We start from the raw sequence: 71,171 nt of genomic DNA, 5'->3' as shown, positions 1-71,171 counted from the left end.
ACAAAGTCTAAGTGGTCCATCCTTCTTTCTGACAAATAATACTGGAGCACCCCAAGGGGAGGTACTCGGGCGAATGAACCCTTTTGCTACCAAATCCTGTAACTGTTCTTTCAACTCTCGCAACTCTGTTGGCGCCATCCTGTAGGGAGGAATAGAGATCGGTCTGGCACCGGGCATCAACTCTATCTCGAACTCTATTTCCCTATCAGGTGGTAGTCCTGGAAGCTCTTCAGGAAACACATCTGGGAATTCTCTAACAACTGGTACTGAGGATGGTTCCCTAACCCGACTGTCTAGCTTTCTCACATAAGCTAGGAACCCCTGACACCCCTTCCTCAACATCCTACGAGCCTGAAGGGCTGATATCAAACCCCTAGGTGTCCCTCTCTTGTCTCCTCTGAAGACACACTCTGACCCATTCTGGTCTCTGAGACTCACTACCTTGTCCCTGCAGTGCAAGGTAGCACTATAGGTAGATAACCAATCCATCCCTAGAATGACATCAAAATCTGTCAACTCTAGAACCACAAGGTCAGCTGGAAGGCATCTATCCTCTATAAACACTGGACTGAATTGACAGACTGACTCTGCCAATGATGGGTCACATCTAGGTCCACTGACCCAGAGAGGACACTCTAACTCGGATACAATCAACCCCAATCTCTCTACGGCTCTAGAAGAAATGAAAGAGTGAGAAGCACCGGGGTCCATCAAAGCATACACCTCTGAACACCCAATGATGCGAGTACCTGACACCACTGTGTTCGACGTGTCTGCCTCCTGTTGCGTCATGGTGAAAATCCATGCTGGAGCTGACGGACCTGCACCTCGGGAACCCATCCCTGATGAAGAGGATGCCCCTCTTCCTCTACCTCTGCCACTGCTTGGTGGACGGGCTGAAGCTGCTGACTGGACGACACTACCTGCGGTCATCTGCTGGGATGGTGTAACCAAAGTCGCCTGAGGACATTCTCGTGCATAATGTCCCTCCTGCCCACATCTATAGCAGGCTGTAGATCCCAACAAACAAGCTCCTCTGTGCGGTCTCCCACACCGATTGCAAACTGGAAGATCTGTGCCAGAGCTGGAGCCACTACTCATTCCCAGACCCGTCTTAAGCCTGTTCCAGAACTTGCCTCTCTTTCCTCTGAATTTATCCTATCTCTTCTTGCTCGCACTTGCCATACTCTGTGAGGAGGAACCTGGTTTAGCACCAGAAGACTGTGCCTTTGACTGCTTGACTACTCCCTGACTTATGGCACTGGCCTTCATCTTTCTAGCAGCATCCACAATGGAGTGGAAACTCTCCTTCTCCGCGTGGAGAATCAAGGAGAAATACCTGGGATGAAGCCTCATGGCATATCTCTTTTCCTTCTTCTGATCCGTATCATACGCCTGACCCACGTATGGTAACAATTCCAAGAACTTATCTGTATACTCATCAACGCTCATCTCCTCCATCTGTCTCAACTGCTCAAACTCCACAACCTTTAGCTCCCTAGAACTGTCAGGGAAAGCCCACCCAGCAAATTCGTTGGCGAACTCTTCCCATGTCATACTGTCTATTCTAGGGTCCACATAGTTCTTGAACCATTCTCTGGCTTTCTTGCATTTTAATGTGAACTCTGCCATCTCAATGGCCCTGCTCTCATCTGCTCCCAACTCACTTGTTATCATTCTGACTGCACTGAGATACTCAAAGGGATCATCTCCCGTGTTAAATTTAGGAGCATCCAACTTTAAGTACTCCGTCATCTTCACCTTGGTTCCCCCTGAAGAATTGGGTTGTGCTTCAACAACAGGGGCTGCTGGTTCAGGTGGTGGTGGTGGAGGTACTATTTCTCTGGATTCAGGCGATGCTGAACTTTGATGAAAAGGTGGGGGTGGATACATGTGATATGGTGGATAGAAGGAAGGATAGGGCATATATGGCATGTAGGGTGGATATGGGGCATAGCTGGAGTAATCCGACGTGCCTTCCATCGGATCCCCTGGGCCCTGTGGACAGGGTGGATAGCCAAACCCCGAGGCCTGTGCTCCTCCCTGAGACTCCCCCATACCTTCTTCTGACCTTCCTATACCCATACTTACATCTCTACTCTGAGCCTCCTCCATAGCAACTCTCTCTTCTTCTGATCTTCCCCCTCTGCCTATTCCTCTTCTGCTCTCGTCAGAAGACCTTCTCGGGTCTCTTGACGTTCCCTCCCTGCTTGACCTGTGAGTCCTTGCCTTTGGCAATGCAGGAGGACGAGCAGCTGTACCCTCACTTTCAGGTGGGACTCCAATCAATCTCGCGGATCGACGAGTTCCTCGCATCTTAACTCTCTCTGGAAACAACACATAATAGAGCACATAAGCAACACATAGAGAAAAACAACACATGCATCATAGCATTGCACATCATCAGCAGATAGACAGGACTAACATCCTATCCTAGTGGACATGTTTGCCTACTGTGCTTGACCCACTAAACCTCTATGAGCCTAACTCTATCTATCTAGGTCCGACCATGTGAACCTAGGGCTCTGATACCAATCTGTAACAGCCCGAAAACCGAACTGCTACCGGCACTAGAATCCAGATCGACTTAAGGTCGCCGGGACCCGTAGTAAGCCTGCTATACTGTCTGTGTACCTATGAAATCCCATACATGATCATACATTTTCTTAAAAAACATAAAACTTTTCTTCACTCCAAGGCTTAACCTGTGCATGCACTATATCTCTTCTATAATAATCCCTACTAGAGCTCCTCATTGCTCTAGGCGGATAAAACTCATAATGTTAAGCCTGGTTTTCTCATACTCATAAACATACAATGCAAATATGTAAACATAACCTGATCATGTGTATACACAAAGGGATTACAACTCTTATAAGTCAAGCACAAAGCTACACACTATACATTATCTCTTGACATGTACATGTCCACACTAGCTATTACATAACTCTGCTTCTTGCAAACCCTGCTGGACTCCCTCTGGACTCTGAACCTGCAAACCTGGGGATAGGGGAGAGGGATGAGCTATACAAGCCCAATAAGCAGAACTATATAAACCATAATGTAATACCCGGCTTGAGTCCGGCATCGGAATTCCTGTAGTTCGGTGGAATTTCGGGTATCGGAACCCTCGAGAAGGGTAAGACATATGTTTTCATGTGTGGTTTAAGAGTTTTGAATGTTTTCAAGTGTGAAAGGAAAATGAGTTTTGAAAGAAAAGCAACAAGGAAGAAATGCAAAGGTTCGGCCGCCGAAGGTCACTTTCGGCCGCCGAACATTGCATGGTTTCGGATTCACGTTCGGTTGCCGAAGGTGGTCTGGCCAGCCTCCTATTTAAGGGCCAAAGGTCGGTGGAAGGAGGATATTTCTCCTCCACTTGCAGCCAGAGGTGAGTTCCAGCCTCTCCCAAGTTGACTTTCATGTTTTTCATGTTTTTCACCAAATCTTTCAAGGGTTTTAAGAGTTTTGGTGTGTTTTGAAGGTTTTGAGCAAAAATAGCAAGTTTGAAAGTTTGGAGCTTTGGAAGAGGTTTTCTTCATATCTCCACGTTAGGATCACTCATCCTCAAGTTCTTAAGGAGGTAAGGGTGGATCCTGAACTTCTTTGATGATTTTTGAAGGTTTTATGGAAGTTTGATGGGTAGTATGCATGAATAGAGTTTTGGTTGAGGTTTTGCATGATTTTGTGTTTAAGGATGTTTAAGTGTTGTTTGTATGTTTCTTGGGGTGATAAGTGAGGTTTAGGCCCTTTGATGCATGTTTTATGGTATGTGCTAGTTGGGAGTAGTTGATCTGCATGTTGGGAAAGTTTGGGGAAAGGTTTGCATGAAACAGAGCAGGGTTTTGCGCAGCGGGCAAAACCAGGTTCGGCCGTCGAACCCCTTGTGGAGGCAGTTTCGGCTGCCAAAGCTTGCCCCCGAAACTTGGGACTTTCGTCTCTGGAGGCAAGGTTCGACCGCCGAAAGTGCCGCCGAAGGTTGAGTTTCGTCTCTGGACGAGACTTTCGGCCGCCGAAGGTGCCGCCGAACATGCATGAGTTTCGTCTCTGGAGAGGGGTTTCGGCCGCCGAACCTGCCGCCGAAAGTGCCCTGTCCAGCTTTCTTTTGCATGTTTTATGTGATTGTTTGGGGATCTTTTAGAGGGTTTGAGGGAGTTTCTTAGAGATGTTCTTGAGTTAGTTTGGTCCCTCATTTGAGTCCACCTGTGTAGGAACGGACCAGAGGAATCAGGGAAGTCAGTAGTAAGCACAGGTTCAGAACCTGCAGAGGTAGTCCAGAGTCAGCCAGAGGTGAGTGGAACTTCTCTTTTCAGAACTAAACTGCTTTGAGCATATGTCATGCATCATAAGAGTATCGTAGGGTGTTTGCATTAGTTGCACGAAGTTGACGCATTGCATATACGATGTGTATGAGGCAGTGGATAGACCAAGGCGACTCCAATAGCCCAAACTCTGTTATAAGACCTGGCCGGGCCAGGCAGCCATCTGTAAGTAAGACCTGACTAGAGCAGGCAGCAGAGATAGTAAGACCTGGCTGGGCCAGGCAGGCAGAGTGGTAAGACCTGGCCAGGCCAGGCAGATTGAGGTTGTAAGACCTGGCTAGGCCAGGCATCCTTTGAGTGGGATTGTTGGTGGTCATGTCTGATCCCTGAGATGATGTGCTGTAGTGCATTCCATGAGATCATGGTGTAATCTTGATGAAAAAGAAGCTGGAGCCCACAGAAAGTTGCAAATTCAAGAGCTAGAGGAGATCCGACGTGATGCATATGAAGCCTCATGGGATTACAAAGCAAAGACCAAAGCCTTCCATGACAAAAACATCTCTAGAAAACACTTCCAGGTTGGTGATAAGGTTTTGCTTTTTGATTCAAGGTTCAAATTATTCCCTCGGAAGCTTCGGTCTAGGTGGATTGGGCCATTTTTGGTGGAGCACATCTACCCACATGGAGCTGTGGACATTCGCAGTCCACAAACCAGCAAAGTTTTCAAGGTTAATGGGCACCATTTGAAGAAATTTTATGAAGGATTTACTGTTCACCTTGTGGAGGAGGTTTCCTTGGACTCCCCTTCCCCAGCATGCTGATCAAGTCAAGGCAGTCCAGCCCAAGACAGAAAATAGGGCGCTACTGGGAGGCAGCCCAAATGAAAGGATTTGCCCAAATCACTGGGGCAAATCGTCTGACTGTACTATAAACACAAGTGATTGAGGCAGGTGATTTGCCCAAATCGACAGGCCAAATCGACGGGGTCCATCTCAGAAAACCAGGCAATTGCACCGAAGAAGTGATTTGCCCAAATCACCAGGCCAAATCGACAGCTTAGCCCATTAACAGCAAAAGGCGTGAACAGTACCAACCGAGCAACTGCAATGAAGAAAGTGATTTGGCCAAGTGATTTGCCCAAATCACTGACCAGATCACCCTGTCAAGAAACCAGAGACTCAGCATTTAATGATCAGGGTAGTTCAACTACCCCAAATCACTTTAAATAAATTTTTTATTATTTCCTTTTTCCTCACGCTATCTCTCTCTGTTTCATCATCTTCTTCTCCAAGAAACTCAATCACCGGCGACATCAGGACTCTATGGCCAGAACCAAGATCATGGTTACCGGCGGCCCCGGGATGTGGAGGAGGCGCGGGATGCCCAGACCGATACACATTCCCACCGACAGTGATGAAGAAGCAATGGAAAACCCTCCACCCGTTCCCAACGACGCCGACACCAGAACAGCCGAAGGTACAGAGACCAGGCACTCCGACTCATCGGATGTCCAGACCTATTGTAATACCCGGCTAGATTCAGACATCAGAATTCCTACCGTCCGGGGGAGTTCGAGGATGTCAGAGGTCTCTGGAAGGGTAAGAGAAAGTTTTCTAAAAGATTTTCAAGTGTTTTAAAGGTTTCGTGTAGCAAAGGATTGAGTTTTGAAGAGATATGGCCAATGAGGCATTTTGCCATGTTCGGCCCCCTAAGGTTAAGTTCGGCCGCCTAAAGTTCCCTAGTTTCGGCCCCCGAAGGTTAAGTTCGGCCCCCGAAGGTTGCATGGTTTTGCATGCGATTCGGCAGCCGAACCTGAGGCGGTTGCTCATCTATAAGGGCACCGAGTGGCAGAAAAAGGAGGAGGTTTCTTCTCTCCTTCTGACCTAGGTGAGGTCTTGATCTCCTTAAAGTATTTTCATGGTTTTTCTTCAAATCTTTCACGGTTTTAATGAGTTTTACCCTTGTTTTGAAGAGTTGTGAGCTTGAAACAAGGTTTTGGAGTTTGAAGCTTTTGAAGCTTGGTTTCTCCATATCTTTGAGTTTGGATCATCTCAGCCTTTGTTCTTCAAGAGGTAAGTGTTGATCCATGGTTCTTCTGATGTTTTTATGAGTTTTGTAAAGGGAAAAGGGAGATAGGCATGAGTTTGCATGAGATGTGCATCATAGGGTTTATGAATCCTCTATGTTTGATGTGTGTCTTGTGAGCTTGTTTGTTGGAGTTTAAAGTTATTTGAAGCTCCCTTAGGCTTGTTGAAGTGTTTATGCATGTTTTAGAAGGGTTAAATGCATGTGTTGAGGTCTGAACAGGTGATGGAGGGACTGGCAGGCGTCCTTGTGCACGAAACTGAGTTCTGGCTAAACTCAGGTTCGGCCCCCGAAAGTCCAAGTTAGGCCGCCGAACATGCCTGACTTTCGTCTCTGGAGGAGACATTCGGCCGCCGAAGGTGCTGCCGAAGGTGCCCTGTCCAGCCTTCCTTTGCTTGTTTTGCATGCATGTTTTGTGATGTTTTAGAGGGTTTTTGGAGAGATGTTCATAGTTATGTTAGAGTATGTTTGGTACCTCATTTACGTCCATCTGTGTAGGATTGGACCGAGGAACCGAGGAGGCTCCAGAGTTAGAGTTGGCCCAGAGTTAGCCAGCATTGGCTAGAGGTGAGTGGAACTAAACTACATATGTTCTCTTGAGAAATGACACGATTCTAGCATGATCCACGCATCATAAACTGCCATGTTATGTACTTGTGCTTTTCCTAGTCTCCTTGCTATAGTGTGATGTATGATTAATCCCTTGTACATGAATCCTGTTTTACGTTTCTTGATGAGAAATGTGTGAGTTAGGCTTAATGTATGGCTTTGATGTGATACCAGTGGATTGTGTTACAGAGTAAAAGGGTTTCAATCCCTTGATCCACAGCAGATAGTAGTCCCTGGTATAGGCCCTGAGGGCCATTTCAGATTGCTATATTTGAGTAGCAGTAGTTAAGCCTACAAAGTTTTACAGGATTGTTGAGTATCTTTGTATCATGTATGGGATTTATCAGGTACACAGAGAGTATAGTCGGCTTGCTACGGGTCCCGGCGGCCTTAAGCCGATCTGGATCCTAGTGCCAGTGATGGTTCAGACCGTTACTGAGTGGTACCGGTTTCCGGGTCGTTACACCTATCGCCGGTGAAACAAGGCAACGATGATTGAAGCACCACCCTCCTCTCCAACAGATGCGATGGGAACCCCTGAAGGTGAAACGCCTCCAGTAGCCACCACTTCCATCGACCATGGGCAGAAACGGCCGAGAACACCTTCACCACCACCACCGCCGAGCCCAGAACAACAACCAGAGATACTGTAACGACCCGAAAATCGGACCGCTACCGGCGCTAGGATCCAGATCGGCTTAAGGCCGCCGGGACCCATAGCAAGCCAAACATTCATCCTGTAACTTGCTTAATCCCATACATGATCAACACATACATAAAAATTTTAAACTTTTCTTTCATTCATTCACCAAACTCAACCTGTGCATGCACTATACATAATCATAATCATCAACCCACACTGGAGTCCTCAACAATGCTCCAATGGGGTAACATACATACATTAAGTTTGGTTTTCAATAATCATCATTAAACATTTGAGATCATGTACTAAAAAGGGATTAACAATATACTATGGTCAAGCACAGCTCTAAACTTCCATAAACATTATTACATTACATTCAATACTATACTTTTACATTACATCATATTCATGTCCACATCTAGCTATTACATAACACATGACTCTACTCCTGCTGACCTCCTGGTCTACCCTGTACCTGCAAACCTGGGGGTTAAGGGAGAGGGGTGAGCTATAAAGCCCAGTGAGCAGAATAATTAAACATTCAATTTAAATTTCATGCTTTCATGAAATGCAACATATCACAAACAATTCACATCAAGGATGAACTTCTCACCAATAGCCCACTACTCATTCCAATAGTGCCAGGGGCGTAGACTGGGCCTCACTGGTCTTTCTCTTACATTACATTCATAACATAACATTCCAATATGCCAGGGGCGTAGAATGGACCTCACTGGTCTTTCTCTTACATAGTGCCAGGGGTGTAGAATGGGCCTCACTGGTCTTCCATACCGTATCACATCATATCATAACGTAGTGCGGCTAAAGGATCATCCAACATTCACCCACATCAACAACATATTATACAATGCAACATATTCGTGAATTCTAATGCAAGCACCCTAGTATATCTCATGGCATTCATGATGCGTGTATCATGCTCAGTGTAATACCCGGCTAGAGTCCGGCATCGAAATTCCTGTCGTCCGGTGGAATCTAGGATGTCGGCATTCTCTAGAGGGTAAGCTTTATGTTTTTCTAAAGTAATATAGTATGTTTTCATGTGTTAAAGGTGAAAAGAAAAGAGAAAAGAACCAAGGCAGAAAAGCCAGGTTTGGCCGCCGAAGGTGACATTCGGCCGCCGAACATGCATGGCATTCGGTTTCACGTGTGGCCGCCGAAGGTGGTCTGGCCAGCCACCTATAAAAGGCCCTCAGTCGGTTGAAAGGATAAGTATTGCCGTTTTCTTTCACTTTCTGAGGTGAGACCCTGTCCTTCTTAAGGTTTCTTCATGTTTTCATCAAATCATGCAAAGGTTTGATTGATTTTTATGTTATTTTGAAGGTTTTTAGCTAAAAACACAAAGTTGTGCATTTTGGAGAGTTTGAAGGAGAGTTGCTCCAATACTCCACGTTAGGATCGTTCCTCTTCTTGGTTTCAAGAGGTAAGTGAAGATCCTGAACTTGTTTTATGATTTTTGAAGGTTTTATGAGGTTTTGGGAGAGAGTTGCATGAATAGGGTAAAAAGAGAGTTTTTGATATTTTTGTGAGAAAAGCTTGTATATGTGTTATATGTTTTGTGTTGTTGGGGTTTTTAGGTAGTTTTTGACCCCTTTGAGCATATACTTGGGAGTATGCATGTTGAGGATTTGAGGTGTTTGAGTTTGAGGAAGATTGGTACATTTTGGCGTGAGGCAGAGCAAGGTTCTGCCTTGCTGATGAACCCAGTTTTGGCCGCCGAAGAATGGTTCGGCCGCCGAAGGTGCTGAGGAGGTGGTTTCGGTTGCCTAAGCTTGCCCCCGAGCCTTTGGACTTTCGGCTCTGGAGGGGAGTTTCGGCCGCCGAAGATGCCCCCGAAGGTTAGAGACTTTCGTCTCTGGAGTACCTTGCAGCCTCCGAAACTTGCCCTCGAAAGGGTTCGGCTGCCGAAAGTAGAGATTCGGCCGCCGAAGGTGCTTGAGTTTCGGCTCTGGAGAGGACTTTCGGCCGCCGAATCTGCCGCCGAAAGTGTCCTGTCCAGCCTTCCTTTGCATGCTTTGCATGAATGTTTGAGTGAGTGTAAGGGGATTCTTGGGGAGTTTAATAGAGTTGTTCTTGAGTTAGTTTGGTCCCTCATTTGAGTTTATCTGTGCCTACACAGACCAGAGGAACCAGAGAGAGCAGCAGTGAGTACTGCTCCAGAGTTTACAGAGCCTGCAGAGTCAGTCCAGATAGCCAGAGGTGAGTGGAACTAAACTTAATACTCGTTTTAATTGAGACATTACATGCTTTAAGCATATTTCATGCACCATGATTATGCATTAGGTTGATTGCATTAGACTCCACAAAGATGTTGCATTGCATACTTATTTGTTGATGTGGGTGAATGCTGAATGATCCAATAGTTCCAGACAGGAAGTCCAGGACCCCATTCTACGGCCTGGCAGGTATAGGAAAGTCCAGGTGCCTAGTCTACGCCCTGGCAGGTATAGTAAAGACCAGGTGCCCAGTCTACGCCCTGGCAAATGGTAAGTACAGGTGTTAGGTACACGTATACATATACAGTACAGGAAGACCAGGACCCCATTCTACGGCCTGGCACGGCACAGTTACTGGGACTATGTGGTGACGGATTTACCCTTGATGTGGATTGTTTGTGATATGATGCATTCCATAAGATCATGTTTTCATGACTTGTTTTACTGTTCTACTCACTGGGCTATAGAGCTCATCCCACTCCCTTAACCCCAGTCTTGCAGGTTCAGTGTACAGTGTACAGGGGAAGTCCAGCAAAGTACAGGAAGAGAGAAGAGTTTTGTAATTGAATATTGTGGACATGTAACATTAAAGAGATGTAACAGTTGTGTATAAAGTTAGAATTGTGCTTGACTTAGTTATGTTTGTGTTGTACATCTTTTGTATACATGGTCTGTTATATAACTGTTTTACAGAGTATGTGAAAAACCAGGCTTAACAGGTATGAATTAACCCATCTAGAGCAAGCTCTAGTCAGGGGTACAGAGTACAGAGATAGTGCATGCACAGGTTAAGTCTTGGTCCAGGACATGTAACATTAAAGAGATGTAACAGTTGTGTATAAAGTTAGAATTGTGCTTGACTTAGTTATGTTTGTGTTGTACATCTTTTGTATACATGGTCTGTTATATAACTGTTTTACAGAGTATGTGAAAAACCAGGCTTAACAGGTATGAATTAACCCATCTAGAGCAAGCTCTAGTCAGGGGTACAGAGTACAGAGATAGTGCATGCACAGGTTAAGTCTTGGTCCAGAGAAAAGTTTTATTTTCACAGAAAATGTATGACCATGTCTGAGATTGTACAGGTACTCAGAGAGTATAGCAGGCTTGCTACGGGTTCTGGCGGCCTTAAGCCGATCTGAATCCTAGCGCCGGTGACGGTCCATTTTGGGGTCGTTACACTCAGAATTTATTTATTTTCTTTGAAAAAAAATAAGATATTCCACTCACCTCTGGCTGAAGCTCTAACAGACTCAGAAGCAGCTGAACTCACTGCTGGGGTCCTCAGTTCCTCGGGTCCGAACCTACACAGGTGGACTCAAATGAGGGACCTAACATACATAAACATGACTCTAAAATACTCCCCAAAACCCCCTAAAACACCTTGAAACAATCACATAAATCATGCAAAGGAGGGCTGAACAGGGCACTTTCGGCGGCAGGTTCGGCGGCCGAAAGGCCCTCCAGAGCCGAAAGTCATGCACCTTCAGCGGAAGGCTCCCTTCAGAGACGAAACTCATGCATGTTCGGCAGCACCTTCGGCGGCTGAAACTCCCTTCTAGAGCCGAAAGTCCACTTTCGGGGGCAGGGTTCAGCAGCCGATACATGCTACCAAAGGCAGGTTCGGCGGCCGAAAGAGCCTTCGGCCGCCGAACCTGAGTTCTTCCCAAAAGGGCAGAAACTCAGCTCAACATGTATAAACGCCTCCCAACTCATGCAATCATGCATTTTCCTATTCTACAACATGCATACTCATGCATACAAGCTCCTAAGGGCTTCAAACTATCCTAAACCCCATCTACAACACATCAAACATGCATAACCAACATACATTGTTCATAAACGCACAGTAAACCCATAAACTTCACATAAACCTACACATGCATTTCTACCCCAAGAAACTTCATAAAACTTACTTAAAACGTGAAAGGAACTATGGATCTACTCTTACCTCTTGTAGAACGAGAGGAGAGACGATCCAACTCGGAGATGGGGAGAAATCCGCTCCTTGGTCTCCAAGTTTCCAAAACTTGCTCTTTTTGTTCAAATATCTTCAAATCAACATAAAGCTTGTTAAAACATGAAAGATCGGAAGGAAAAATATTGAAAACAACCATAGGAGAGCATGAACTCACCGTGGCCGAAAATGGGGAAAAAACTCGCCCGTTTCGGCCATGGAGCTCTTATATAGGGGCTGGCAGACCACCTTTCGGCAGCCTAAAGTGCCTCCAAAACTCATGCAAGTTCGGCGGCCGAACCTTTGAAACTTTTGGAAGCCTAACTTGCCCCCCTAAACCATCCCACGTTCGGCGGCCGAACCTGGAAATGTCTCCTTGGTCTTTTTCATTTAAAACTCAATTTCCTTTTTGCTTAAAACCGTAAAAATACATTAAAACATTTATGAAAACATGCTTTTACCCTTCTAGAGGTTTTCGACATCCGAGATTCTACCGGGCAGTAGGAATTCTGATACCGGAGTCTAGCCGGGTATTACAGACACCCACGGACACACCTCCCGCAGGCCACGAAGAAGGCGAATTGCCCAAACCAACCCACCCTGATCACATCACTCAGACCCTGACGTTCAACAAGGCGTCTGAACGAGCCAGACTAGACAGAGTCTCTTCCCTGCCTTACCACCCAGGTAAGTACCTACATCATGGTACTCTTGAAGCATTGAGACTCCAAGACCAGGTACGTTCCCTAATCTCTTCTATTGGTTGGGACAAATTCTTCTTCCTCCACTTTCCATCCTTCACTGAGCTCACACATGAGTTCTTCACCACTTTCTACATTGATAGACTAGCCATGCACAACCTGCACACACCAGACATCATCGGGTTTAGACTATTGGGATAGCGATTTCGCTTGTCCCTGCAGGAGTTTGGCACTGCCATGGGCTGTGAATGCCCTGACTCCTCCTTGGATTTTTCTGCAGAATTCAATCCCAGCAATGCCTATTTGGAATTATGTGATCATCCCCCTGATTCTTACTCGCCCACCAGGTCCAAGGACCTGTACCTCAAAAATTCCAGCCTAAAATACATTCATAGGTTTCTAGCCTACACATTTTCTGGGAGGAAGGATGCACCCAACATCCTGACCAGAACAGAGCTGTACATACTGTGGTGCATGCACCAACACCAGAAAATACACTTTGGTTACTGGGTTGCAACCCAATTATCCAGCACCATCCAGTACCACCGCCCCCTGATTCTGAGCCATTTTATCACTGCCATTGCAGTGAACCTGAAATTATTTCACCGAGACCACACTGACCTCACCCCCACCAATAAACCAACCCCCTTGGACCTGTAATCTTTAGATGATATGGGGTTGCTTTGCAAAGTGGGGAACATTTTTTCTCTTTCACCTGTAGGGCCTCTAACACCACGCCATGAGCGTGTATTCAGAAAGAAGAAGGCACAGCCTGCCCCAGCAGATGGGATAGTAGGGGACACAGAACAAGCACTCCCAGCAGATGAACCACCTCCTGTGGCACCACAGCAAGAAGCCAATCAGGCCCCTAAAGACGTAGCCCCAAACCAGACAGTAGAGGCTCGTCTCAGCAGAATTGAGGACAGAATGCATCATGTTGAGCACCTGTTGCAACTACTGGTGGACCATTTTCTGCCTACAGACCAGAACAAGCAGTGATTTGGCCGGGTGATTTGCCCAAATCACCCACAGGCCAGGAAGTCCCTTTCCCTTTCCTTCTTAATTTTTATATATATATGTTTACACATTGAGGACAATGTTTGCAATAGGTGTGGGGGTACTGCTAGGTTATTTTTGCATTGATTACATTATCTTTTGCTTTCTTTTTGTTTCTTTTTGCATCTTTTTGCCCTATAACACACACTAAAATTTTTTCCCTTTCACACAATTTTTCTTTTGCACAAATTTTTCACTTTCTGCACACACAAAATTTTGTATCAGCTTTTGCTCTACTCAGCATAGATAACAAGGTTAAAAAAGCTTCTTATCTCATGACCCAATTGATTTTCCACCTCTTTAAGCCTAAATTGAATCAATAACAGTGTGCTACCTTCACTTTGGAAAGTTCTTTTCTTGAATTGAATCCTTAAATTTGCTGCGGTCAAAGAAAATAAAAATATAAATACATGCAAATAAAAAGTTAGTGTAACTCCCTATGAGCTAATTTGCCCAAACTGTTATGAAAAGAAAAGAAAAAGAAAAAAACCAGCACAAAGCACAAATCATAAACCTGTTCCAATGGTCAAATAAACTATGAACAGAGCTACTAGCCACTTGAACAAGTGACTAACTGAGTAACCGGGGGTGGGTATCACCAATATGCACCTTTGCGTAAAAAGGTTAGTGACTTTTTCAGGCAAGGATAAGAATAAGTGCTGCTGAATAGAAAAGTGTGCTTAAAAAGAAGGGCAAGTTACTCTTAGAGGGTTACATCAAGCTTAAAGCAAAAGAATAAAGCATGATTGAAACAAAAACCTTTCTCTTGGCCATGATAGGTGAAAAGAAACAAGGAAAAGAGAGAACAACCTTAGTGCATGTACTCCATACTGTGATACTTCAATTTAGGAGTATAGGGGGGGCTGATTAAGTGGTGCTTAGGCTCAAAAGAAAAAGGAGCTTGATTGACCAAGTTATTTGTTGCTTGAGGACAAGCAAAAGGCTAGGTGTGGGGGTATTTGATCAAGCAAAATTTAGCCACATTTTTATTATATTTATTACTGCTTAATTTCACATTTTTCTAGCTTAATTTATGTTTTTGTTATGTTTTTGTAGAAAAGGAAGAAAATGGAAAGTTGAAGAAAAAGTGCAGAAAAAGCTGGAAAAGTGATTGGGTCAAAGTGATTTGCCCAAATCACCCGCAGAAATCAGAAGCAGAAAGCTAAGGCAGAAATCTGGGAGCGACACACAGAAACGATTTGGGCAAGTGATCTGCCCAAATCACCCGCCCAAATCACTTTCACGCAGAGAGACAGCAGAAGCGGGAAAATGTGCAGAAAACCAAAATTCAAAAGTGGAGAAGTCCAAGTCCATTTCAAACACTACAAGATCTGTCCCAAGAGCCACAAGAAAGTCTTTAACCCAAGAAATTTCATTCACAACAAAATTCCAAGACAAAAGGGGAATCAAATACTACAAAGACCAAGTCAAATTAGGATTTCAAAACCCTAATTGAATTGGAACTCTCCAGCTATAAAAAGGACAGCTCCCAAACCAGTATGAGCATCATCTCTTCACCATCGACTACACTGCAGAAATTCGGCAGCCACTCTCCATCTTCCTTTCTTCTTTCTTTTGTGTATTTTTGTCCACCATGAGTGGCTAAATTCATTCTTTTCTAGTTGAAGGTGAGAAAATTTAGATTTGTGATGAATTGGGAGATTTAAAACTCCATTGTTAAACTCTTATTTGCTTTCAATATTTATGCAACTTGATCTTTTCTATAATTATTACTTTGCTTTTAGAATCAATAAGGGCCCATTGCTTTTAAATTGCTTGAGTAATAAATTGTTTGAATGATTTAGGTCCGTAATTGCTTAGATTATTTGAACACAAATATAATCAGTTGCATAATCTAGACTTGACCATGTGGTTGGCAAGGATAGAATTGGGTTCCTCTAAGTTTTAATGCAGTCAACAGTTGTTCGATGCTAAATGCCCCAAGGACGTTCCTTGGCAACTTGTTGACTAGTGTTTGATTAGCGAACGTTTCCTAATCAAACTAGAACTAAGGAGAAATTTGGTTGTGAGAAGCGTCTTCCACAACCAAAACTAATTTATTGAACTAAAATAGGAGTCTTAGGTAATCAATGACCAATTCTGAACAGGCTGAAATAGACTCATACTTCAACTAGAATCTCTTTCCCATTGAAATTCTCATTTATTTAAGTTATTGCTCTCTCTTGTTTTTTTTAGTTTTAATTCATCAAAACAAACCCCCCTCTTTTACTTATCTGTTATTTATTTGCCTTAGTCATTATTAGGAAGATCCTTGGTGTCAAATCCCTGTGGTTCGACCCTATTGCCACTATCTGCAAGTTAATTGTTGATTGTCTAATAGGTTTATTTTTGACGGCTTCGACAACCGCTATCACCTATCAAGCGTGGCATGGAAGACTCCCAAGTGTTCATCATATGCGTGTTTTTGGTTGCATTGCATATGCCAAGAACACAGCTCCTCACTTGAGAAAATTGGATGACAGGAGCATGAAGCTGATTTTATTGGGATATAAACCAGGATCCAAAGCATACCGATTATTGAATCCAAATTCTAATCAAATTGTGGTAAGTCGGGATGTTGTGTTACAGGAAGAAGAGAAGTGGAAATGGCAAGACCAGACAACATCATACTCCACAACAGAAGGACTACTTGTCATCACATCCAAGGAAGCATAAATACAAGAAGACAAAAACTTTCGAAGTCAGGAACTGACGCCAGTTTCCTTATCACCTATAGCCGGGTCAAGTCCAGAACATTCAGAGATAGGAGAAAACAGCTTGGAGGGACCAAGGAGGTTCAGGACTCTTCAAGAAATTTATGACAACACAGTGGAGGTGAACCAAGACTACGGTCTTTACCTCATGTCAATTGAAGAACCAGCATCTTATCATGAAGCTGCCTGCAGTGAACATTGGCGACAAGCAATGATAGAAGAAATGGAGGCTATCTAGAGAAATAGAACATGGGAACTAGCAGAACTCCCAAAGGACCAGAGAGCTATTGGTCTGAAATGGATTTTCAAAGTAAAGCAGAATCCGGAAGGGGAGATCATTAAGTATAAAGCGAGACTAGTTGCAAAGGGGTATGTGCAGAAACAAGGCATAGACTTTGAAGAAGTCTTTGCTCTCGTAGCCAGGCTGGAGACTGTGAGAGTATTACTTGTTGTAGCCGCTCAAGAAGGCTGGATAGTGCATCATATGGATGTCAAATCCGCATTCTTGAATGGTGAGATAGAAGAAGAGGTTTATGTGACACAACCAGACGGATTCGTTGAACAAGGGAAAGAGGAAAAGGTTTTGAAGCTACAGAAGGCCCTGTATGGTCTTAAACAGGCGCCTCGTGCATGGAATATAAAGCTAGACAAATGTCTCCGTGAACTAGGGCTTCAAAGATGTGTGATCGAACATGCAGTCTACAAGAAACACAAAGGAGATGAAGTGCAGATTGTGGGAGTGTACGTAGATAATCTGATAATCATGGGTTCAAAGCTGAGAGCAGTGGAGGATTTCAAAGCCAAGATGAGAAAGAACTTTGAGATGAGTGATCTTGGAAAGCTAAGCTATTATCTGGGAATAGAAGTCAAGCAGAGGCCGTATAGTATCACCCTTAACTAGGCAGGGTATGCAGAGAAGATACTCGAGAAGCTTGGCATGGCTGAGTGTAAGCCGTGTCGGGTTCCAATGGATACACGGGTAAAACTAAGCAAATCAGACGGAAGTCCTCCAGTAGATGCAACACTTTACAGAAGTGCAATCGAAAGTCTAAGGTACTTGGTGAACACTCGTCCCGATCTTGCATATTCAGTTGGGATGGTAAGTCGCTTCATGGAAGCCCAACAATGAAACATCTAGCAGCCGTAAAACATATATTACGCTATGTAAAAGGCACATTGCATCATGGCTGCAATTACAACAAAGTTGAAGAGGAGGAGTTCAAGCTGGTAGGCTATAGTGATAGTGACTTAGCCGGAGACATAGATAATCGGAAAAGTACGACAGGGGTAATCTATTTTCTCGGCCAAAGCCCAGTCACCTGGATTTCACAGAAATAGAAAGTCGTAGCCTTATCTTCATGTGAAGCCGAGTATATTGCTGCAACAACAGGGACTTGTCAAGGCACTTGGATTAGTAGACTGTTACATGAGCTGATCGGTTGGAAGGCGAACAAGTTTGTGTTAAGAGTGGACAACAAATCTGCAATCGCGCTCACAAAGAATCCCGTTTATCATAACATAAGTAAGCATATAGACATTAAGTTTCATTTTATTCGAGAATGTGTTCAAAGAGGAGAAGTTGAAGTCGAGTATGTCAAGACTGAAGCACAACTGGTTGACATTCTGACAAAGCCATTGTCTCGGGACAAGATCGACGAGCTGAGCATGATGATCGGGATCAGAGATGTGAAGAATAAGCTTACGGGGGAGAAATGATGAAAGTAAGCCTGTTCGCACCATTTTCTGTTAAGCACGTACTCACGTGCACTGTTTTCTATTTTATTAATAAAACACGTACCCACGTGTTCTGCATGTTTTAATTTGTTAAGAGTCTGTTGCCCACGTATTCTGTAACCCGAGTCTTGGCAATGTGGCTTCAAGGTTGGAGTAGATTTTGTTTTCCGTTTGTAATGGTTGATTTGATTCAGTATAAATAAGAATGAAAAGCCGAAACAAATTGATCGGCTAATTTTTCAAAAAGAGAGTTTACATTCTGCATATAGTAATATTCACATTCATGAAAGTTTGGTTTGAGAGAGAAGGAGGAGGTCGGCAGTCCGGTTACTGTGCTCGTAAGAAAGAGGAGTGCACAAGGAGTGCACACACTCGTTAAAGCTGATCGTGTAACGACCCGAAAATCGGACCGCTACCGGTGCTAGGATCCAGATCGGCTTAAGGCCGCTGGGACCCGTAGCAAGCCTGACATACAACCTGTAAACCTGTATAATCCCATACATGATCAACAACATGCATAAAAATTAAAACTTTTCTTTCCATGAACATCAACCAAACTCAACCTGTGCATAAACATTAACATAACATTGATCCCTCTGTGGGATCTCATCTGTGCCCCCAAATGGGTGACATAACATATATTGAGTTGGTTTACATAAACATTATCAAAATCTCTAAGATCATGTATTAAAGAGATAGCACAATCTATGGTCAAGCACACTTCTAATATCCATATACATCATCTCATTACATGACTATACTGATTAAGACTTTACATTACAATTTGATCATGTCCATTGCTAGCTATTACATAAACAGAACTTCTTTACTCTATCCGGACTCCTGCTCTATACTGTACCTGCAAGCCTGGGGGTAAAGGGAGAGGGGTGAGCTAAAAGCCCAGTGAGTAGAACCATAAAACATATTATCAAACATGCTCTTATGAAATGCATCATAACACAGACAATTCACATAAGGGTTGGGTGAACTTGTCACCAATTAGTCCAAGCTAACATCGTGCCAGGCCGTAGCATGGGGTCCTGGTCTTCCTGTCATACATACATTACTTACCATTATCCCAGGGCCTCCTCTGGGCTCCTGGTCTTCGAGTCCCACATTCGTGCCAGGCCGTAGAATGGGGTCCTGGTCTTTCATTTTCGTGCCAGGCCGTAGAATGGGGTCCTGGTCTTCCTGTCATGGACTAATTGGGTCATCCAACATTCACCCACATCAACAACAATCGATGCAATGCGGCATATTCGTGAATACTAATGCAATCATCCTATTGCATATTCATGATGCATGAAACATGATAAAACATTTAATTTAAAAGATTAAGTTTAGTTCCACTCACCTCTGGCGGACTCTGACAACACCGAAGCAGCTGAACTCACTGCTGGGGTCCTCGGTTCCTCGGGTCCGAACCTACACAGGTGGACTCAAATGAGGGACCAAACATGCTAGAACATAACTCTAAACTACTCCCCAAAAACCCCTTAGAACATCATGAAGTAATCATAGAAATACATGCATGAAATGGCTGAACAGGGCACTTTCGGCGGCAGGTTCGGCGGCCGAAAGTCCCTCCAGAGCCGAAAGTCAGGCAGGTTCGGCGGCACCTTCGGCGGCCGAATCTCCCAGACAGATCCGAAAGTCTTTTTTCGGGGGCAAGCTTCGGCAGCCGAATGCTGCCTCCACAAGGGGGTTCGGCGGCCGAAAGTTCCTTCGGCTGCCGAACCTGGTTTCTCCCAAAAGGGCAGAAACTTGGCTCACTTGAGCCTCTTGCCTCCCAAAACCTCAAATCATGCATAAAGCTCAACTAGGACATGCATACAAGTTCCTAGGGGTCTCAAACAATCATATACCCCAACTACAACACTTCAAACACACACAATCAACACACATTGTTCAAAATATCCATATTACCCATAACTCAACATATACCCTAACATGCATTTCTACTCAAAGAACTCATAAAATCTTACTCAAAACACATAAGGAGCTTAAGATCGGCTCTTACCTCTTGAAGATCGAGAGGGAGACGACCTAAACTTGGAGATCCACGAAAATGAGCTCCTGAGTTCCCAAAGCTCCAAAACTTGTTTCAAAAGTTCAAAACCTTCAATGCAAGCTTAAAACTCAAGAAAAATGGTGGGGATTTGAAGGAAGAACACTAGATTTGGAAGAGGGAGGTCGGAAGCTAGCTGTGGCCGAAAATGGGAGAAAGCTCGCCCATTTCGGTCAAGTGACCCTTTTATAGGTGGCTGGCCAGGCCACGTTCGGGGACCGAAAGTGCTTCCGCGTGCATGCCATGTTCGGCGGCCGAACGTGAGTTTCGGCGGCCGAACCTGGACTTCCCTCACTCATGCTTTCGGGGGCCTAACATGCCTCCCAAAACGCATGCATGTTCGGCGGCCGAACTTGACTTTCGGCGGCCGAACCTGGTTTTTCCTCCAAGGACTTTTCATGCAAAAACTCATTTAATTTCATACTTAAAACATTAAAATTCATGAAAACATTTTATAAAACATGTTTTTACCCTTCTAGAGGTTCCCGACATCCGAAATTCCACCGGACGGTAGGAATTCCGATACCGGAGTCTAGCCGGGTATTACAGATCGTTTGCAGAATTACAGGAGGTCGGAGGTCGGAGCTCGGCAAGGTCTGCTGCAGAATTTCAGCAGGTCAGAGCTCGGTTACAGGAGATCAACCTCTCAGCCTACATTGGCTTCCTTCTCGGCTTCTTTCTCATCTTTAGCTTCTTTCTTGGCATCCTTCTCGGCTTCTTTCTCATCTTTAGCTCCTTTCTTGGCATCCTTCTCGGCTTCTTTCTTATCTTTAGCATCTTTCTTGGCATCCTTCTTGGCTTCTTCCTCGTCCTTATCTTGTTTCTTGGCTTCTTTCTCGTCCTTATCTTGTTTCTTGGCGTCTTTCTTGGTTTCTTTCTCTTTCTTCTCTTTTTTCTTGGCTTCTTTCTCGCCTTCTTTCTCATCTTCTTTCTCTTTCTTGGCTTCTTTCTCGCCTTCTTTCTCATCTTCTTTCTCTTTCTTGGCTTCTTTCTCAGCATCTTTCTCATCTTCGTTCTCTTTTTTAGCTTCTTTTTTGACTTCTTTCTCTTCTTGTTTCTCGCTAGAAGCACTTGCAGGACCGAAAGCACTTGTAGGGCCATAAGCACTCGCCGGACCAGAAGCACTTGCTGGGCCATAAGCACTTGCTGGACCAGAAGCACTTTGCTTCTCTTGAGCATTTAAAACATAAAATAAGGAGAACATAATCAATAGTGAAATATAATAGATGGAAAACTCAAAATTCTTCATCTTATGAATTCAACTTTGGATTTTGCTTTTTCTTTTTGTTTTATCCTCTTTTGGATTTTGAAGATATTTGTTTGTTGTTTGTTTTTGAGTTGATGAATAAACATACCAAGCTCTAAACTTTTTATACTTTTCTTCATACTAAGATTAGGAAGCTAAGATCCATGATTTAAGGAGATTTGATGAGCTAAACTAGGATCAAATCTCTACTTTTTGATTCTTTACATGACTTTGACGGGTGTTGATTTTTAAAATTTTAACTAAAATTATCAACAATTTGTAATTCTACAACACTTGGAAATATTTCATTCAATGTGATAACAAGATTTGAATGTTCAACACTAATTTTATTAATTTTTTTTAATCTTTTCTAAACCTACATGTGTTTTTTATACTATATAATTCTTAATAATATAAAACTCTTATTGTTTATTAAGCAAACATGAATATTTTATTTATTTGAAAATCCACTTATTAGCTTTTTTCTTAGTTTATTTTTTGCTAAATGTAGTACATATAAAAATCTTGCTTTACTTCTTTGGAAATCTAGTTCTTAGCTTATTTCTTGCTGGGTGTAAGGGCAGGGGCACTGATCTTAGCTTCTTTCTCGTCCTTAGCTTCATTTTTGCCTTCTTACTCGTCCTTAACTTCACTCTTGTCTTCCTTTTCGGCCTTAACATCTTTCTAGCTTCCTTTTTGGCCTTAACTTCTTTCTTGGCTTCCTTTTCGGCTTCCTTCTCATTTTTAACTTCTTTCTTGACCTCTTGAAAATATTTCATTCAATGTGATAACAAGATTTGAATGTTCAACACTAATTCTACTTTTTTTTTTATCTTGTCTGAACTTACGTGTGCTGTTTATACTATATAATCTTAATAATATAAAACTCTTATTGTTTATTAAGCAAACATGAATATTTTATTTATTTGAAAATCCACTTATTAGCTTTTTTCTTAGTTTATTTTTTGCTAAATGCAGTACATATAAGAATCTTGCTTTACTTATTTGGAAACCTAGTTCTTAGCTTATTTCACGCTGGGTGCAGGGGCAGGGGCACTGATCTTGGTTTCTTTCTCATCCTTACCGTCATTCTTGGCTTCTTTCTCGTCCTTACCGTCATTCTTGGCTTTCTTTTCGGCCTTAACTTCTTTCTTGGCTTCCTTCTCGGCTTCTTTCTCATCTTTAGCTTCTTTCTTGGCATCCTTCTCGGCTTCTTTCTCATCTTTAGCTTCTTTCTTGGCATCTTTCTCGGCTTCTTCCTCGTCCTTATCTTCTTTCTTGGCATCCTTCTCGGCTTCCTCCTCGTCCTTATCTTCTTTCTTGGCGTCTTTCTTGGCTTCTTTCTCGTCCTTATCTTTTTTCTTGGCGTCTTTCTTGGCTTCTTTCTCTTTCTTCTCTTTTTTCTTGGCTTCTTTCTCGCCTTCTTTCTCATCTTCTTTCTCTTTCTCATCTTTATCTTCTTTCTTGGCATCCTTCTCGGCTTCTTCCTCGTCCTTATCTTCTTTCTTGGCATCCTTCTCGGCTTCTTCCTCGTCCTTATCTTCTTTCTTGGCATCCTTCTCGGCTTCTTCCTCGTCCTTATCTTCTTTCTTGGCGTCTTTCTTGGCTTCTTTCTCTTTCTTCTCTTTTTTCTTGGCTTCTTTCTTGGCTTCTTTCTCTTTCTTCTCTTTTTTCTTGGCTTCTTTCTCGCCTTCTTTCTCATCTTCTTTCTCTTTCTTGGCTTCTTTCTCGCCTTCTTTCTCATCTTCTTTCTCTTTCTTGGCTTCTTTCTCGGCATCTTTCTCATCTTCTTTCTCTTTTTTAGCTTCTTTTTTTACTTCTTTCTCTTCTTCTTTCTCGCTAGAAGCACTTGCAGGACCGAAAGCACTTGTAGGGCCATAAGCACTTGCCGGACCAGAAGCACTTGCTGGGCCATAAGCACTTGCTGGACCAGAAGCACTTTGCTTCTCTTGAGCATTTAAAACATAAAATAAGGAGAACATAATCAATAGTGAAATATAATAGATGGAAAACTTAAAATTCTTCATCTTATGAATTCAACTTTGGAATTTGCTTTTTCTTTTTGTTTTATCCTCTTTTGGATTTTGAAGATATTTGTTTGTTGTTTGTTTTTGAGTTGATGAATAAAGATACCAAGCTCTGAACTTTTTATACTTTTCTTGATACTAAGATTAGGAAGCTAAGATCCATGATTTAAGGAGATTTGATGAGCTAAACTAGGATCAAATCTCTACTTTTTGATTCTTCACTTGACTTTGACGGGTGTTGATTTTTAAATATTTAACTAAAATTATCAATAATTTGTAATTCTACAACACTTGAAAATATTTCATTCAATGTGATAACAAGATTTGAATGTTCGACACTAATTTTACTAATTTTTTTTAATCTTTTCTAAACCTACATGTGTTTTTTATACTATATAATTCTTAATAATATAAAACTCTTATTGTTTATTAAGCAAACATGAATATTTTATTTATTTGAAAATCCACTTATTAGCTTTTTTCTTAGTTTATTTTTTGCTAAATGCAGTACATATAAAAATCTTGCTTTACTTCTTTGGAAATCTAGTTCTTAGCTTATTTCTTGGTGGGTGCAGGTGCAGGGGCAGGGGGCATGGGCACTGATCTTAGCTTCTTTCTCGTCCTTAGCTTCATTTTTGCCTTCTTACTCGTCCTTAGCTTCATTTTTGCCTTCTTACTCGTCCTTAACTTCACTCTTGTCTTCCTTTTTGGCTTAACATCTTTCATAGCTTCCTTTTTGGCCTTTAACTTCTTTCTTGGCTTCCTTCTCGGCTTCCTTCTCATTTTTAACTTCTTTGTTGGCCTCTTGAAAATATTTCATTCAATGTGATAACAAGATTTGAATGTTCAACACTAATTCTACTATTTTTTTTTATCTTGTCTGAACTTACGTGTGTTGTTTATACTATATAATCTTAATAATATAAAACTCTTATTGTTTATTAAGCAAACATGAATATTTTATTTATTTGAAAATCCACTAATTAGCTTTTTTCTTAGTTTATTTTTTGCTAAATGCTGTACATATAAGAATCTTGCTTTACTTATTTGGAAATCTAGTTCTTAGTTTATTTCTTGTCCTTAGCTTCATTCTTGGCTTCTTTCTCATCCTTAGCTTCATTTTTTTCTTCCTTTTCTGCCTTAGCTTCTTTCTTGGCTTCCTTTTTCGCCTTAACTTCTTTCTCGGCTTCCTTTTTGGCTTCTTTCTCATCTTTAACGTCTTTCTTGGCATCTTTCTCCTCTTCTTTCTCGTCCTTTCTTGGCTTCTTCTTGCTTTACTTATTTGGAAATCTAGTTCTTAGCTTATTTCTTGTCCTTAGCTTCATTCTTGGCTTCTTTCTCATCCTTAGCTTCATTCTTGGCTTCCTTTTTGGCCTTAACTTCTTTCTCGACTTCCTTTTTGGCTTCTTTCTCATCTTTAACTTCTTTCTTGGCGTCTTTCTCCTCTTCTTTCTCGTCGTTTCTCGGCTTCTTCCTCGTCCTTAGCTTCTTTCTCATATCTTTCTCTTTTTTAGCTTCTTTTCTCGACTTCTTTCTTGCTGGGCCATAAGCACTTTGCTTCTGTTGAGCATTTAAAACATAAAATAAGGAGAACATAATCAATAGTGAAATACAATAGATGGAAAACTCAAAATTCTTCATCTTTATGAACTCAACTTTGGATGTGAAATATAATAGATGGAAAACTCAAAATTCTTCATCTTATGAACTCAACTTTGGATTTTGCTTTTTCCTTTTGTTTTATCTCTTTTGATTTGAAGATATTTGTTTGTTGTTTGTTTTTGAGATGATGAATAAACATACCAAGCTCTGAAAGTTTTATACTTTTCTTGATACTAAGATTAAGAAGCTAAGATCCATGATTTAAGGAGATTTGATGAGCTAAATTAGGATCAAATATCTACTTTTTGATTCTTCGCATGACTTTAACTCGAATAGGTATTGGCCTTTAAAATCTTAATTAAAATTATCAACAATGTGTAATTCTACAACACTTGGAAATATTTCATTCAATGTGATAAGATTTGAATATTCAACACTAATTCTACTATTTTGTTTTTATCTTTTCTGAACCTACATGTGTTGTTTATACTATATAATTCTTAATAATATAAAACTCTTGTTGTTTATTAAGCAAACATGAAAATTTTATTTATTTGAAAATCCACTTATTAGCTTTTTTCTTTTAACTTATGTTTTTGCTAAATGCAGTACATATAAGAATCTTGCTTTACTTATTTGGAAACCTAGTTCTTAGCTTATTTCTGACTGGGTGCAGGGGCAGGGGCACTGATCTTAGCTTCTTTCTCGTCCTTATCTTCATTCTTGGCTTCTTTCTTGTCCTTATCTTTATTCTTGGCATCCTTTTTGGCCTTAACTTCTTTCTTGGCATCCTTGTCGGCCTTAGCTTCTTTCTTGGCATCCTTCGCAGCTTCTTTCTCATCTTTAGCTTCCTTCTTGGCATCTTTCTCGGCTTCTTTCTCATCTTTAGCTTCTTTCTTGGCATCCTTCTCGACTTCTTTCTCATCCTTAATTTCTTTCTTGGAATCTTTCTCCTCTTCTTTCTCGTCCTTATCTTGTTTCTTGGCGTCTTTCTTGGCTTCTTCCTCGTCCTTAGCTTCTTTCTTGGCGTCCTTCTTAGCTTCTTTCTCTTTCTTCTCTTTTTTCTTGGCTTCTTTCTCGCCTTCTTTCTCATCTTCTTTCTCTTTCTTGGCTTCTTTCTCGGCTTCTTTCTCATCTTCTTTCTCTTTCTTGGCTTCTTTCTTGACTTCTTTCTCTTTTTCTTTCTCGCTAGAAGCACTTGCAGGACCGAAAGCACTTGTAGGGCCATAAGCACTCGCCGGACCAGAAGCACTTGCTGGGCCAGAAGCACTTGCAGGACCAGAAGCAATTTGCTCCTCCTGAGCATTTAAAACATAAAATAAGGAGAGCATAATCAATAGTGAAATATAATAGATGGAAAACTCAAAATTCTTCATCTTATGAATTCAACTTTGGATTTTGCTTTTTCCTTTTTTGTTATCCTCTTTTGGGTTTTGAAGCTATTTGTTTGTTGTTTATTTTTGAATTGATGAATAAACATACCAAGCTCTGACCTTTTTATACTTTTATTAATACTAAGATTAGGAAGCTAAGATCCATGATTTAAGGAGATTTGATGAGCTAAACTAGTATCAAATCTCTACTTTTTGATTCTTTACATGACTTTGACTGGTATTGGCCTTTAAAATCTTAACTAAAATTATCAACAATGTGTAATTCTACAACACTTGGAAATATTTGATTCAATGTGATAATAAGATTTGAATGTTAAAACTAATTCTACTATTTTTTTAAAAATTTTTTTGAATCTACGTGTGTTGTTTATACTGTATCATTCTTAATAATATAAATAATGTTTCTATTTTTTTTTTAAAATACTATTGGTTCCTAATAATTTTTGTGCATCTCCAATTGGTATTTATATGAAAATACAAGTAGCTCTATGTATTAATATTCTGTTTGTAATTGAAAACTAAACAATAATATTATCAATAATATTTTAGTGTCATTTTTTCAACACAATAATATTTTTTACACTAAAAATTATATGTGTATTTTGATGTGTCATAATATTTTCATCAATATTCAAGAGTTGATTAAAGAGTTTTAAATATTTTTAATCATGTGTCATAGTTTTTTTAAACCATATAAAAGATATGAAACAAAGTTGCTCATTCTTTAAATTCTAGAGCCATTAAGAATTTCAACTTCTCTTATAACCTAATGGCTTAAAGTATATTTGTTTTTGAAGTCATGCCTCCTTAATCTTAATAAATTTTCAAGGTTGGAGAAAATAAAATTCTATTTCATTACATTTTTTATGGACTAATTACTTATTCATGCATTGTAATAATGCATATATCTATTGAGAAAAAACTCTTACTTTTCTTCGTTATTGAACTACTAATGGTTTGTTTTTATTAAGGAGCATTCAAAAAATAATTTAAAAATAAATTACTAAATTCTATTTATAAGAATACTAAAATAATAAATAACCAATATATTTAAAATCGTTTTTGATAATTTTATCCCTCAAGCCACAATAGAAAACCAACAAAAACATTACTATATAAAACTAATCAATAGCTTCTATTTGGTTGTTATTTATAAATGCATATAATATTCTGAGTTCATATAAAAAAATTTCAATTTTAAGGGTGTTTTATTATTTAAATAAAGTTTTAAAATTTTATATTATAATAATAACAATTTAATTCTTTTAACTATTTATATTAATTATTCTTTTTAGTGCTCTAATACTGAATTTGAACTAAATATATTTTTTTAATTAAACAAACAAATTAGGAAAGAGAAGGAGAGAAGGAGAAGGGTTCTCGAGAACAATAGTACAACAATTGGTGGGCACTGCTACCCCTCGACAATGGCTGCCCATTTTCGATTTTCTTTCTTGTTGTTTCATGTATATTTTCTTTATTTCTTCTGTTAGTGTGTTTTGATTGAAAAATAAGTCATTTGAGTTCGAGTATAGTTTATTGTTTGGTCTTGCGAACCTTTCATAGTCTAGGTTTTTCCTCGATTTGGGTGGGAGGGGAAGTGTTTTGTGCTGCTTTAGTATTTTTCCAGTCTCTATTGTCTATTGCAAAGGTTTTTTTTTTTTTTGTTCTATTTGAGTTTTCTAGATTATTTGTTAAGGGTTGCTACATTTTGATATTCGAGAAAGTCTAATTCGATATTAGTGTTGGCATTTTGGAATTGCACTAATACGTTCAATTTTGTGGTTAACGCGAGCAAGTGAAATTGTGTGCTCTGCCATACCGCTTTTTCAATGATTTTATTTTGGTTTGCAAAGAACTTGATTCATATTGTTTGTGCCGAGAGCCTTTTTTGTAACGACCCCAAACTGGACCGTCACCGGCGCTAGGATTCAGGTCGGCTTAAGGCCGCCAGAACCCGTAGCAAGCCTGCTATACTCTTTGTGTACCTGTAAATCTCAGACATGATCATACATTTTCTGTGAAAATAAAAACTCTTTGCTGAACCAAGGCTTAACCTGTGCATGCACTATCTCTGTACTCTGTACTCTGTACTCTGTACTTTCTCTAGATGGGTTCACTCATACCTGTTAAGCCTGGTGTTTCACATACAATAAAACATATATACATATACAGATCATGTCCATACAAAACATCACTATGTCAAGCACATCTGTATCTGAAAACATAACTATTACATCTCTTTAACATTACATGTCCACTCTACACTATTACAATTCTCTTTTCTTTTTCTGCACTTTGCTGAACCTTCCCTGTACACTGTACATTGAACCTGCAAGACTGGGGTTAAGGGAGTGGGATGAGCTCTATAGCCCAGTGAGTAGAACAGTAAACCAGCTCAGTAAAATATGATCTCATGGAATGCGTCATAACACAGATAAACCACATCAAGAGTAAACCTGTTACCACATAGTCCCAGTAACTCTGTGCCAGGGCGTAGCATCGAGCACCTGGTCTTCCTGTCATATATGTATATGTGTATATAACACCTTTCTACTTACCATTGCCAGGGCGTAGTCAAAGGCTCCTGGTCTTTACTATAATTGCCAGGGCGTAGTCAAAGGCTCCTGGTCTTTACTATACCTGCCAGGGCGTAGTCAAAGGCTCCTGGACTTCCTGTCTGAGACTATTGGATCATTCAGCATTCACTCACATCAACAATAACTATGCAATGCAACATATTCGTGGATACTAATGCAATCAACCTAGTGCTTAATCATGATGCATGAGATATGCTAAAACATTCCATTGTGCAATTAAAACAAAGTACGTTTAGTTCCACTCACCTTTGGCTATCTGGACTGACTCTGCAGGCTCTGAAAACTCTGGAGCAGTACTCACTGCTGCTCTCTCTGGTTCCTCTGGTCTGTACCTATACAGATAGACGCAAATGAGGGACCAAACTAGCTTATGAACAACTCTATTAAACTCCCCAAGAATCCCCTTAAACTCACTCTAATATCCATGCAAAGCATGCAAAGGAAAGCTGGACAGAACACTTTCGGCGGTAGGTTCGGCGGCCAAAAGTCCTCTCCAGAGACGAAACTCAAGCACCTTCGGCGGCCGAACTTCCACTTTCGGCTGCCGAACCCTTTCGGGGGCAAGTTTCGGAGGCCAAAAGGCACTCCAGAGACGAAAGTCTCTAACCTTCGGCTGCACCTTCGGCGGCCGAACTTCCCTCCAGAGCCGAAAGTCCAAAAGCTCAGGGGCAAGCTTGGGCAGCCGAAGCCACCTCCTCTCTTCTCCTCAGGGGTTCGGCGGCCGAATGTACCTTCGGCTGCCGAACCTGAGTTCATCAGCAGGGCAGAAACTTGCCCTGCCTCTCGCCAAAAGCACCAAACTCCTCTCCAACTACACACCACACTTCCTCAACTTGCATACACTCATGTATATGCTCAAAGGGGTCAACACTTACCTAAAAACCCCAACAACACAAAACATAAAACACACAAACAAGCTTTAGACACAAAATCATCAAAACCTCACAAATAACCCTGTTCATGCAACTCTCTCCACAAACCCCATAAAACCTTCAGAAAACATAAAAACAAGCTCAGGATCTTCACTTACCTTGTGAAACCAAGTAGATGAAGGATCCTAACGTGGAGTTTTGGAGCAACTTGCCTTCAAACTCTCCAAACTTCACAACTTTGAGTTTTTAGCTTAAAACCTTCAAATAATCATGAAAACTACTCAAATCTTTGCATGATTTAATGAAAACATGAAGAAATACTCACAAAGGACAGGGTCTCACCTCAGAAGACAAAAGAAACGGTGTTCTTACCGCTTCAACCGACTGAGGGCCATTTATAGGTGGCTGGCCAGACCACCTTCGGCGGCCACACGTGAAACCGAAAGTCATGCATGTTCGGCGGTCGAACCTGGCTTTTCTGCCTTGGTTCATTTCACTCAAAAACTTATTTCCTTATGCTTTAAAACGATGAAACATACCAAAACATTATAGAAAACATCACTCTATCCCTTCGAGAGGCTTCCGACATCCGAAACTCCATCGGAACGTAGAATTTCGACACCGGACTCTAGCCGGGTATTACATTCTCCCCCCCTTAAGACCATTCGTCCTTGAATGATCCGAAAACAAACAAGTAACACATAAAAAGGAGGAAACTAACCTCAAAACAAATATGGATACTGCTGGAGCATTGACTCTCACGTCTCCCAGGTGCATTCTTCTAGATTATGGTGGTTCCACAGAACTTTCACCATCGGAATCTCCTTGTTCCTTAGCTGTCTGATTTGTGTGTCCAGAATCCGCACTGGCTGCTCTATATAGGTGAGATCTGTATGAACCTCCACCTCAGGCTCACTCAGAACCTGATTCGGATCTGACACAAACTGCCGTAGCATAGAAACATGAAATACCGGGTGAATTCTCTCCATAGAAGCAGGTAAATCCAGCTTATACGACACATTTCCGATCCAGGGTCCAATGTATCGTGGGGCTAATTTACCCTTCTTTCCAAACCGAACCACTCCTTTCATTGGAGATACTTTCAGCAATACCATACTACCCTCCTGGAACTCTAACTGTTTTCTGCGAACGTCTGCATAACTTTTCTGTCTGCTTTGCGCTGTTCTGATTCTTTCTCTGATCATAGGCACCACTCGACTAGTAATCTCTACTAACTCTGGCCCTGCAAGAGCCTTCTCTCCTATCTCTTCCCAGCAAACAGGGGATCTGCACTTCCTCCCATATAAAGCTTCATACGGAGCCATCCCTATGCTAGCATGATGGTTGTTATTGTAGGCAAACTCCACCAAAGGTAGATGCTGCCTCCAAGAACCGCCAAAGTCTAACACACACAGTCGAAGCATATCCTCTATGGTCTGGATGGTCCTCTCTGACTGTCCATCAGTCTGTGGGTGGAAAGCAGTGCTAAAATCTAATCTCGTGCCCATTGCACTCTGCAGACTTCGCCAAAATCTAGAGGTAAACTGAGGTCCTCTATCTGAGACGATCGACACTGGAACACCATGTAATCTCACTATCTCATCCAGATAGACCTGAGCCAACTTATCCACAGCATAGTTACTCTGAACTGGAAGAAAATGAGCAGATTTCGTGAGTCTGACCACAATCACCCATATAGAGTCTATCCTGTTGGACGCTGCTGGTAAACCCACTACAAAATCCATGGCTATGTTCTCCCATTTCCACTCTGGAATTGGCAATGGGTTAAGCATTCCAGCTGGTTTCTGATGCTCTAGTTTCACCCTTTGGCAGACCTCACAGGCTGTCACAAACTGCGCCATTTCTTTCTTCATGGCTGGCCACCAATAGACCCGTTTCAGATCCTGGTACATCTTGGTGGCTCCTGGGTGAACACTATATCTCGCATTATGAGCTTCCCTCATAATATCTTCCTTCATACTGCCACAATCTGGTACACAAAGTCGACTCCCATAACGAAGGATCCCTTTGCTGTCAAATCTGAACTCTGCACTGTTGCCTGACTGAACAGTCCTGGCAATTTTCATCAACTCTGGGTCCTCATGCTGTCTCTAAGCTATCTGCTCCAGAAACACAAGTGTCACTCTCATCTGTGCTATCAACGCACCTGTACCAGACAACTCTAGCTGTAATCCCTCTTCTAAGAGCTTGTAAAGCTCCATCACAACTGGTCTCCGCTCTGCTGCTATATGGGATAAACTGCCTAGTGACTTCCGACTTAGGGCGTCTGCCACAACATTCGCCTTACCCGGATGGTACTGGATCTTACAATCATAATCACTGAGCAATTCTACCCATCTTCTCTGCCGCAAGTTCAGCTCTCTTTGACTCAAGATGTACTGTAAACTCTTGTGATCAGTGAAGATCTCGCATTTAACCCCGTAGAGGTAATGCCGCCACATCTTAAAGGCAAAGATAACTGCTGCCATCTCTAGGTCATGGGTAGGGTAATTCAACTCGTGCTTCTTCAACTGTCTAGAAGCATAAGCTATCACCCTCTCACTCTGCATCAAAACACAGCCCAATCCCACTCGAGATGCATCACAGAACACTGTGAAAGCCTCATTACTGACAGGCAGAGCTAGCACTGGTGTTGTGGTCAATCTCCTCTTGAGCTCCTCAAAGCTCTCTTCACACTGGTCTGACCAGACAAACTTCTGGTTTTTCTGAGTCAGTTTGGTCATAGGAGCTGCTATCTTTGAGAAGTTCTGAACGAACCTCCTGTAGTAACCTGCCAGTCCCAGAAAGCTTTTAATCTCAGTCACTGTAGTGGGTCTGGGCCAGTTAGCTACAGCCTCTATCTTCTTGGGGTCTACCTCAATACCCTCTGCTGATACCACATGTCCCAAGAAGGCAATGCTCCTCAACCAAAACTCACACTTCGAGAACTTGGCATATAAACCATGCTCTCTCAGTGTCTGCAGAACTATCCTCAGATGCTGGGCATGCTCCTCTGCATCTCTGGAATACACTAATATATCATCGATGAAAACAATGACAAAGTGATCCAGAAACTCACTGAAAACTCTGTTAATGAGATCCATGAATGCTGTAGGGGCGTTAGTCAACCCGAACGGCATCACTAAGAACTCATAATGCCCATATCTGGTCCTGAAAGCTATCTTAGGCACATCTGCCTCTCTGACTCTCAACTGATGATACTCGGATCTCAGATCTATTTTCGAGAAATAACCCGCTCCAGCTAGCTGGTCGAATAGATCATCAATCCTAGGTAGCGGATACCTATTCTTGGTAGTGACCTTGTTCAACTGTCTGTAGTCGATACAAAGTCTGAGGGATCCATCCTTCTTTCTGACAAAAAGCACTGGAGCACCCCAAGGTGAGGTACTGGGGCGGATGAAACCCTTATCTACCAAGTCCTGCAACTGTTCTTTCAATTCTTTTAACTCTGCTGGCGCCATCCTGTAGGGAGGAATAGAGATAGGTCTGGTATCAGGCAGCAATTCTATTTCAAACTCTATCTCCCCACCGGGTGGTAGTCCTGGAAGTTCATCTGGGAAAACATCGAGAAACTCTCGGACTACTGGTACTGTGGCTGGTTCCCTCACCTGACTGTCTAGCTCTCTCACATGAGCTAGAAACCCCTGACAACCCCTCCTAAGCAAACGACGAGCCTGAAGGGCTGAAATCATACCGCTGGGTGTACCTCTCCTGTCTCCTCTGAAGACACACTCTGACCCATCCTGGTCTCTGAGACTCACTAGCTTCTCTCTACAGTCCAACGTAGCACTATATGTAGATAGCCAATCCATCCCTAGAATGACATCAAAATCTGTCAAGTCTAGAACCACAAGGTCAGCTGGAAGGCATCTACCCTCTATGAACAATGGACTGAAACGATAGACTGACACTGCCACTGATGGGTCACATTTAGGTCCACTAACCCAGAGAGGATACTCTAACTCAGAACTGATCAAACCCAATCTCTCTATGGCTCTCGAAGCAATAAAGGAATGAGAAGCACCGGGGTCCATCAAAGCATACACATCTGAACACCCAATGATGAGATTACCTGACACCACTGTGTTCGATGTGTTAGCCTCCTTCTATGTCACAGTGAAAATCCGTGCTGGGGCTACCGGATTTCCACCTCGGGAACCTGCTGCTGAAGTAGAGGCTGCCCCTCTCCCTCTACCTCTGCCACTACTCTGAGGCATGGCTGGCGCTGCTGGCTGTACCACACTGCCTGAACTCATCTGCTGGGATGGTGCAAAAGTCACCTGAGGACAATCCCGAGCAATATGCCCTTCCTGTCCACATCTAAAACAAGCTGTAGATCCCAACCGACAAACTCCTCCATGTGGTTTTCCGCATCTTCTGCAGACTGGAGCTATGCCAGAGCTTGAGCCACTACCTATTCCCAGACCTGACTTTACTTTATTCCAGAACTTACTCTTTGTTCCTTTCGCTCTATCCCATCTCTTGCTGCCTGAAGTGCCTGAACTGGGGGCCTTAGAACCCGAAGCCTGTGCCTTTGATTGTTTCTGAATATTGGCACTAGCTTCCATTTTCCTGGCTGTGTGCACTATCGTGTGGAAACTCTCCTTTTCTGCTGGAAGAATCAAGGAAGAATACCTGGGATGCAGTCTCATAGTATATCTCCTTGCCTTCTTCTGATCAGTATCATAGGCTTGACCCACGTACTGAAGCAAATCCAGGAACTTATCTGTGAATTCATCAACACTCATCTCATCTGTCTGTCTCAACTGTTCGAACTCTATGACTTTCATCTCCCTGGAACTATCAGGAAAAGCCCACCCTGCAAACTCATTGGCGAACTCTCCCCAAGACATACTGTCCATTCTGGGTTCCACATAATTTTTAAACCATTCTCTGGCTTTCTTACATTTTAATGTGAAACCTGCCATCTCAATGGCCCGACTAGCATCAGCTCCCAATTCACTGGTGATTATCCTAACTGATCTGAGGTATTCAAATGGATCATCTCCCGTGTTGTATTTAGGAGCATCCAATTTCAAGTACTCCGTCATTTGCACTTTACCTCCAGATGAGCTAGGTTGATGTCTGTCAACAACAGGGGCTACTGGTTCTGGTGGTGGTGGTACTGGGTCATTTGGCTCTGGGTGTGCTGCACTTGGATGGGTAGGGGAAGATGGATACATAGGATATGGTGGATAATAAGGAGGATAAGGCATATATGGCATGTAAGGAGGATATGGGACAAAACTAGAGTACTCCGACATACCTCCCATCGGATACTCTGGATAGCCAAAACCTGAGGTCTGAGCGCCTCCCTGCGACTCTCCCATACCTTCCTCAAATCTGCCTATACCCATGCTATCATCTCTAGACTGGTCAATCTCCATAGCTTCCTTTCTTTCCTCTGATCTTTCTCCCCTAGCTGTACCTCTTCTGCTCTCGTCTACAGACCTTCTAGGGTCTATTGACGTACCTTCCCTGCTAGATCTCTGAGACCTTGCCCTCGGCAATGCAGGAGGACGAGCAGTTGGTCTCTCACTATCTGGTGGGACTCCAGTCAATCGAGCTGATCGATGAGTTCCTCTCATCTTTACTCTCTCTAAAAAACAACACATAACATAGCACTTAACACATAAACATCACATATCAATAAGGCACATGCATAACTCATGGCATGAAACAGATAGGACGCAACACCCTATCCTAGTGGACATGATTTCCTATTGTGCTTGACCACTTCTAACCTGTATGCGCCCAACACTCTCTCTATAGGTCTGATCATGTGAACCTAGGGCTCTAGTACCAATCTGTAACGACCCCAAATTGGACCGTCACCGGCGCTAGGATTCAGGTCGGCTTAAGGCCGCCAGAACCCGTAGCAAGCCTGCTATACTCTCTGTGTACCTGTAAATCTCAGACATGATCATACATTTTCTGTGAAAATAAAAACTCTTTGCTGAACCAAGGCTTAACCTGTGCATGCACTATCTCTGTACTCTGTACTCTGTACTCTGTACTCTGTTCTCTGTACTCTGTACTTTCTCTAGATGGGTTCACTCATACCTGTTAAGCCTGGTGTTTCACATACAATAAAACATATATACATATACAGATCATGTCCATACAAAACATCACTATGTCAAGCACATCTGTATCTGAAAACATAACTATTACATCTCTTTAACATTACATGTCCACTCTACACTATTACAATTCTCTTTTCTTTTTCTGCACTTTACTGAACCTTCCCTGTACACTGTACATTGAACCTGCAAGACTGGGGTTAAGGGAGTGGGATGAGCTCTATAGCCCAGTGAGTAGAACAGTAAACCAGCTCAGTAAAATATGATCTCATGGAATGCGTCATAACACAGATAAACCACATCAAGAGTAAACCTGTCACCACATAGTCCCAGTAACTCTGTGCCAGGGCGTAGCATCGAGCACCTGGTCTTCCTGTCATATATGTATATGTGTATATAACACCTCTGTACTTACCATTTCCAGGGCATAGTCAAAGGCTCTTGGTCATTACTATAATTGCCAGGGCATAGTCAAAGGCTCCTGGTCTTTACTATACCTGCCAGGGCGTAGTCAAAGGCTCCTGGACTTCCTGTCTGAGACTATTGGATCATTCAGCATTCACTCACATCAACAATAACTATGCAATGCAACATATTCGTGGATACTAATGCAATCAACCTAGTGCTTAATCATGATGCATGAGATATGCTAAAACATTCCATTGTGCAATTAAAACAAAGTACGTTTAGTTCCACTCACCTCTGGCTATCTGGACTGACTCTGCAGGCTCTGAAAACTCTGGAGCAGTACTCACTGCTGCTCTCTCTGGTTCCTCTGGTCTGTACCTATACAGATAGACGCAAATGAGGGACCAAACTAGCTTATGAACAACTCTATTAAACTCCCCAAGAATCCCCTTAAACTCACTCTAATATCCATGCAAAGCATGCAAAGGAAAGCTGGACAGAACACTTTCGGCGGCAGGTTCGGCGGCCGAAAGTCCTCTCCAGAGACGAAACTCAAGCACCTTCGGCGGCCGAACTTCCACTTTCGGCTGCCGAACCCTTTCGGGGGCAAGTTTCGGAGGCCAAAAGGCACTCCAGAGACGAAAGTCTCTAACCTTCGGCGGCACATTCGGCGGCCGAACTTCCCTCCAGAGCCGAAAGTCCAAAAGCTCGGGGGCAAGCTTGGGCAGCCGAAGCCACCTCCTCTCTTCTCCTCAGGGGTTCGGCGGCCGAATGTACCTTCGGCTGCCGAACCTGAGTTCATCAGCAGGGCAGAAACTTGCCCTGCCTCTCGCCAAAAGCACCAAACTCCTCTCCAACTGCACACCACACTTCCTCAACTTGCATACACTCATGTATATGCTCAAAGGGGTCAACACTTACCTAAAAACCCCAACAACGCAAAACATAAAACACACAAACAAGCTTTAGACACAAAATCATCAAAACCTCACAAATAACCCTATTCATGCAACTCTCTCCACAAACCCCATAAAACCTTCAGAAAATATAAAAACAAGCTCAGGATCTTCACTTACCTCGTGAAACCAAGTAGATGAAGGATCCTAACGTGGAGTTTTGGAGCAACTTGCCTTCAAACTCTCCAAACTTCACAACTTTGAGTTTTTAGCTTAAAACCTTCAAATAATCATGAAAACTACTCAAATCTTTGCATGATTTAATGAAAACATGAAGAAATACTCACAAAGGACAGGGTCTCACCTCAGAAGACAAAAGAAACGGTGTTCTTACCGCTTCAACCGACTGAGGGCCATTTATAGGTGGCTGGCTAGACCACCTTCGGCGGCCACACGTGAAACCGAAAGCCATGCATGTTCGGCGGCCGAACCTGGCTTTTCTGCCTTGGTTCATTTCACTCAAAAACTTATTTTCTTATGCTTTAAAATGATGAAACATACCAAAACATTATAGAAAACATCACTCTATCGCTTCGAGAGGCTTCCGACATCCGAAACTCCATCGGAACGTAGAATTCCGACGCCGGACTCTAGCCGGGTATTACATTTTTCATTTGTGCTTATTTTGCATGTCTGTTTTTTATATTGTTGTCATCAATTTCACACAGCTTTCTTGTGCTTAATTGATACTTATTATGCACGTTTGTTTTTTTGTGTTGTTGTCATCAATTTCACACAGTTTTGCCGTGCGTAATTGATGATTTGGTGATGGAATAGATATATAATCTATAGGATTTAGTGTTTTAGCGGTGGTGAGTTTGATGCATTGTAGCAGATCGATTTTTCACATTGCTTTCATGGTTTACATATGTGGGTAGAGTGTCTCATTGGTCGCTGGTGTCGAATTTTTTGATATAGTATTGCTGTGTTGGATTGATGCTTTGGCGTGACGATGGTTACCTGCCTTACCGGATGTATCCATTCTGAGTTAAATGGTTTGGTTGTATGAACTGAGTTAAAAGAGTGGCTTAATTTGGTCGGGTTGGATTTTTGGTTTATGTTTCTACCCTCTTATATTTCTCTTTCCAACTCATTTCATATGGGCCTTGAAATGCATTAATACATATACAAAAAAATTAAATATTTTATTAGATTTTAAGTTTTTCTTTTTTATAAGGAGAGAAAAAAATGTATTTTTTTAGAAGAAAGAGTTCAAGTGACCCATTGTACCTTTATCAACCCAATTTAAAGACTTAATTTTAAAGGGAAAAATATTAAGTTTGTCTTTAAATTATACACCATGAGTTTTTTTTTTAAATTTTATAAATAAATTTATTTTTAAATTATTATTAAAAAATTTAATAAATTCAAATGAGATCAAATAAATTAAATAAATTATAATTATAATCTGAAATCTTGATAAGTGGTAATATTATTTAATTTTTTAATAATAATTAAAAATAAATTTAAATCAAAAATAAAATTTGATAATTTTAAAGAATAAATTATTTTTACTTTTAAGCCAATTTTAAAGTCGTGTATTTAATTATCCATTACACTTAAGATGTAAATTTAACTTCATTCTATAAACACAAATTTCAAATAAATTTAGAGCAAATAAACCAAGCATGTAGTCTCTCATAAATAATCAAAAGCGGCTATTATTTGTACTTGCAGTTAAATGTAGACACATGATTTTTCTCTTTTTCAATTTATTGATTTTAAATAAAATTAAAAAATAAATATATAAATTTTTAAGGGTGAAATGTAATAGCGCGGATCTATTCACTTTTAAGTAAAAATTTTAAATTTAATCCAAAATACCTTTATAAATTTATAAAGGAGCATTTTATTTCTTAATGAATCTGTCCAACATGACTACATTGATTTAATCTGAATATTGTGATTTTGACATATGCTCACGTTGAATGAAATGATGCCCCTACTTGCTTTTGTTCAAGTTCAATATTTTGATGGTGCATGTCATGCTCAGATCTGGTGACTCATTCTTAATTTCAGGTTTAAGTGTCAGTTGGAATCATCATAGAGCTGGAATGAATGTACTGGAAATTATACAGGTTTGTTGTGCCCATCATATGGCTGAAATTGGTGAGAAATGCTCTGTTTGGAACTCTCAAACAACTAAAATTGGATGAAATTTAGAATCCAACTCAACCCATCGATTTTAATTCGCTCTCATATATATAAAATAATCAAATGATATATCAAAATATTCTTTTTCTAATGCTATATATATATGTAATGATTTTTATTTTCACACTATATAATTCGGATGAATACTCAAAAATAAATAAAGAGAATATGTGTAACTCGTATATTTTTTTTTATAATTAAGATATTCTTAAATCAATTTATACGTATGAAAATTAAAATTTTAACTGATCCTTAAAATATATTTTTTCTGATCATTTTATTACATTTAAAATTTTAAAAATAATTATTAAGTAATTTTAATAGAATTTAAACTAATTAATCAAAGCAGCTTTTGCCTCCTACCAATTAGGGGTGAGCAGTATTCGGTTCAAACCGAAAAAATCGACCGAACCGAACTGATTTAAAAATTTGGTTGGGTTTTTTATATATTTCGGTTCAGTTCGGTTTTTAATTTTAGAAATTTCAGTTATTTCGGTTCGGTTCGGTTTTGATCAGAAAAAAACCGAAAAAACCGAACCGAACCGATTAGTGATAATAATATGTTTTTTCAATAATATAGAGAAATTAAATCATATTAAGATTAAAATATTTTAATTAAATTTTAAAATACTAAAAATAAAGTGTAAAAAATAAAAAAATATTAAAAATTGAAAACCGATCAAACCGAACCGAATCGAACCGAATCAGACCGGTTCGGTTCGATTCGGTTTCTGACCAAAATCGATTCGGTTCGGTTTTCATAAACACTAGAATTTTGGTTTTTGGTTTATTCGGTTCGGTTCGGTTTTAAACCGAACCGACCGAATGCTCACCCCTACTACCAACAAATAATCTATTTGAAATATTAAATTTTACCTAATTGTATACGTACAACATTTTACTCTTTTTTTTTTTTAAAGAAAAGTAACTTACATTTTCTTAGATCAGTAATTATAATTATTAATTTATTTTTTTATTATTATCCAAGTTATATTATAAATATTATTTTCTTCGTAAATAAAAAGTAAATTTAATTCTTAAGAATTAATTTGTATATTGAACACATATATGTCATAATTTTCAGAAAATTTATTTTTTAAAAAATATATTTTGCAGAAAATTAAATATTTTGAACAAAACAAAACTTAAAAAAGAAAAATTCATACCCATATCTCAATTTTTTATAACAAACAAATTCTATTAACTAATACTAATGGATGCAATATTTACTTTTAAAGGACGATTATAACATTTACACTTAAAAGAAAGCTAATATAATATTTATACTTAGTACAAACAAAATATATATTTAACATGTTTAAATTTAATATAATTATGTTAAATTAAATTTAACTAAAACTAAATTTAGTAAAAATATAATTTTAATTTATTGAATTTGAACTTATTAAATTTTTATTTAATGAGACTAATAAAAAAAATTTTAATTTTTTTTTTATAATAAAGAGAGTTAAAAATAGAATTATATTAAAATAAAAATTAAAATAAATTAACCCTTCCATAAAAATTATAATTAAAATATATGTACTAAATTATTGAAATATATGAAATTATATAAGATTAAATTGTCAGTGAAATAAAGAAATCCTGTTGTAGATATTAATTTGTTATTTTTTTTAAATTATAATGACTAGTTAGTTGGATGTTTAAAATTTCAATGTAACTTATTTTAATTTTTTTTGTCTTAATTAATTTAATGATTTCAATTTAAATAATTGATAGAGCATATTTTAATCCATTTTATCTTGATATTATTGATGATTATTTACATGATTTCTGCTTAATTTAGTGCTCTTGATATTATTTTACAAAAAATGGTGAAAAATGACATTTTGGAGAAAATACCTTTAAAACTGTGGAGCAAAGGAGAGCAAGCCTGTCAAGTTGGAATCAAGTGAAGCTAAATAAGGAAAGTTCTAAATAAGGAAAGTGGCAAAGAAGGGAAAAACATTCCGCCAAAGCAATTTGAAATTCAAATTTCAAATTTCCAAGTAGCTTTTTCCTTATTCAAGAAGCCAAGTCTTAAGTTGTCATAAATGAAGAGCCAAATAAGGAAAGTATTTTGAAATTCAAATATTCAAGATTCATATTCAAATTTTGAATTTCAAAATTTAGCTTATTAAGAAAGCTAAATCCAAAGATCACATGCTTGCCACTTCATGCCTTGCACATTCAAACTTCAAATTGCAAAGGAAGGCTCCACCTTCCTTATTTGTGCCTGGGCGATAATGATAGTGTGAAGGCAAGTATTAGGCACATTGGGCAGTATCTTGAAGACACTAGGGCAGCAAGCAAAGACCAAAGGACCCACTCTTGCACAAGCCACACATGCCACACAACTCTCCCTTCACTTATGCATGGGCGGCAAGACAAGAAGTCCAAGGGCATTTTAGGCAGCCTCCTAAAGATGCATGGACAGCAAAGAAACCATAGACAGCAACTTAAGAACCTTATAAAGTCATCCTTAAGGGCTGCCGCAGAAAGGGAGGACAGAATTCCATCCATCTCTTCCATTCGGCCAAGGCTCTCCAAGCTCCTTCAATTCGGTTCTTCACCTCCATCTTCTCTTCTTGTTTTTTATTTTTGTTTCAGCCATGAGTGGCTGAAACGTTTTTTTCTAATTGAAGATTGGTTGAAACTAAGGTTGTTTTATGGATTGTGAGATCTGAACATAAACTCTTTGTCTTTGGTTTGTTCAATATTCATACAATTTGGTGCTTGAATCTATTATTACTTTGTTGTTTTGATCAAATTGGCCACTTAATTCTTGATTGCAAAATAATTGATTGTTAGTTTGGATAATTTTTAGTCCGTAATTGCTGGAATTATTTAAACATAGTTCTTAGCTTATTTCTGGCTGGGTGCAGGGGCAGGGGCACTGATCTTAGCTTCTTTCTCGTCCTTATCTTCATTCTTGGCTTCTTCCTCGTCCTTATCTTTATTCTTGGCATCCTTTTTGGCCTTAGCTTCTTTCTTGGCATCCTTGTCGGCCTTAGCTTCTTTCTTGGCATCCTTCGCAGCTTCTTTCTCATCTTTAGCTTCCTTCTTGGCATCTTTCTCGGCTTCTTTCTCATCTTTAGCTTCTTTCTTGGCATCCTTCTCGACTTCTTTCTCATCCTTAATTTCTTTCTTGGAATCTTTCTCCTCTTCTTTCTCGTCCTTATCTTGTTTCTTGGCGTCTTTCTTGGCTTCTTCCTCGTCCTTAGCTTCTTTCTTGGCGTCCTTCTTAGCTTCTTTCTCTTTCTTCTCTTTTTTCTTGGCTTCTTTCTCGCCTTCTTTCTCATCTTCTTTCACTTTCTTGGCTTCTTTCTCGGCTTCTTTCTCATCTTCTTTCTCTTTCTTGGCTTCTTTCTTGACTTCTTTCTCTTTTTCTTTCTCGCTAGAAGCACTTGCAGGACCGAAAGCACTTGTAGGGCCATAAGCACTCGCCGGACCAGAAGCACTTGCTGGGCCAGAAGCACTTGCAGGACCAGAAGCAATTTGCTCCTCCTGAGCATTTAAAACATAAAATAAGGAGAACATAATCAATAGTGAAATATAATAGATGGAAAACTCAAAATTCTTCATCCTATGAATTCAACTTTGAATTTTGCTTTTTCCTTTTTTGTTATCCTCTTTTGGATTTTGAAGCTATTTGTTTGTTGTTTATTTTTGAATTGATGAATAAACATACCAAGCTCTGACCTTTTTATACTTTTATTAATACTAAGATTAGGAAGCTAAGATCCATGATTTAAGGAGATTTGATGAGCTAAACTAGTATCAAATCTCTACTTTTTGATTCTTTACATGACTTTGACTGGTATTGGCCTTTAAAATCTTAACTAAAATTATCAACAATGTGTAATTCTACAACACTTGGAAATATTTGATTCAATGTGATAATAAGATTTGAATGTTAAAACTAATTCTACTATTTTTTTTAAAATTTTTTCTGAATCTACGTGTGTTGTTTATACTGTATCATTCTTAATAATATAAATAATGTTTCTATTTTTTTAAAAAAAATACTATTGGTTCCTAATAATTTTTGTGCATCTCCAATTGGTATTTATATGAAAATACAAGTAGCTCTATGTATTAATATTCTGTTTGTAATTGAAAACTAAACAATAATATTATCAATAATATTTTAGTGTCATTTTTTCAACACAATAATATTTTTTACACTAAAAATTATATGTGTATTTTGATGTGTCATAATATTTTCATCAATATTCAAGAGTTGATTAAAGAGTTTTAAGTATTTTTAATCATGTGTCATAGTTTTTTTAAACCATATAAAAGATATGAAACAAAGTTGCTCATTCTTTAAATTCTAGAGCCATTAAGAATTTCAACTTCTCTTATAACCTAATGGCTTAAAGTATATTTGTTTTTGAAGTCATGCCTCCTTAATCTTAATAAATTTTCAAGGTTGGATAAAATAAAATTCTATTTCATTACATTTTTTATGGACTAATCACTTGTTCATGCATGGTAATAATGCATTTATCTATTAAGAAAAAACTCCTACTTTTCTTCGTTATTGAACGACTAATAGTTTGTTTTTAGGGAAATTTACTTTTTAGTCCCTGAGGTTTAACGTAATTAACACTTCTGTCCCTCTATTTTGGCGACCCAACACTTAAGTCCCTCACTTTCTCTTCCGTCCAAATTCGTAGTCCTTCCGTCCATTTAAATCGTTTGGTCAAAGAGTCAAAAGTGAGAGGTGATAATTTTTTCCAGAAATACCCTTCTCTTAATGTGAAATTCCTTTTTTTTTTCTCTTTCATGCTTTCTCTCTCCTGCAGAAGAAGAAGAAGAAGAAGAAGAAGAAGAAAAAGAAGAAGAAGAAGAAGAAGAAGAAGAAGAAGAAGAAGAAGAAAGAAGAAGAAGAAGCTGCTGCAGAAAGAGTAGGAAGAAGAAGAAGAAGAAGAAGAAGAAGAAGAAAGAAGAAGAAGAAGAAGAAGAAGAAGCTGCTGTAGAAAGAGTAGGAAGAAGAAGAAGAAGAAGAAGAAGAAAGAAGAAGAAGAAGAAGGAAGAAGAAAGAAGAAGAAGAAGAAGGAAGAAGAAAGAAGAAGAAGAAGAAGAAAGAAGAAGAAGAAGAAGAAGAAGTTGCAGAAAAAGGAGGAAGAAGAAGAAGAAGAAGGTTAATTTTGTCAATTCACGTGTCCCAAACGGCTATTTTGGACGGAAGGACTACGAAGTTGGACAGAAAAGAAAGTGAGGGACTTAAGTGTTGGGTCGCCAAAATAGAGGGACAGAAGTGTTAATTACGTTAAACCTCAGGGACTACAAAGTAATTTTCCCATGTTTTTATTAAGGAGCATTCAAAAAATAATTTAAAAATAAATTACTAAATTCTATTTATAAGAATACTAAAATAATAAATAACAAATACATTTAAAATCGTTTTTGATAATTTTATCCCTCAAGCCACAATAGAAAACCAACAAACACATTACTATATAAAACTAATCAACAGCTTCTATTTGGTTGTTATTTATAAATGCATATAATATTCTGAGTTCATATAAAAAAATTTCAATTTTAAGGGTGTTTTATTATTTAAATAAAGTTTTAAAATTTTATATTATAATAATAACAATTTAATTCTTTTAACTATTTATATTAATTATTCTTTTTAGTGCTCTAATACTGAATTTGAACTAAATATATTTTTTCATTAAACAAACAAATTAAGAAAGAGAAGGAGAGAAGGAGAAGGGTTCCCGAGAACAATAGTACGACAATTGGTGGGCACTGCTACCCCTGGCAATGGCTGCCCATTTCCAATTTTCTTTGTTGTTGTTTCATATATATTTTCTTTATTTCTTCTGTTAGTGTGTTTTGATTGAAAAATAAGTCATTTGAGTTCGAGTATAGTTTATTAATTGGTCTTGCGAACCTTTCATAGTCTAGGTTTTTCCTCGTTTTGGGTGGGAGGGGAAGTGTTTTGTGTTGCTTTAGTATTTTTCCAGTCTCTATCGTCTATTGCAAAGGTTTTTTTTTTGTTCTATTTGAGTTTTCTAGATTATTTGTTAAGGGTTGCTACATTTTGATATTCGAGAAAGTTTAATTAGATATTAGTGTTGGCATTTTAGGACTGCACTGATACGTTTAATTCTGTGGTTAACGCGAGCAAGTGAAATTGTGTGCTCTGCCATACCGCTTTTTCAATGATTTTATTTTGGTTTGCAAAGAACTTGATTCATATTGTTTGTGCCGAGAGCCTTTTTCATTTGTGCTTATTTTGCATGTCTGTTTTTTATATTGTTGTCATCAATTTCACACAGCTTTCCTGTGCTTAATTGATACTTATTATGCACGTTTGTTTTTTTTTGTGTTCTTGTCATCAATTTCACACAGTTTTGCCGTGTGTAATTGATGATTTGGTGATGGAATAGATATATACTCTATAGGATTTAGTGTTTTAGCGGTGGTGAGTTTGATGCATTGTAGCAGATCGATTTTTCACATTGCTTTCATTGTTTACATATGTGGGTTGAGTGTCTCATTGGTCGCTGTGTCGAATTTTTTGATATAGTATTGCTGTGTTGGATTGATGCTTTGGCGTGACGATGGTTACCTGCCTTACCAGATGTATCCATTCTGAGTTAAATGGTTTGGTTGTATGAACTGAGTTAAAAGAGTGGCTTGATTTGGTCGGGTTGGATTTTTGGTTTATGTTTCTACCCTCTTATATTTCTCTTTCCAACTCATTTCATATGGGCCTTGAAATGCATTAATACATATACAAAAAAATTAAATATTTTATTAGATTTTAAGTTTTTCTTTTTTATAAGGAGAGAAAAAAATGTATTTTTTTAGAAGAAAGAGTTCAAGTGACCCATTGTACCTTTATCAACCCAATTTAAAGACTTAATTTTAAAGGGAAAAATATTAAGTTTGTCTTTAAATTATACACCATGAGTTTTTTTTTTTAAATTTTATAAATAAATTTATTTTTAAATTATTATTAAAAAATTTAATAAATTCAAATGAGATCAAATAAATTAAATAAATTATAATTATAATCTGAAATCTTGATAAGTGGTAATATTATTTAATTTTTTAATAATAATTAAAAATAAATTTAAATCAAAAATAAAATTTGATAATTTTAAAGAATAAATTATTTTTACTTTTAAGCCAATTTTAAAGTCGTGTATTTAATTATCCATTACACTTAAGATGTAAATTTAACTTCATTCTATAAACACAAATTTCAAATAAATTTAGAGCAAATAAACCAAGCATGTAGTCTCTCATAAATAATCAAAAGCGGCTATTATTTGTACTTGCAGTTAAATGTAGACACATGATTTTTCTCTTTTTTAATTTATTGATTTTAAATAAAATTAAAAAATAAATATATAAATTTTTAAGGGTGAAATGTAATAGCGCGGATCTATTCACTTTTAAGTAAAAAATTTAAATTTAATCCAAAATACCTTTATAAATTTATAAAGGAGCATTTTATTTCTTAATGAATCTGTCCAACATGACTACATTGATTTAATCTGAATATTGTGATTTTGACATATGCTCACGTTGAATGAAATGATGCCCCTACTTGCTTTTGTTCAAGTTCAATATTTTGATGGTGCATGTCACGCTCAGATCTGGTGACTCATTCTTAATTTCAGGTTTAAGTGTCAGTTGGAATCATCATAGAGCTGGAATGAATGTACTGGAAATTATACAGGTTTGTTGTGCCCATCATATGGCTGAAATTGGTGAGAAATGCTCTGTTTGGAACTCTCAAACAACTAAAATTGGATGAAATTTAGAATCCAACTCAACCCATCGATTTTAATTCGCTCTCATATATATAAAATAATCAAATGATATATCAAAATATTCTTTTTCTAATGCTATATATATATATGTAATGATTTTTATTTTCACACTATATAATTCGGATGAATACTCAAAAATAAATAAAGAGAATATGTGTAACTCGTATATTTTTTTTTATAATTAAGATATTCTTAAATCAATTTATACGTATGAAAATTAAAATTTTAACTGATCCTTAAAATATATTTTTTCTGATCATTTTATTACATTTAAAATTTTAAAAATAATTATTAAGTAATTTTAATAGAATTTAAACTAATTAATCAAAGCAGCTTTTGCCTCCTACCAATTAGGGGTGAACAGTATTCGATTCAAACCGAAAAAATCGACCGAACCGAACCGATTTAAAAATTTGGTTGGGTTTTTTATATATTTCAGTTCGGTTCGGTTTTTAATTTTAGAAATTTCAGTTATTTCGGTTCGGTTCGGTTTTGATCAGAAAAAAACCGAAAAAACCGAACCGAACCGATTAGTGATAATAATATGTTTTTTCAATAATATAGAGAAATTAAATCATATTAAGATTAAAATATTTTAATTAAATTTTAAAATACTAAAAATAAAGTGTAAAAAATAAAAAAATATTAAAAATTGAAAACCGATCAAACCGAACCGAATCGAACCGAATCAGACCGGTTCGGTTCGTTTTGGTTTCTGACCAAAATTGATTCGGTTCGGTTTTCATAAACACTAGAATTTTGGTTTTCGGTTTATTCGGTTCGATTCGGTTTTAAACCGAACCGACCGAATGCTCACCCCTACTACCAACAAATAATCTATTTGAAATATTAAATTTTACCTAATTGTATACGTACAACATTTTACTCTTTTTTTTTTTTTAAGAAAAGTAACTTACATTTTCTTAGATCAGTAATTATAATTATTAATTTATTTTTTTATTATTATCTAAGTTATATTATAAACATTATTTTCTTCGTAAATAAAAAGTAAATTTAATTCTTAAGAATTAATTTGTATATTGAACACATATATGTCATAATTTCCAGAAAATTTATTTTTTAAAAAATATATTTTGCAGAAAATTAAATATTTTGAACAAAACAAAACTTAAAAAATAAAAATTCATACCCATATCTCAATTTTTTATAACAAACAAATTCTATTAACTAATACTAATGGATGCAATATTTACTTTTAAAGGACGATTATAACATTTACACTTAAAAGAAAGCTAATATAATATTTATACTTAGTACAAACAAAATATATATTTAACATGTTTAAATTTAATATAATTATGTTAAATTAAATTTAACTAAAACTAAATTTAGTAAAAATATAATTTTAATTTATTGAATTTGAACTTATTAAATTTTTATTTAATGAGACTAATAAAAAAAAAATTTAATTTTTTTTAATAATAAAGAGAGTTAAAAATAGAATTATATTAAAATAAAAATTAAAATAAATTAACCCTTCCATAAAAATTATAATTAAAATATATGTACTAAATTATTGAAATATAGGAAATTATATAAGATTAAATTGTCAGTGAAATAAAGAAATCCTGTTGTAGATATTAATTTGTTATTTTTTTTAAATTATAATGACTAGTTAGTTGGATGTTTAAAATTTCAATGTAACTTATTTTATTTTTTTTGTCTTAATTAATTTAATGATTTCAATTTAAATAATTGATAGAGCATATTTTAATCCATTTTATCTTGATATTATTGATGATTATTTACATGATTTCTGCTTAATTTAGTGCTCTTGATATTATTTTACAAAAAATGGTGAAAAATGACATTTTGGAGAAAATACCTTTAAAACTGTGGAGCAAAGGAGAGCAAGCCTGTCAAGTTGGAATCAAGTGAAGCTAAATAAGGAAAGTTCTAAATAAGGAAAGTGGCAAAGAAGGGAAAAACATTCCGCCAAAGCAATTTGAAATTTAAATTTCAAATCTCCAAGTAGCTTTTTCCTTATTCAAGAAGCCAAGTCTTAAGTTGTCATAAATGAAGAGCCAAATAAGGAAAGTATTTTGAAATTCAAATATTCAAGATTCATATTCAAATTTTGAATTTCAAAATTTAGCTTATTAAGGAAGCTAAATCCAAAGATCACATGCTTGCCACTTCATGCCTTGCACATTCAAAATTCAAATTGCAAAGGAAGGTTCCACCTTCCTTATTTTTGCCTGGGCGATAATGATAGTGTGAAGGCAAGTATTAGGCACATTGGGCAGTATCTTGAAGACACTAGGGCAGCAAGCAAAGACCAAAGGACCCACTCTTGCACAAGCCACACATGCCACACAACTCTCCCTTCACTTATGCATGGGCGGCAAGACAAGAAGTCCAAGGGCATTTTAGGCAGCCTCCTAAAGATGCATGGACAGCAAAGAAACCATAGACAGCAACTTAAGAACCTTATAAAGTCATCCTTAAGGGCTGCCGCAGAAAGGGAGGATAGAATTCCATCCATCTCTTCCATTCGGCCAAGGCTCTCCAAGCTCCTTCAATTCGGTTCTTCACCTCCATCTTCTCTTCTTGTTTTTGATTTTTGTTTCAGCCATGAGTGGCTGAAACGTTTTTTTTTAGTTGAAGATTGGTTGAAACTAAGGTTGTTTTATGGATTGTGAGATCTGAACATAAACTCTTTGTCTTTGGTTTGTTCAATATTCATACAATTTGGTGCTTGAATCTATTATTACTTTGTTATTTTGATCAAATTGGCCACTTAATTCTTGATTGCAAAATAATTGATTGTTAGTTTGGATAATTTTTAGTCCGTAATTGCTGAAATTATTCAAACATAGTTCTTAGCTTATTTCTGGCTGGGTGCAGGGGCAGGGGCACTGATCTTAGCTTCTTTCTCGTCCTTATCTTCATTCTTGGCTTCTTTCTCGTCCTTATCTTTATTCTTGGCATCCTTTTTGGCCTTAGCTTCTTTCTTGGCATCCTTGTCGGCCTTAGCTTCTTTCTTGGCATCCTTCGCAGCTTCTTTCTCATCTTTAGCTTCCTTCTTGGCATCTTTCTCGGCTTCTTTCTCATCTTTAGCTTCTTTCTTGGCATCCTTCTCGACTTCTTTCTCATCCTTTATTTCTTTCTTGGAATCTTTCTCCTCTTCTTTCTCGTCCTTATCTTGTTTCTTGGCGTCTTTCTTGGCTTCTTTTTCGTCCTTAGCTTCTTTCTTGGCGTCCTTCTTAGCTTCTTTCTCTTTCTTCTCTTTTTTCTTGGCTTCTTTCTCGCCTTCTTTCTCATCTTCTTTCTCTTTCTTGGCTTCTTTCTCGGCTTCTTTCTCATCATCTTTCTCTTTCTTGGCTTCTTTCTTGACTTCTTTCTCTTTTTCTTTCTCGCTAGAAGCACTTGCAGGACCGAAAGCACTTGTAGGGCCATAAGCACTCGCCGGACCAGAAGCACTTGCTGGGCCAGAAGCACTTGCTGGGCCAGAAGCACTTGCAGGACCAGAAGCAATTTGCTCCTCCTGAGCATTTAAAACATAAAATAAGGAGAACATAATCAATAGTGAAATATAATAGATGGAAAACTCAAAATTCTTCATCTTATGAATTCAACTTTGGATTTTGCTTTTTCCTTTTTTGTTATCCTCTTTTGGGTTTTGAAGCTATTTGTTTGTTGTTTGTTTTTGAATTGATGAATAAACATACCAAGCTCTGACCTTTTTATACTTTTATTAATACTAAGATTAGGAAGCTAAGATCCATGATTTAAGGAGATTTGATGAGCTAAACTAGTATCAAATCTCTACTTTTTGATTCTTTACATGACTTTGACTGGTATTGGCCTTTAAAATCTTAACTAAAATTATCAACAATGTGTAATTCTACAACACTTGGAAATATTTCATTCAATGTGATAATAAGATTTGAATGTTAAAACTAATTCTACTATTTTTTTAAAAATTTTTTCTGAATCTACGTGTGTTGTTTATACTGTATCATTCTTAATAATATAAATAATGTTTCTATTTTTTTAAAAAAAATACTACTGGTTCCTAATAATTTTTGTGCATCTCCAATTGGTATTGATATGAAAATACTAGTAGCTCTATGTATTAATATTCTGTTTGTAATTGAAAACTAAACAATAATATTATCAATAATATTTTAGTGTCATTTTTTCAACACAATAATATTTTTTACACTAAAAATTATATGTGTATTTTGATGTGTCATAATATTTTCATCAATATTCAAGAGTTGATTAAAGAGTTTTAAATATTTTTAATCATGTGTCATAGTTTTTTTAAACCATATAAAAGATATGAAACAAAGTTGCTCATTCTTTAAATTCTAGAGCCATTAAGAATTTCAACTTCTCTTATAACCTAATGGCTTAAAGTATATTTGTTTTTGAAGTTATGCCTCCTTAATCTTAATAAATTTTCAAGGTTGGATAAAATAAAATTCTATTTCATTACATTTTTTATGGACTAATCACTTGTTCATGCATGGTAATAATGCATTTATCTATTAAGAAAAAACTCCTACTTTTCTTCGTTATTGAACTACTAATAGTTTGTTTTTATTAAGGAGCATTCAAAAAATAATTTAAAAATAAATTACTAAATTCTATTTATAAGAATACTAAAATAATAAATAACAAATACATTTAAAATCGTTTTTGATAATTTTATCCCTCAAGCCACAATAGAAAACCAACAAACACATTACTATATAAAAGTAATCAATAGCTTCTATTTGGTTGTTATTTATAAATGCATATAATATTCTGAGTTCATATAAAAAAATTTCAATTTTAAGGGTGTTTTATTATTTAAATAAAGTTTTAAAATTTTATATTATAATAATAACAATTTAATTCTTTTAACTATTTATATTAATTATTCTTTTTAGTGCTCTAATACTGAATTTGAACTAAATATATTTTTTCATTAAACAAACAAATTAAGAAAGAGAAGGAGAGAAGGAGAAGGGTTCCCGAGAACAATAGTACGACAATTGGTGGGCATTGCTACCCCTGGCAATGGCTGCCCATTTCCAATTTTCTTTATTGTTGTTTCATATATATTTTCTTTATTTCTTCTGTTAGTGTGTTTTGATTGAAAAATAAGTCATTTGAGTTCGAGTATAGTTTATTGTTTGGTCTTGCGAACCTTTCATAGTCTAGGTTTTTCCTCGTTTTGGGTGGGAGGGGAAGTGTTTTGTGTTGCTTTAGTATTTTTCCAGTCTCTATTGTCTATTGCAAAGGTTTTTTTTTTTGTTCTATTTGAGTTTTCTAGATTATTTGTTAAGGGTTGCTACATTTTGATATTCGAGAAAGTCTAATTAGATATTAGTGTTGGCATTTTGGGACTGCACTGATACGTTTAATTCTGTGGTTAACGCGAGCAAGTGAAATTGTGTGCTCTGCCATACCGCTTTTTCAATGATTTTATTTTGGTTTGCAAAGAACTTGATTCATATTGTTTGTGCCGAGAGCCTTTTTCATTTGTGCTTATTTTGCATGTATGTTTTTTATATTGTTGTCATCAATTTCACACAGCTTTCCTGTGCTTAATTGATACTTATTATGCACGTTTGTTTTTTTTGTGTTGTTGTCATCAATTTCACACAGTTTTGCCGTGTGTAATTGATGATTTGGTGATGGAATAGATATATACTCTATAGGATTTAGTGTTTTAGCGGTGGTGAGTTTGATGCATTGTAGCAGATCGATTTTTCACATTGCTTTCATGGTTTACATATGTGGGTTGAGTGTCTCATTGGTCGCTGGTGTCGAATTTTTTGATATAGTATTGCTGTGTTGGATTGATGCTTTGGCGTGACGATGGTTACCTGCCTTACCGGATGTATCCATTCTGAGTTAAATGGTTTGGTTGTATGAACTGAGTTAAAAGAGTGGCTTGATTTGGTCGGGTTGGATTTTTGGTTTATGTTTCTACCCTCTTATATTTCTCTTTCCAACTCATTTCATATGGGCCTTGAAATGCATTAATACATATACAAAAAAATTAAATATTTTATTAGATTTTAAGTTTTTCTTTTTTATAAGGAGAGAAAAAAATGTATTTTTTTAGAAGAAAGAGTTCAAGTGACCCATTGTACCTTTATCAACCCAATTTAAAGACTTAATTTTAAAGGGAAAAATATTAAGTTTGTCTTTAAATTATACACCATGAGTTTTTTTTTTTTAAATTTTATAAATAAATTTATTTTTAAATTATTATTAAAAAATTTAATAAATTCAAATGAGATCAAAAAAATTATAATTATAATCTGAAATCTTGATAAGTGGTAATATTATTTAATTTTTTAATAATAATTAAAAATAAATTTAAATCAAAAATAAAATTTGATAATTTTAAAGAATAAATTATTTTTACTTTTAAGCCAATTTTAAAGTCGTGTATTTAATTATCCATTACACTTAAGATGTAAATTTAACTTCATTCTATAAACACAAATTTCAAATAAATTTAGAGCAAATAAACCAAGCATGTAGTCTCTCATAAATAATCAAAAGCGGCTATTATTTGTACTTGCAGTTAAATGTAGACACATGATTTTTCTCTTTTTTAATTTATTGATTTTAAATAAAATTAAAAAATAAATATATAAATTTTTAAAGGTGAGATGTAATAGCGCGGATCTATTCACTTTTAAGTAAAAATTTTAAATTTAATCCAAAATACCTTTATAAATTTATAAAGGAGCATTTTATTTCTTAATGAATCTGTCCAACATGACTACATTGATTTAATCTGAATAATGTGATTTTGACATATGCTCACGTTGAATGAAATGATGCCCCTACTTGCTTTTGTTCAAGTTCAATATTTTGATGGTGCATGTCATGCTCAGATCTGGTGACTCATTCTTAATTTCAGGTTTAAGTGTCAGTTGGATTCATCATAGAGCTGGAATGAATGTACTGGAAATTATACAGGTTTGTTGTGCCCATCATATGGCTGAAATTGGTGAGAAATGCTCTGTTTGGAACTCTCAAACAACTAAAATTGGATGAAATTTAGAATCCAACTCAACCCATCGATTTTAATTCGTTCTCATATATATAAAATAATCAAATGATATATCAAAATATTCTTTTTCTAATGCTATATATATATATGTAATGATTTTTATTTTCACACTATATAATTCGGATGAATACTCAAAAATAAATAAAGAGAATATGTGTAAGTCGTATATTTTTTTTATAATTAAGATATTCTTAAATCAATTTATACGTATGAAAATTAAAATTTTAACTGCTCCTTAAAATATATTTTTTTTATCATTTTATTACATTTAAAATTTTAAAAATAATTATTAAGTAATTTTAATAGAATTTAAACTAATTAATCAAAGCAGCTTTTGCCTCCTACCAATTAGGGGTGAGCAGTATTCGGTTCGAATTGAAAAAATCGACCGAACCGAATCGATTTAAAAATTTAGTTCGGTTTTTTATATATTTCGGTTCGGTTCGGTTTTTAATTTTAGAAATCTCAGTTATTTCGGTTCGGTTCGGTTTTAATAAAAAAAAAACCGAAAAAACCGAACCGAACCGATTAGTGATAATAATATGTTTTTTCAATAATATAGAGAAATTAAATCATATTAAGATTAAAATATTTTAATTAAATTTTAAAATACTAAAAATAAAGTGTAAAAAATAAAAAAATATTAAAAATTGAAAACCGATCAAACCGAACCGAATCAAACCGAATCAGACCGGTTCGGTTCGATTCGGTTTCTGACCAAAATCGGTTCGGTTCAGTTTTCATAAACACTAAAATTTCGGTTTTCGGTTTATTCGGTTCGGTTCGGTTTTAAACCGAACCGACCGAATGCTCACCCCTACTGCCAACAAATAATCTATTTGAAATATTAAATTTTACCTAATTGTATACGTACAACATTTTACTCTTTTTTTTTTTTAAAGAAAAGTAACTTACATTTTCTTAGATCAGTAATTATAATTATTAATTTATTTTTTTATTATTATCTAAGTTATATTATAAATATTATTTTCTTCGTAAATAAAAAGTAAATTTAATTCTTAAGAATTAATTTGTATATTGAACACATATATGTCATAATTTCCAGAAAATTTATTTTTTAAAAAATATATTTTGCAGAAAATTAAATATTTTGAACAAAACAAAACTTAAAAAAGAAAAATTCATACCCATATCTCAATTTTTTATAACAAACAAATTCTATTAACTAATACTAATGGATGCAATATTTACTTTTAAAGGGCGATTATAACATTTACACTTAAAAGAAAGCTAATATAATATTTATACTTAGTACAAACAAAATATATATTTAACATGTTTAAATTTAATATAATTATGTTAAATTAAATTTAACTAAAACTAAATTTAGTAAAAATATAATTTTAATTTATTGAATTTGAACTTATTAAATTTTTATTTAATGAGACTAATAAAAAAATTTTTTAATTTTTTTTAATAATAAAGAGAGTTAAAAATAGAATTATATTAAAATAAAAATTAAAATAAATTAACCCTTCCATAAAAATTATAATTAAAATATATGTACTAAATTATTGAAATATATGAAATTATATAAGATTAAATTGTCAGTGAAATAAAGAAATCCTGTTGTAGATATTAATTTGTTATTTTTTTTAAATTATAATGACTAGTTAGTTGGATGTTTAAAATTTCAATGTAACTTATTTTAATTTTTTTTGTCTTAATTAATTTAATGATTTCAATTTAATTAATTGACAGAGCATATTTTAATCCATTTTATCTTGATATTATTGATGATTATTTACATGATTTCTGCTTAATTTAGTGCTCTTGATATTATTTTACAAAAAATGGTGAAAAAGGACATTTTAGAGAAAATACATTTAAAACTGTGGAGCAAAGGAGAGCAAGCATGCCAAGTTGGAATCAAGTGAAGCTAAATAAGGAAAGTTCTAAATAAGGAAAGTGGCAAAGAAGGGAAGAACATTCCGCCAAAGCAATTTGAAATTCAAATTTCAAATCTCCAAGTAGCTTTTTTCTTATTCAAGAAGCCAAGTCTTAAGTTGTCATAAATGAAGAGCCAAATAAGGAAAGTATTTTGAAATTCAAATATTCAAGATTCATATTCAAATTTTGAATTTCAAAATTTAGCTTATTAAGGAAGCTAAATCCAAAGATCACATGCTTGCCACTTCATGCCTTGTACATTCAAAATTCAAATTGCAAATGAAGGCTCCACCTTCCTTATTTGTGCATGGGCGATAATGATAGTGTGAAGGCAAGTCTTAGGCACATTGGGCAATATCTTGAAGACACTAGGGCAGCAAGCAAAGACCAAAGGACCCACTCTTGCACAAGCCACACATGCCACACAACTCTCCCTTCACTTATGCATGGGCGGCAAGACAAGAAGTCCAAGGGCATTTTAGGCAGCCTCCTAAAGATGCATGGACAGCAAAGAAACCCTAGACATCAACTTAAGAACCTTATAAAGTCATCCTTAAGGGCTGCCGCAGAAAGGGAGGACAGAATTCCATCCATCTCTTCCATTCGGCTAAGGCTCTCCAAGCTCCTTCAATTCGGTTCTTCACCTCCATCTTCTCTTCTTGTTTTTTATTTTTGTTTCAGCCATGAGTGGCTGAAACGTTTTTTTCTAGTTGAAGATTGGTTGAAACTAAGGTTGTTTTATGGATTGTGAGATCTGAACATAAACTCTTTGTCTTTGGTTTGTTCAATATTCATACAATTTGGTGCTTGAATCTATTATTACTTTGTTGTTTTGATCAAATTGGCCACTTAATTCTTGATTGCAAAATAATTGATTGTTAGTTTGGATAATTTTTAGTCCGTAATTGCTGGAATTATTCAAACATAGTTCTTAGCTTATTTCTGGCTGGGTGCAGGGGCAGGGGCACTGATCTTAGCTTCTTTCTCGTCCTTATCTTCATTCTTGGCTTCTTTCTCTTCCTTATCTTTATTCTTGGCATCCTTTTTGGCCTTAGCTTCTTTCTTGGCATCCTTGTCGGCCTTAGCTTCTTTCTTGGCATCCTTCGCAGCTTCTTTCTCATCTTTAGCTTCCTTCTTGGCATCTTTCTCGGCTTCTTTCTCATCTTTAGCTTCTTTCTTGGCATCCTTCTCGACTTCTTTCTCATCCTTAATTTCTTTCTTTGAATCTTTCTCGTCTTCTTTCTCGTCCTTATCTTGTTTCTTGGCGTCTTTCTTGGCTTCTTTTTCGTCCTTAGCTTCTTTCTTGGCGTCCTTCTTAGCTTCTTTCTCTTTCTTCTCTTTTTTCTTGGCTTCTTTCTCGCCTTCTTTCTCATCTTCTTTCTCTTTCTTGGCTTCTTTCTCGGCTTCTTTCTCATCTTCTTTCTCTTTCTTGGCTTCTTTCTTGACTTCTTTCTCTTTTTCTTTCTCGCTAGAAGCACTTGCAGGACCGAAAGCACTTGTAGGGCCATAAGCACTCGCCGGACCAGAAGCACTTGCTGGGCCAGAAGCACTTGCAGGACCAGAAGCAATTTGCTCCTCCTGAGCATTTAAAACATAAAATAAGGAGAACATAATCAATAGTGAAATATAATAGATGGAAAACTCAAAATTCTTCATCTTATGAATTCAACTTTGGATTTTGCTTTTTCCTTTTTTGTTATCCTCTTTTGGGTTTTGAAGCTATTTGTTTGTTGTTTGTTTTTGAATTGATGAATAAACATACCAAGCTCTGACCTTTTTATACTTTTATTAATACTAAGATTAGGAAGCTAAGATCCATGATTTAAGGAGATTTGATGAGCTAAACTAGTATCAAATCTCTACTTTTTGATTCTTTACATGACTTTGACTGGTATTGGCCTTTAAAATCTTAACTAAAATTATCAACAATGTGTAATTCTACAACACTTGGAAATATTTCATTCAATGTGATAATAAGATTTGAATGTTAAAACTAATTCTACTATTTTTTTAAAAATTTTTTCTGAATCTACGTGTGTTGTTTATACTGTATCATTCTTAATAATATAAATAATGTTTCTATTTTTTTAAAAAAATACTATTGGTTCCTAATAATTTTTGTGCATCTCCAATTGGTATTTATATGAAAATACTAGTAGCTCTATGTATTAATATTCTGTTTGTAATTGAAAACTAAACAATAATATTATCAATAATATTTTAGTGTCATTTTTTCAACACAATAATATTTTTTACACTAAAAATTATGTGTATTTTGATGTGTCATAATATTTTCATCAATATTCAAGAGTTGATTAAAGAGTTTTAAATATTTTTAATCATGTGTCATAGTTTTTTTAAACCATATAAAAGATATGAAACAAAGTTGCTCATTCTTTAAATTCTAGAGCCATTAAGAATTTCAACTTCTCTTATAACCTAATGGCTTAAAGTATATTTGTTTTTGAAGTCATGCCTCCTTAATCTTAATAAATTTTCAAGGTTGGATAAAATAAAATTCTATTTCATTACATTTTTTATGGACTAATCACTTGTTCATGCATGGTAATAATGCATTTATCTATTAAGAAAAAACTCCTACTTTTCTTCGTTATTGAACTACTAATAGTTTGTTTTTATTAAGGAGCATTCAAAAAATAATTTAAAAATAAATTACTAAATTCTATTTATAAGAATACTAAAATAATAAACAACAAATACATTTAAAATCGTTTTTGATAATTTTATCCCTCAAGCCACAATAGAAAACCAACAAACACATTACTATATAAAACTAATCAACAGCTTCTATTTGGTTGTTATTTATAAATGCATATAATATTCTGAGTTCATATAAAAAAATTTCAATTTTAAGGGTGTTTTATTATTTAAATAAAGTTTTAAAATTTTATATTATAATAATAACAATTTAATTCTTTTAACTATTTATATTAATTATTCTTTTTAGTGCTCTAATACGGAATTTGAACTAAATATATTTTTTAATTAAACAAACAAATTAGGAAAGAGAAGGAGAGAAGGAGAAGGGTTCTCGAGAACAATAGTACAACAATTGGTGGGCATTGCTACCCCTCGGCAATGGCTGCCCATTTTCGATTTTCTTTCTTATTGTTTCATATATATTTTCTTTATTTCTTCTGTTAGTGTGTTTTGATTGAAAAATAAGTCATTTGAGTTTGAGTATAATTTATTGTTTGGTGCTGCGAACTTTTCATAGTCTAGGTTTTTCCAAGATTCGGGTGGGATGGGAAGTGTTTTGGTGTTGCTTTAGTATTTTTCCAGCCTCTATTGTCCATTGCAAAGGTTTTTTTTTTTTGTTCTATTTGAGTTTTCTAGATTATTTGTTAAGGGTTGCTATATTTTGATGTTCGAGAAAGTCTAATTCGATATTAGTGTTGGCACTTTGGGACTGCACTGATACGTTCAGTTCTGTGGTTAACGCGAGCAAGTGAAATTGTGTGTTTTGCTAACGGCTTTTTCAATGATTTTATTTTGATTTGCAAAGAACTTGATTCATATTGTTTGTGTCGAGAGCTTTTTTCTTTTGTGCTTATTTTGCATATCTGTTTTTTGTATTGTTGTCATCAATTTCACACAGCTTTGCTGTGCTTAATTGATGCTTATTTTGCATGTTGTTTTTTTTTTGTTGTTGTCATCAATTTCACACAATTTTGCTGTGCGTAATTGATAATTTGGTGATGGAATAGATATATACTTTATAAGATTTGGTGTTTTAGCGGTGGTGAGTTTGATGTATTGTAGCAGATTGATTTTTCACATTGCGTTCATAGTTTATATATGTGGGTTGAGTGTCTCATTGGTCGTGGGTGTCGAATTTTTTAGTATAGTGTTATGTATCCATTCTGAGTTAAATGGTTTGGTTGTATGAACGGAGTTAAAAGAGTGGCTTGATTTGGTTGGGTTGGATTTTTGGTTTATATTTCTACCCTCTTATATTTCTCTTTCCAACTCATTTCATATGGGCCTTGAAATGCATTAATAAATATACAAAAAATTAAATATTTTATTAGATTTTAAGTTTTTCTTTTTTATCAGGAGAGAAAAAAATGTATTGTTTTTAGAAGAAAGAGTTCAAGTGACCCATTGTACCTTTATCAACCCAATTTAAAGACTTAATTTTAAAGGGAAAAATATTAAGTTTGTCTTTATATTATACACCATGAGTTTTTTTTTAAAATTTTATAAATAAATTTATTTTTAAATTATTATTAAAAAATTTAATAAATTGAAATGAGATCAAATAAATTAAATAAATTATAATTATAATCTGAAATCTTGATAAGTGGTAATATTATTTAATTTTTTAATAATAATTAAAAATAAATTTAAATCAAAAGTAAAATTTGATAGTTTAAAGAATAAATTATTTTTACTTTTAAGCCAATTTTAAATTCGTATATTTAATTATCCATTAGACTTAAAAAGTAAATTTAACTTCATTCTATAAACACAAATTTCAAATAAATTTAGAGCAAATAAACCAAGCATGTAGTATCTCATAAATAATCAAAAGCGGCTATATTTGTACTTGCAGTTAAATGTAGACACATGATTTTTCTCTTTTTCAATTTATTAATTTTAAATAAAATTAAAAAATAAATTTATAAATTTTTAAGAGTGAGATGTAATAGTGCGGATTTATTTATTTTTAAATAAAAATTTTAAATTTAATCCGAAATACCTTTATAAATTTATAGAGGAGCATTTTGTCCTCTAATGAGTCTGTCCAACATCACTGCATTGATTTAATCTAAATAATGTGAGTTTGACATATGCTCACGTTGAATGAAATGATGCCCCTACTTGCCTTTGTTCAAGTTCAATATTTTGATGATGCATGTCATGCTCAGATCTGGTGACTCATTCTTAATTTCAGGTTTAAGTGTCAGTTGGAATCATCATAGAGCTGGAATGAATGTACTGGAAATTATACAGGTTTGTTGTGCCGATCATATGGCTGGAATTGGTGAGAAATGCTCTGTTTGGAACTCTCAAACAACTAAAATTGTATGAAATTTGGAATCCAACTCAACCCATAGATTTTAATTCGCTCTCATATATATAAAATAATCAAATGATATATCAAAACATTCTTTTTCTAATGCTATATATGTATGAAATGATTTTTATTTTTACACTATATAATTGGGATGAATACTCAAAAATAAATAAAGAGAATATGTGTAAATCGTATTTTTTTCTTTTATAATTAAGATATTCTTAAATCAATTTATAAATAGAGATGAAGGCATTCAGAATACACGTGAATGGAGAATTCAGAATACACGTGAAAAAACAACTATCCATAGCTCAGCTTTTTTAACTATTTTTTAGTTATTTTGGAGTCATTCAGTTGTGTGAGCTAATACCCTCCCGTAAGCTGCAGAGTAATTATTTACTGAGTCCTACCTTGAATATCAACTCATGAAAACTTAGTGTTGGTTTATATGTCTGCTAACTGTTGTGAGGAAGACACAAGAAGCCGTTTAAGTAAAACTAAAATGAAAATTTTCCCGAACAAGATGACATTTAATTTGCTTTGTGCGCTCGTGGAAGGTTCGATTGGCTGTTATTTGGAGAGCTGATTTGCTGTCACAGTACAAGAGAGCCGGTTGAGAATGAGAGATATGCATGTCTTTTAATAAGAATGAGAGCCATTGTAATTCACAAATGGTACTGGCAAGTGCTCTATATTTTGATTATGAGGAAGATCAAAAAATAATATTTTGCTTTTTAGCTCTCAAACTAATTAAGAGCCAGGATCTGTGGAGGGTAAAAAACAAGTTTGCGGTAAAAATAATGGTGAAAGTGAGACAGACTAATGTGCATAAGAAAAGACATGCCCATAAAAGTTTACATTCCTTGAAATAAATATATTTATTGTATGAAGCTTTAGAAGGATAAATGTAGCATTGTTTGACTGATTCGGTTTGATTCGGTTCAGTTTGATTGATTTTAATTTTTAATAAATTTTTTATTTTTTATACTTTATTTTTAATATTTTAAAATTTAATTAAAATATTTTAATCTTAATATAATTTAATTTCTCAATATTATTGAAAATAACATATTATTATTATTAATCGGTTCAGTTCGGTTTTTTCAATTTTTTTTTATCAAAATCAAACCGAACCGAACCGAAATAACCGAAATTTCTGAAATTAAAAATCGAATCGAACTGAATTAAATAAAAAATTGAATCAAATTTTGAAATTAATTCGGTTCGATCGATTTTTTGATTTTAACCGAATACTGCTCATAAATATAATAAAATTTGATTGATAAATCATAAAAAAAATAGGATGCAATTACACAAATAGAAAAGAATTTGTCATCTCTAAATATAGGAGGTAGTTATAGATTTATAATTGAAATTTTTAAATGTTAGATTTTATTCAAATTTAATAAATTAATATTACAATAATAATTAAAACTCTTAATAAAGCTAATAATATTAGAAATTTATCTATTTTTTAATATTATAAATTTTTTACTCTGAATAAATATTATAATAAAAATAATTACTATAGATATTAAATAAATTAATTTTATAATTAGTGAATATCATATATTGTAAAATCGAATCTATAAAGTTTATGAGAATTATTGATTGTAATTATATTAATACCCATGTAATATATATTTATCGATATAACAACTATTTTTCAGAGCGGTTCCTAACACTTAGAAGAAGGTTATATATCACACAAGATTAAGAAGTATATTTCTTTCTGAAATCATTATATATATATATAAATTATTTTTGTGTGATTTATATTTTTTGTAATTTTATTCTTATAAATTAGTTTTTTATATAAATAATAAATTAAAAATTAATTGAGTTAATTTTAATTTTAATTTTTTTTATATATAATAGCATAATTTTATAATTTTAATATCTTACTATAAAATTATATTATAAAATATATATTATAATTAGTGACGAATAAAAAATTCAAGTCAAAAGGTCAATTTCATAAATCCTTCGATTTCACTCATTTTATAAAAATTTTTATCATAAAATTATCAAATTGAGATTTAATAAATAAATTTTTTGCCATAAATTATAAAATTGATATTTAAAATAATTAGAGAAAATTCACATAAATAAAATTTTATAAGTTAAATTAATTTGTTTAATTTAAATTTTTTAAAATAATAGTTAATTTTATTTATATTTATTTTTATAAAAAAAATCTAACTCATAACCAATTAAACTCATTTTTTTCTAAATTTATCTTTTTTCTAAATCTAATTTATGAAACCTATTAAATAATCTAATTATTATCTATATAATGTTTTTCTAAAAATTTTAAATTTATTTTTATGAATTTAAATAATTTAATATATAATTTCAATCATATAAATAAAAGTAAATAAAAGTATTTATCGCATAAAAAGTAATTATTAATAAATTTTTTTGGATCGAAAAAGATAAAGAAGTAATGTAATTAAGTTTTATTTATGAGAGAAGTAATATGAAAGTTTTAAAATTTTTTAAAAATTTATTAATTTATTTTAATATCAAAATCACTCAATTAAAATGTTTTTATATTTTATAAAATTAAATTATTTAATAATTTTTAAAATTATTAATTAATTTATTTTCATCTTATTAAAAAATTAAATAATATGAATATTTAAATTTATAAGTTCTAAATAATATGTATAGTTAAAATTATATTAATTAAATAATACAAATATTTAAGATAGATTATGAAATTTTTTGACAAAATGGTTAAGGAATTTAATTTTGTAAAATATAAAAATATTTTAATTTTATAATTTTAAAATAGATGCAAACTAATAAAATATTTAAAAATTTAGAGATTTTTTCTTATTTATTTCGAATTAAAGAAAAAAATTGTAGATAATTAAAAAATTACTTAATTAATTCTTAAAAATAAAAAAATAATGTATAAAAAATAACTTAAATAATGAGAATAACTCATCTTGAAGAGAAGAAAAATATAAATAGAATACTTAAAAAGTTGAAAGCTTGAAGATTTAGGAGTAAATTTTATAAATTAGAAAATAATAGGGAATAAAATATAGGTCAGCGGGTTGCTGAAAAAGTTTTTTTTTTTTGGAAGGATTGAAGTGTTATTTATTAATTTGATAGATTAGAGAAAATTACCTAAAACTCCCTAGAAATTTTTAAAAACTCCAGGGAGGGCCATGAACCCTTGCCTATAAGCATTTTTTATAATATAATTTTTATTATATATTAAAATTAATATAAAGTACGCATACTATATATAAAAGTGAGAAGATAAAGAATATTGAGATTTTTAATTTTTTTGGCTTTTATTATGATGGTCTAAAAAGTAAAATAAAAATTTAAATTTGAATTTTGAATTAATTTAAATTAAATAAATTATTATATATATAATGATTGATTTAAATTTAACGTAACACATAATTTTTAAAGAAATTGCTGAATTAATATATTTTTATTAAGAGTATTATGAAGAATGGCAATGAAAAGTTGGGCAATTATACGTTTCATAATGTTATAAAAAAATTAGTTAAGTATTTAAAAAAAAAACATTTCATGAAATTTAGTTATATATAAATAGGTATAGGTTATATATTTTGTATTTTATAATCTAATTAAACAAAATAAATATTTTTTACATAAAAGAATTAGTAGATGACATAAATTACGAGTATATATATTATGCTGCAGAAAATTAATTATTATTTATCAGTAATCAAAATTTCATATTATAAGCTATAATCTATTTAGTTTATTTAATTTTATTAATATTTTAATAATAATTTAAAAGTAAATTTAGTTCATAAAATAAAAAAATAGATGTTTTTAACTCATACAAACTTAATATTTTTTCTTTTAAAATCATGTGAATTAAATTAAAAAAATTCAATCTCTGCTGATTTTTTATTGGGTTGATAAAGGTATACAATGGAGTGAGTCTGCATTCTTTCATCTAACGCATACAAAAAGAAGAAGAAAAACTCAAAATCTAAAATTTTAACATAAATTGTTTTGAGTAAATTACATTGCTATTATTATAACATAAATTTTAAAATTTTATTACAACAATAAATATTACAATTTGCGACTAATTGCTCAAGCACTATTAAAATTGAAATTTTTTTATATGAACTCAATATATTAAATGCATTAATAAATAAAAGGCAATATATATGAAGCCATTGATTAATTTTAAGTAGTAATGTTGTGTTGGTTTTTTTAGGGATAAAATTATTAAAAGTAATTTTAAATTTATTAGTTTTATAAATAGAATTTAGTAAATTCATTTTTCAATACTCTTTAACACAAAACAAACTATTTAGTAATTCAAAAATAAAATCGGAGCAGGTTTTTTTTTTTTTTTTAAAAAAAAATATATATGTAATATTGCCATGATATAAGTACTTAGTTCATGAAAAATGTAAAGAAATAGATTTTTTTTTTTCTGTCAGATTGTAATTTTATTGAATTCAAGTTGAAATGGCTCAAAAATAAATATATGTCTAATAATATAGTATGGATTATACACCGTACCCTATTGTTGCGAATCCAACTCCGTACTGAGTTGGCTGAGAGTGTGGAGGTGGGAGAAGAGTCCCCAAGGCGATTTTTTTTAGGGCTATTTTATCTTTTTGTATTTTCCTGAACATAAGTATGTAATATTCTCCTTGTTTCAAAACTCATAGAGAATCCTAATCGCCGGCGTAGCCAAATTGGTGAACCACGTTATTAACTATGCGGGTTAGTAAATCTGTGTGTTAGTTTTTTTTTCATACTTATTTTTAGATTATATGATTGTTCAATTCTCAACAAGAACATAAAATCCTCATTGCTATGAAAGCTAAAGAATGACCAGTTTTATTTCATCTCTCTTTATACGGTTGAAAGAAACTATAACAAATGATTAAGAAACATTTAAAAATGTTTGATCAATCTTTGAATATCGATGAAAATATTGTGACACGCCAAAGTGCACATATTATTTTGTGTCAATAATATTATTGTGTTGGACAAATAACACTAAAATATTACTCATAATATAATTGTTTAGTTTACAATTAGCTACAATTTTCATATCAATCATTCTCCTGGAGATGAAAAGTTATTAGGAACCACTCCTGGAGATGAAAAGTTATTTGGAACCACTTGTAATTTTTTTAATAGAAACATTATTTACATCATTAAGAATTATAGATCATAAAGAGTACATATGGATTAAAAAAATAAATAAACTTAATCTAAATTATATTGAGGGGCGAATCTCTAGATGGTGTAGAATTGTACATTATTGGTAATTTTAGTTAAGATTTTAAAAGCAAATACCGAGTCATATAAAGAACTAAGAAGTGGAGATTTTCTCCCTAATTTAGCTCATTGAGCCTCCTCAAATAGTAAAACTTAATTTCCAAATCTTAGCATCAAGAGAAGTATAAAAGGTATAGATCTCAGTATGTTTATTCATTGGCTCAAAAATAAACAAAAGAACAAATATCTTCAAAACCTGAAAAAGATAAAACAAAAAGAAAAAAGCAAAATCAAGATGAAGAAAGTTGGGCTTTTCATCTGTTGTATTTCATTATTGATTATGTTTTCCTTCTTTACCGTTTCAAATGCTCAGGTGACAGATGCCGTTGCAGAAGAAGCCTCGGCTCCCGGCTCAAAAGCCTCAGCTCCCGGAAGTGTAGAAGCTCCCGGCGATGCAGAAGCCTCAGCTCCTGGCGGGAAGGAAGCATCTGCATCTGGCGAGAAAAAAGCTAAGAAGTAGATTTCTAAATAAGTTAAAAATTCATGTTTGCAAGATTCTTACATGCAGTTAAAAATTCATGTTTGCAAGATTCTTACATGCAGTCACAGTATACATTGACAAAATAAACGAAGAAAGATGCTAATTAGTGTATTTCCAAATAAGTAAAACTTTCATATTTGCAATATTCTTACATGTATCACTATATCCAAGGAGAATGAAGTTAAAAAGAAGCTAATTATTGAACTTCCAAATATAAGAAAAATTCAAGCTAATTATTGAACTTCCAAATAAGTAAAAATTCATATTTGTAAGATTCTTACATGCAGTCCTACCAATCCATGGTAAGATAATTAGAAAGAACCTAATTAATGGTAAATGACTCAGGTAATATAGTTATAAAAATATTAGTGCAAAGATTCATGTATTAATTTAATATTACAATTTATAGGAATTAAAAAAAAAGTAAATCATTGAACAGGTTAGATTGAGAAGAAAGACCCAGCTGTTATACAAAGTCAGCATTTAATGGCAAGTTCTGCTCTTAAATTTGACTCATTTAATGAGTACAATTTCTACTCACTTGACAAATATGTAATACAGTTGGTAAGCTTGTGTTATGCGATAGCAAAGCAGCAATCCATATCCAAGTGGACCTTTAAACCATATATTGAAAGGGGAAAATTAAGGATAAAATCATAAAACCTTTTTTTAAAAGAAATATGCATGTAGAAAGTTGAATACCAACAATACTCAAAATGTAACTTAAATGAAATTGGAAGCCGTGCATAGCAAGATTGCCACTAATGCCTCTTTTTGAATTTCAGAAATTGATGGACATCTATGTCAGCTTCCTAAGCACTATTCTTTTTCTCACTCTCAATCAAGGGATTTCTTCAAAGGCCAAAACCAAAGGAGAACGAGTCCAGCATTGCTAAAGGCATGCCTCGGGGCCTCAAGAAGCAACGCAGGTGATGTCAGCAAGGCATCTAATCTGTGAGCCTACACCAAACGCATGGCACAAAAAAATAATTCAAAAGCCGAGGTCCTTAACAACAATAGAATTCCCATTCAAGATCATATCATCCGCACCATGTTCCTAGAGACTTATGGAAACCAGTAAATTCAATGTTCCATTGTCTAGAGTCCGTTGTTTAGAGGTGGCCAAGACAATAAAAATTCTTAGAGTTATAAGTTTAGCCACTAGAGAAAATATATCCTTATAGTCTAGCCTTCTAGGTTATAGTCTTTTTGAATATGTCCATATCACTAGAGGGTTTAAATTTTACTTTGTAAACCCATTTCCTATGGCCTTCCAGCCCTTAGGTTAATCTGTGAGCACCCCAAGTCTTATTCTTAGCTAGGAGCTCCTGCTGCATAGCCTTTACCTAAACAAGCATCCCCAGATTCCTAAGCATAAATGGGAGATTAAGGCACCTTAGAAACATTGCATGTATAAATAATGTACGAGGGATAAAAAGAAAGAGATGAATTGTGAGTGGAGACAGAATCAATGTAGTCTTGCATCCAAGTAGGAAGATGCTTGGTTTTAGTGGACCTCCTAGGAGGTGGGTCATTTTGGTTAATAGTAGGAGAGGTAGGAATGTATGTTTGAAGGTCTAAATCTATGACAAAAAGGAGAAGAATAGGGTTTTTCAAACTAACACTTTCCATAAAGAGAAAGATGTGTTCACAAAACAGTACATCCCTGCTAACAAAGAAAGAACCATAAAACAAATTAGATAGTTTATAGGCTTTAAGACTGCCAGCATAGCCAATAGAACAACTTTAATCGCTCTATCTTTAAATTTATCTTTATGTTTACCTACATGAGTAGGAAAACAAAAGTAACCAAATTTTCTTAGATGTGAATGTTGAGGAGAACTCCTATAAAGTCTTTCATAGGGACTTTGCCAACAAAATTTATTAATAGGCGGTCTATTTATTAGGTAAGTGGCAATGAGAATGCATTCTGACCAAAAGCTTTTAGGAGCACAAGATTGAAGTTTTAAAGCTTTAGCTATGTCAAGAATGTGTCTATACTTCCTTTCCACTACTCCATTTCGTTGTGGAGTATATAGACATTATTTTTTTATAAATAATGCCTAAGTCGGTGAGCATTGTGTTATGCTCATTACTAAGAAATTCACATCTATTGTTTGTCCTAATAGTTTTATTGGTAACTCCAAATTGAGTTTCTACTATTTTTATGAAATTGCAGAGGACATTAAAGGTTTGCCTTTTTCTACGGCCTGGCACGATTGTTGGACTAGAAGACCAGGAGCCCAGAGGAGGCCCTGGGATAATGGTAAGTAATGTATGTATGACAGGAAGACCAGGACCCCATGCTACGGCCTGGCACAATGTTAGCTTGGACTAGTTGGTGACAAGTTCACCCAACCCTTATGTGAATTGTTTGTGTTATGATGCATTTCATAGAGCATAGTATTAATGTGTTTTAATAGCTCCGCTCACTGGGCTTTTAGCTCACCCCTCTCCCTTTACCCCCAGGCTTGCAGGTACAGTATAGAGCAGGAGTCCGGATAGAGTAAAGAAGTTCTGTTTATGTAATAGCTAGCAATGGACATGATCAAATTGTAATGTAAAGTCTTAATCAGTATAGTCATGTAATGAGATGATATATATATGGATGTTAGAGGTGTGCTTGACCGTAGATTGTTGTTATCCCTTGTTAATTACATGATCTTAGAGATTTTTATGATGTTCATGTAAACCAACTCAACAGATGCTATGTCACCCCTTTTGGGGGCACTGATGAGATTCCATAGAGGGATCAATGTTATGTTAATGTTTATGCACAGGTTGAGTTTGGTTGATGTTCATGGAAAGAAAAGTTTTAATTTTTATGAATGTTGTTGATCATGTATGGGATTATACAGGTTTACAGGTTTTATGTCAGGCTTGCTACGGGTCCCGGCGGCCTTAAGCCGATCTGGATCCTAGCGCCGGTAGCGGTCCGATTTTCGGGGAGTTACAGAATGGTATCAGAGCCCTAGGTTCATATGGTCGGACCTAGAGTGTCGGGCTCATAGATGTTAGAGAAGGTCAAGCACAATAGGAAAGATCATGTCCACTAGGATAGGATGTGGAGTCCTGTCTTGCATGATGATGTGAAATGCCATGATAATATGCTTATGCATTTATGATATGTGATGTATGTGATGCGGGTTCATGTGTGCCCACATGAACCATATGATGCTAATGTTTATGTGCTGTGTACTGTTTTTCAGAAAACAGGATGAGAGGAACTTGTCGATCAGCAAGATGGACTGGAGTACCACCTGAGGATGAGGGCATGAGCGCCCGTCCTCCAGCATTGCCTAGGGCAATGTCTAGTAGGTCTAATCGAGAAAGAGCAGCAAGAGACCCTAGAAGGTCTTTGGATCTGGGTAGAAGCAGATCAGTCAGAGGAACAGTTCAGGGAGGAATGTCTGAGGGCATGGGGGATGATATGGATGTAGAGCAGAGGAGGGATGGCAGTCTGGGAGTTAGCATGTCAGAGGAAGGTATGGGAGAGTCCCAAGGAGGCACTCAGGCCTCGGGATTTGTACAGCCACCTCACTACCCACATTTCTCACAACATCCCGGGTATTCGATGGGAGGTACATCGGATTACCCTAGTTTCACCCCTTATCCCACACAGATGCCATACCCACCTTACTACCCACCATACTACCCACCATACTCTCAGTACCCAACGTATCCACCTCCACCCTACTATCCAAATCCAGCAAACCCTACCTCAGAAAATGTTGCACCACCCCCACCACATGCAGAACCAGCAGCCCCAGTTGTTCAGCCACCTAGACCTAGCTCAGCCAGTGGGAGCAAGGTTAAGATGACCGACTACATGAAATTGGGTGCTCCTCAGTATGAAAAAGGGGATGACCCATTTGTGTATCTTGAAAGGGTTAAAGTAATCACAAATGAGATTGGGGCTGATGACAGTAGAGCCATTCAGATGGCCGGGTTCACGCTTAAGTGCAAGAAGGCACGGGAGTGGTTCAAGAATTATGTGAACCCGAGAGTGGACAGCATGACTTGGGAAGAGTTTGCAAACGAGTTTGCAGGATGGGCTTTTCCCGATAGTTCAAGGGAGCTGAAGATGATAGAGTTTGAACAGTTGAGGCAGACGGATGAAATGAGTGTGGAGGAGTACACCGACAGATTTTTGGAGCT

General features: G+C 35.9%; 6 protein-coding genes across 6 annotated transcripts; all 6 read right to left on the bottom strand.

Moving 5' to 3' along the window:
• Positions 1-20,709: 20,709 nt before the first annotated feature.
• Positions 20,710-24,119, bottom strand: LOC110607525 (nucleolar protein 58). Its single transcript, XM_021746651.1, has 5 exons — positions 23,984-24,119; positions 23,127-23,257; positions 22,394-22,700; positions 21,103-21,233; positions 20,710-20,946 (listed from the first exon to the last, which is right to left on the bottom strand). Exons 1-5 carry the CDS (start codon positions 24,117-24,119, stop codon positions 20,710-20,712), a joined length of 942 nt encoding a protein of 313 aa, XP_021602343.1.
• A 519-nt stretch (positions 24,120-24,638) lies between these two features.
• LOC110607524 (FK506-binding protein 3-like) lies at positions 24,639-24,977 on the bottom strand. The gene has a single exon (XM_021746650.1). It carries the CDS (start codon positions 24,975-24,977, stop codon positions 24,639-24,641), a length of 339 nt encoding a protein of 112 aa, XP_021602342.1.
• A 617-nt stretch (positions 24,978-25,594) lies between these two features.
• Positions 25,595-28,152, bottom strand: LOC110607523 (cylicin-1). Its single transcript, XM_021746649.1, has 3 exons — positions 28,123-28,152; positions 26,105-26,236; positions 25,595-25,990 (listed from the first exon to the last, which is right to left on the bottom strand). Exons 1-3 carry the CDS (start codon positions 28,150-28,152, stop codon positions 25,595-25,597), a joined length of 558 nt encoding a protein of 185 aa, XP_021602341.1.
• Positions 28,153-42,291: 14,139 nt separating this feature from the next.
• On the bottom strand, positions 42,292-45,593 carry LOC110607522 (cylicin-1-like). Its single transcript, XM_043949773.1, has 3 exons — positions 45,534-45,593; positions 42,802-42,933; positions 42,292-42,687 (listed from the first exon to the last, which is right to left on the bottom strand). Exons 1-3 carry the CDS (start codon positions 45,591-45,593, stop codon positions 42,292-42,294), a joined length of 588 nt encoding a protein of 195 aa, XP_043805708.1.
• A 4,483-nt stretch (positions 45,594-50,076) lies between these two features.
• On the bottom strand, positions 50,077-52,649 carry LOC122721582 (cylicin-2-like). Its single transcript, XM_043949772.1, has 3 exons — positions 52,590-52,649; positions 50,587-50,736; positions 50,077-50,472 (listed from the first exon to the last, which is right to left on the bottom strand). The coding sequence occupies exons 1-3, from the start codon at positions 52,647-52,649 to the stop codon at positions 50,077-50,079; spliced, it is 606 nt and encodes a 201-aa protein (XP_043805707.1).
• Positions 52,650-57,123: 4,474 nt separating this feature from the next.
• LOC110607521 (cylicin-2) lies at positions 57,124-67,088 on the bottom strand. The gene is made up of 4 exons (XM_021746647.2): positions 67,070-67,088; positions 66,857-66,966; positions 57,634-57,765; positions 57,124-57,519 (listed from the first exon to the last, which is right to left on the bottom strand). Exons 1-4 carry the CDS (start codon positions 67,086-67,088, stop codon positions 57,124-57,126), a joined length of 657 nt encoding a protein of 218 aa, XP_021602339.2.
• Positions 67,089-71,171: the final 4,083 nt, after the last annotated feature.

The sequence above is a fragment of the Manihot esculenta genome, chromosome 13, assembly GCF_001659605.2.
Source record: "Manihot esculenta cultivar AM560-2 chromosome 13, M.esculenta_v8, whole genome shotgun sequence".
NCBI lineage: Eukaryota > Viridiplantae > Streptophyta > Magnoliopsida > Malpighiales > Euphorbiaceae > Manihot > Manihot esculenta.
This window is presented reverse-complemented; position numbering and strand designations above follow the sequence as displayed.

What these genes read in the sequence shown, in the direction of transcription:
- LOC122721582 (XM_043949772.1), bottom strand. Translation starts at nt 52,649, where the DNA reads ATGGCAGAGCACACAATTTCACTTGCTCGCGTTAACCACAGAATTAAA. An exon ending in GAATTAAACGTATCAGTGCA is followed by an intron (nt 50,737 to 52,589) that starts GTCCCAAAATGC and finishes TTAAATGCTCAG; the next exon opens with GAGGAGCAAATTGCTTCTGG. An exon ending in AGAAAGAAAAAGAGAAAGAA is followed by an intron (nt 50,473 to 50,586) that starts GTCAAGAAAGAA and finishes AAAAAAGAGAAG; the next exon opens with AAAGAGAAAGAAGCTAAGAA.
- LOC110607523 (XM_021746649.1), bottom strand. Translation starts at nt 28,152, where the DNA reads ATGGCAGAGCACACAATTTCACTTGCTCGC. An exon ending in ACACAATTTCACTTGCTCGC is followed by an intron (nt 26,237 to 28,122) that starts GTTAACCACAAA and finishes TTAAATGCTCAG; the next exon opens with GAGGAGCAAATTGCTTCTGG. An exon ending in AGAAAGAAAAAGAGAAAGAA is followed by an intron (nt 25,991 to 26,104) that starts GTCAAGAAAGAA and finishes AAAAAAGAGAAG; the next exon opens with AAAGAGAAAGAAGCTAAGAA.
- LOC110607522 (XM_043949773.1), bottom strand. Translation starts at nt 45,593, where the DNA reads ATGGCAGAGCACACAATTTCACTTGCTCGCGTTAACCACAGAATTAAA. An exon ending in GAATTAAACGTATCAGTGCA is followed by an intron (nt 42,934 to 45,533) that starts GTCCTAAAATGC and finishes TTAAATGCTCAG; the next exon opens with GAGGAGCAAATTGCTTCTGG. An exon ending in AGAAAGAAAAAGAGAAAGAA is followed by an intron (nt 42,688 to 42,801) that starts GTCAAGAAAGAA and finishes AAAAAAGAGAAG; the next exon opens with AAAGAGAAAGAAGCTAAGAA.
- LOC110607525 (XM_021746651.1), bottom strand. Translation starts at nt 24,119, where the DNA reads ATGAGAAGGAAGCCGAGAAGGAAGCCAAGAAAGAAGTTAAAGGCCAAA. An exon ending in GAAAGAAGCCAAGAATGACG is followed by an intron (nt 21,234 to 22,393) that starts GTAAGGATGAGA and finishes TAAATGCTCAAG; the next exon opens with AGAAGCAAAGTGCTTCTGGT. An exon ending in AGAAACAAGAAGAGAAAGAA is followed by an intron (nt 20,947 to 21,102) that starts GTCAAAAAAGAA and finishes AAAAAAGAGAAG; the next exon opens with AAAGAGAAAGAAACCAAGAA.
- LOC110607524 (XM_021746650.1), bottom strand. Translation starts at nt 24,977, where the DNA reads ATGAAGAATTTTGAGTTTTCCATCTATTGTATTTCACTATTGATTATG.
- LOC110607521 (XM_021746647.2), bottom strand. An exon ending in CCGAGGCTTCTTCTGCAACG is followed by an intron (nt 57,766 to 66,856) that starts GCATCTGTCACC and finishes TTAAATGCTCAG; the next exon opens with GAGGAGCAAATTGCTTCTGG. An exon ending in AGAAAGAAAAAGAGAAAGAA is followed by an intron (nt 57,520 to 57,633) that starts GTCAAGAAAGAA and finishes AAAAAAGAGAAG; the next exon opens with AAAGAGAAAGAAGCTAAGAA.